A 72,089-nucleotide genomic window follows, 5' to 3' on the forward strand; every position below is an offset into this window, starting at 1 on the left:
GAGCCGGAGCTAATAAAACTGCATCTATTGTTCGGTAGCTTTGAAAATACTGCACTCTTTGTCAAACTGTGTAATCGCATGTGCATTGATAGACGAATAACAAAACGCTCCATTGTTGCTCAGCAGTCATTATTTTTCAGCAACTTTAAAAGAACGTTTATACGTTTGTCTTTGTATTTCTAAAACTGTATTATTTGCAAGTATAAGGCTGAGTTGCACCACCTAACTTTGATCGTAACTTTAACGATAACCGGTGTTTTTTGTATGGAGTTTGACAGATTTTTTACTTTTGTCAAAGTTAAAGTAAGATGGTGCAACCCAGCCTAAGATTTTAAACTTTCGCGTTATTCAACCAAAATAAATCTGCTTTTGACCACGGCTGCAACATAGCAGCCGAAACGTCAAGCTGATATAAAAAAAGTCGTGTTGAGGCCCCTGTTTCAATTTTTTCAGTTTCTATATGCGTGTATGCATGTATTTTTGAGGAAAAATACCTTACGGCGTTGGATGCTTAGGTAAGTACTATAATTTAGTTTTTAGGTAGGCTATAATTAGATACTTGCTAATGTTTTATTGCGTTTACATCATCAGATTAAGTATTATGCTTTTATTTTCTTTTCCAAATCAAAGAAACTTTGACCCCTGACATATTCATTTGTGATTTCGCTCCCGACTACTTAGGGTTGTCAAGACATGTTTGACTTTTTGCGGACGTCTCCGCTGATATTAATTCGTCTGGCTTGTTTGTCTTTATTTTACGCTTTTTGATGTTGCTGCCTCATTAATTGAAAGTTCTTGATTTTACACAAATAAAACCACAACGTGACCACCCCATTCATTATAACAGTTTTGAAAATCTATGATTAGCTATTAAAAAAGGTATGTCGCACTTTTAAGGTAAAATGTCCGGCCAAATGAAGCACCAAGCCTGGCTTTTGTGTTTTTGAACCTGTCAACCCTATTTCCGATCCATAGTCCCTCATATCCTGTTCAAACAAATTCATAATTAGCCATCTTTCGAACCAACTCCAATATTCGCAAACTTTTACAAAGTTTCTCTAAGAACAAACTCGATTTTAATATTTTTTTAAATTGGTGTCTCTTCTACTTATTTGTAGAATCATCTAATTTTAGAAAATGTATGCTGTATGTAGGTATAGCTAGAATCTAATAGAATCGGATTTAATTTATGAATCGATCTTAATTCTAAGAATAACCATCGAATCTATTATTATGAAGTTCCAATTAATTCCGAATTTCGTCAATTTCAAGCTAAATTTAGCTTAAACTCAAAAGCTTATGAGCTTAACTTTAAAATATTCATGTTAAAATTTAAATCCATCAGCGTAAGCCGCATTTCGTAAATATTTTTATTTATTAAAACTTCACCCGAAAACTATGAAGCCACTTTCTTTGCGCTTTATAAATTTGCTTGCATAAGTTTAGCAGCAAATGGAACGCACAGCGTTGAATAGAGTTCTGTGATTCATTCGTGTGTCACCCTGTGCGTCCACGCGCACTGTTAGACCTCATAGTAATGTTTGTGAATGCGAGCATTAGTTACGGTAGATGAAGCTAATATACAATGGTAGGTACCTTACGTAAATCACAATAAGTCTTATTTTGTAACAAAAATCCCATTAATAAAATTATACGTAAAACGGATACAACGAGCGCCAGACGAATTTAATTGGAATAAACTAAATTGTGTTTAACTTAGTTTAATAAACCGGTTCTTTGACAAAGTTAACTTTGGAAATGTGAAACGAGCTTGGTCTTAATTAATTTCGAAAGGCTTTATCAGTTTAGTCTAAGCGAAATGGGTTACGTGAGCTATTTTTATACAATTTAGCGTAATGTTTTGCTACAAATTGCTTTTGTTAGTCAAGATTATCGACTCTTACTTACTTTAAATATAAGATGGAGGTAACAATAATTTAAAATTTAATGTGCAAGGTTTAACATCGCTAGTTAAAAGTAGTTCGATTTTGCTACAAAATTGTATGTTAATAAGAAGTATAGAAATAGTATCACGTACTATTGGACAAAATCGTACTATTCGTTCAAACAGTTACAACAAAAGTTGTTACCCATCTCCATTAATGAAATCTAGTTAAAAATATACATTTCTGTCTATTTTCAGACAAAAGACTTATATTGAGACTCATAGGTAACGGAATATTATACACTTATGGGTGTAATATGACTCCTGAAAACTTTAAAGAGGGTAGCATGCATTGTGAAGTGGAAAAAGCATCGTTCAATTAACAGCCCGACTCAATCAAGGCTGCTAGGTGGGTAGGTCAATAACGCTGACCAACACGAAGACGTTAATTTTGTGGTCCAAGTGACAAGAAATACTATGTTTATTATCCTTTTCGCAATAAGGAGATTCTACAAGACACCAATCAGATTTTTCAAAATCAGATTGTAGATGAATAAGTTACAAGGATTCAACTTAGCACACTCCAATCAACACTATCCCCCGTACGCCTCTAGAAGACAGAAGAAAATGAGGTAGAGGTACAACTTCTTCTGTCTTTCCGCCACATTGGACCAACCAGCAACAATGTTTTACTGGGTACCTGAGTCCGCCAGTAGACAGAATTTGAGGCTGATGATAATGATTTGAGCACTTAGTTCTATGGCAATCTAGGGCTAGAGCAATCTAGGGTTAGACTATGGTTGTTTCCAACGTAATCTGATCTGAAATTATCTCGCCAACGCTTTTCAGGTTTCTAGTCATATTCTAACATCATAACACGTGGAGACGTCGCTTCTGTTGAACGACTTGTCGTGCAGGGGAAGGTTGAGGGCACAAGAGCGCGCGGCAGGTCGCCCATGCGCTGGACTGACCAGATCAAAACCGCACTCAATGGTCCACTCCACGAGTGCACAAGAAAGGCTGCAGTGCGGGAGGAATGGCGACGGATTGTGAGACTTGCCACTGGACCTGGTGTGACGACCACGACCACTCTGGCAAGAATGTAGCGACGAAGAAGAAGTCATATTCTTATAGATTTTATTTTGTCATTTGCTTCTCACCGTTTTGCCACTCCTTCTAAATTCAAATATATTCCTTTTTTCAACCAGTTCATCTCTTATGCCTTGTACCACACGCTACCACTGTATCGCCCCCAGCGCTACAGTGAGTACGTGACCTCCTCTGCGTTCCCGTCGGGCACGTATCAGGTCTTCGCGGGTTTTTGTACCACACCGGTAATAAACGAGTCTTCAAGATATCGACCTATACGAGCTGAATCGCATATCTGCAAGATTTTCAAAGAAAATACGATTTGCTTTGAGTGTCCGTTCGCTTAAGTGGACTTTTTTTTCAAAGGAGTTATTATGAGTATCCGTTCCCTGGTGGTATGAGCTGATAGTACTTGTTACTGCTCTACATTTAGAAACATTTAGTCTTGTGGCGGAGTTTTGGGCTGCCACTGTGTAGGTTTGTTTTGGACACGACAAAAAGAAGAATTTAGAGACATCAGTGAAATTTTCTACTTGATAATTCAGGCGATAATAAACATAAAAATTATCATTCTGCATAGTTTTATAGACGATAGTAGGTAAAATACAGGAGAGCTAGCAGGAATTTAGTGAAACAATATTTAACTCTTCGGTACTCATTCTAAGTGCTGGACAATAAACCACAGGCAAATACAAAATAATCGATTCAAAGTCACTGCAACTCAAAGCTACTGTTTCTACATTTCAAGCTCGATCTGCATTAGGGAATCGAATCACCAAAAACACAAAGGTCTGGCAGCCAGAGCCACTCAATCAGTCCAAGTTCACATCCACGTCGAATCGCGCAATTAATTTAGAAGGCCGCCCGTCTATGTTTGCTTTGACAACCTCGGTAATCGAGTTTGGAGCGGGAACAGTGGTGTAAATCATTAAATTTAATTCCGGAACGTTTGCTCGGCCGGCCTTAGTTTGTAGTAGACCGCAGTGAGAATTGGCGATGGCGAATGTGATTTTAGAAGCCGTTACAAAGTTAGGGTTTAGAAACGTAGGTTTAGACCTTTTTTGATTTGACGCAAAGGTACCTACTGAGAGCTTTGTGACAAGTTTTAAGGTTATTTCAAGTTTTGTGTAAAGTTTTTAAGTTTGCAAATTGGTTTGGAATAGTCTCTGGAACTCTTAAACCGAATTTGCTGAACTAGTAGTTTCTTGAGTGACATGGGCTAATTATCTTTCTGTGTCAGACTTAAATTCACGCGGATGAAACTGAGGTCATATGTCAGTATACTTATTAACCTACTTGTGTGATAATGGTGGATTTATGACATCTAAACCAGTAGAATTCTGCGATTCACACCAGTTCACGCATCACATCCACGTCGAATCGCGCAATTAATTTAGAAGGCCGCCCGTCTATGTTTGCTTTGACAACCTCGGTAATCGAGTTTGGAGCGGGAACAGTGCTGTAAATCATTAAATTTAATTCCGGAACGTTTGCTCGGCCGGCCTTAGTTTGTAGTAGACCGCAGTGAGAATTGGCGATGGCGAATGTGATTTTAGAAGCCGTTAGGGTTTAGAAACGTAGGTTTAGACCTTCTTTGATTTAATGTAAAGGTATAGAAGAGCATTGTTTTTTATCTATACAAGACTTATAGTCAAACGATTTTGAAACGTATAGAGGCAAAAATCAAAAACTAACAACCCAGTATTGACAGTAGCGCCCTTAAATGTAAAGGTCATAATTTTATGGTTGTCCAACGTGGCAAAAATCGAAACTAATAATAATCCAGTATTAATGGTAGCGCCCTCGATTCCTGTTGGACATCTAAAAAGGTGTTGTAAGTTTGTTTGGAGTAATCCCTGGAACCATTAAACCGATTTTGTAAATTCTTTCACCTGATAAAAGATACAATATTCCTGAGTGTTATAGGAAGCGAGAGCTTTATTGATACGCTCTCAGAATATCAAAAAATATCTTGCGTAATAACACGAGTCATCACTAATGTGTCAGCACCATAAGTTTCCGAAAATCTTCAAAGCAGGATAACGGCAATATTACAAAATATCTTATTATTTCTAAAATGATTCAATAATATGTTGCTAAGAGCAAAACTCGTAAACATTTTTTTTATTCGCTGAAGTCTGAGAAAGTTCTCATAAAGAAAAATTGGAACGGCTTCCCGGAAACGTTTCAAAACCCGGGAAAACTGAACGTCCCTTTTTCTTTGGGACATGGGTTTCTATGGAGATATCCTCAATGTTGGAAAAGAAATATCACCAAATGTAGGTATTTGGGTCATATAGTATTAATTAATTAAAACCAGTCAGTCTTTGAAAATCCAATCCAATCAAGAGAAATTGTCATTGAAAGAGTAGGTATTGATTGCGCTTACTTGCTATTCCTTTAGGGTTCTTTACCACGGAGTTCATCATCATCATCATCATCATAGGACGTCCACTGCTGAACATAGGCCTCCCCCAATGCTTTCCATGCTGGCCGGTTGGTAGCGGCCTGCGTCCAGCGGCTTTCTGCTACCTTTATGATGTCGTCGGTCCACCTTAGGGGGGGTGGACGTCCCACGCTGCGTTTTCCGGTACGCGGCCTCTACTCCAGAACCTTGCTGCCCCATTGCCCTGCCCATTGCCACTTCAGCTTGCTAATCTGTCGGGCAATGTCAGCGACTTTAGTTCGTTTACGAATCTCCTCATTTCTGTTTCAATCTCGTACAGAAACACCGAGCATAGCCCTCTTCATAGCACGCTGTGCAACTTTGAGCTTACCACGGAGTTATTACCGTGTTTTGTAGGATTTTGTTTTTTGCAGGATCCTGTTTAGTAGTAGGTAGTAAGTATACCTACATGTTTTAACATTCACATGAACATCCCGTCAACAGTGTCCCGCAAAAAAAAAACTATCCGTTTGAATTTGGAATTCGAATTTCAAACACACTTGTGTGTTCACACGAAAGTCCAGTTTTGTGGAGTCCTGCAGTACGGGATCCCGCAAAAATGGACTGCCATGGGAAAGGACCCATAAACAAACATGCCGGCAGTAATTGCAATGTGAATTGCATAGACATATATCTGTCTGGTAAATTGCTATGATAGTTTATGTGGTCGTGCGCAAGTATGTCCTACCTAGTACAGACAACGGCACGTCAAGCTTAACCCTGTGGCTTCTGATGTCATTGTAATAGGGGTGAATTTACCTCAAAAATGTATAGTCTGATACGCTGTCGTCTGTCCGCAAACATAAGTGCCAGAACATACACCGTTCATCATGATGAAATATTGCTTTGCGATAACAATACCTGCTAACCCAAACCCGATCAGTCACGATGGTCTATACTAGACTAATATTATTATCTTCTACAGTACATTAAACTAGGCACTGTCATATCTTTATGTAATTTGTTACAGGTGTGCCGTCGACTGTGAACCTTTGGCTAAAATAAAGGATTGATTTAGGATTTGAAGGTCCGAAAATGAAGCTTTCAGTTTTTTTACTGTTACCTGGGCAAAGGTAAGGATGAGAAAGGAGATATAAGAAGAATACTTCCTCAAGGATTTCAACAACGATCGGTCAAAAGTAATAAGTGAAGTTTCAAAATTTAAACTGTTTTAAAATTTTTAATATGTCACTTTAGGTACTATTTTTTTTTAAATGGATGGGGATCCAGGGGTGATTGGTTGAACTGACTGGATTTTCACGTGTGCCCAACTACTAATGTTCTTACTTCTTATTAAACAACCATTTTCTTTGCAATGATTTGCGAAGCCCTAAAGTTGTAAATAAAGTAGATACGTTCCATCGTTAAAGTTGTACCTATCATTGTTTAGTAACATCAACTAACTTAAATATTACAAACAACATTGAATTACTACAAACTTTGTTGTACAATAACAATCTACAAGTCTTTGACCTCAAATTGTAGTGTGGAACTGTACAGTACAATAGTTTTATACAGAGTTGGACAACAGCTAGTTTTAAAATACAATAAAACATTTCAGTTGAAACAAACAAATTACCATATAAACTGTGTAGTATCTAGGTACCTACTTATATACCTTTAAATAAGTTAGAAAAACTACTAAAATAAGAAAGATAATAATTATCTCAATTCATGCAAATATTTTAAAATACAAGATACAAATGTCATAAGTAGAGACACTAATCTACACTTTTTAATACGAGTATTTTGAGGCTATCAGCGCAAAAGTGGTGTAACCCTCAGTTTTTTAGTACGGTTTTGGTGTAAAGTACCTACATTCGTTACAATATAAAAAATAATGAAAAAGAATAACCAAAATAATGACATTGAGTTTTTTCGTTCCGGTGACAAAACTAACACTATTTCACCAAAATATAGCCAGCATCCTTAGCAAACAAGACCTATTTATGGTAACATTGGATGAACTAAACAATGAACTGAATGGTGTTGATTTTATTTGCCTTTCAGAGACATTTATCAAAAAAGGCTCTGAGAAAAATCTCAACATTAGTAACTTTAAAATGGTCGCTTCTTTTTGCAGAGGGGAACGACGTGGTGGCACTTGTATTTTAGTAAAAAATAATTTAGAGTACAAGACCTTAGACATAACTCAGGCATTACCATACACATTTGAATGTTGTGCAGTAGAGATTATACAATATAATCTTATAATTGTCTGCATATACAGAACTCCAAATTCTAAATTAGATATCTTTTTCCAACAGCTTCAGGCTCTTCTTAGCATGTTATCAAAAAAACGCAATAAGAAAATAATACTTTGCGGAGATTGGAATGTAGATATGTTGCAAAATAATAAACACAGCAAAGATTTAAAAAGTCTGTTGAGTAATTATAATATAAATAATCATATTAATTCTCCTACCCGTAAAAACGCTTGCTTAGACCTGATCACAAGTAATTTAAATGTTAACGTGACCTCAAAAATACATTGTTTATGTTTGTCGGATCATGAAACGGGGCAAAGTATAACCTTTGAACTTGACACAGACCCTAAATATAAAAAAAAGATAAAGTTTTGGTTTGAATATAGGCGTGATATGTGCAAGGAGAACGTAAAAAAATTTATCGACTGTATATCTGCACTATCATTTATGGAAGTTATTCAGGAAAGTGATATTAACAAAGCATTTAAGTACTTCCATGATATCATCATCCTATTTTTTAATCTATGCTTTCCAATCATAAAAGTAAAGATAAAAAATAAACCTTTGAAAAATAATTGGCTTACTAAAGGTTTGAAGCGTTGCTGTATTCATAAAAGACAGCTATACCTCAAATATCGATTATCCAAAGGAAATAAAAATATAACAAAAAAAAGATACTTAAACTACACTAGAATACTAAAAAAATGTATACATCAAGCACAAAAAAATACAAATACACATTATATTGCTAATTCAAAAAACGTTTGCAAAACATCATGGGATGTCCTAAAAAAATACACACAAAATACAGACTTTAGAAAAGACATTCAAAATATAAAACTTGACAATAATAAATTAATTGACAATCCTAAAGATATATGTGACGAATTTAATAAATATTATATAGAATTGACGAAAAATAATAAAAATGACAGGGAAACGCAACTCAAACAAGCATTAAACAATATACCATTTCACCCTAATACCATATTTTTAACTCCTGTTAATGAAAATGATATATTTAAGATAATAAAAGGTCTAAGAAACACTAATTCTGCAGGTTACGACAACATCAACACAGAAATCATAAAAAAATGTGCTGAATTTGTATCGATCCCCTTAGCCTATTTAGTAAATCTTTCTCTCGAACAGGGTCGGTTTCCGGTAGAACTAAAACGATCCATTGTGAAACCCCTTTACAAGAATGGTGCTGATGATGAGCTAGGTAATTACCGACCCATTACCTTGATACCTATATTGTCTAAAATATTTGAAAAGGTTATGCATAATAAGATAACAACATTCATTTCATCTGAAAAGCTATTAAAGGATGAACAGTTTGGGTTCCGTAAGAATAGCTCAACGACGCTTGCTTGTTTTCATTTGATAAGGGAAGTAACACAAAATCTAAATGACGCAATGCACACATTAGCCATATTTTTAGACATGAGCAAAGCTTTTGATTTTGTCTCTCATAAGCTGCTACTTAACAAACTGGATAGATATGGTATAAGGGGAAACGCTCTATCCTGGATAGAAAGCTATCTAACGGACCGTCAACAGTGCGTAGAAATCACAAGAATATCTGAGAATGTTAAGAAAACATACTCATCTTCATACTGCTATAATAGATGCGGTGTTCCCCAGGGTAGCGTATTAGGACCGTTGTTATTTCTTTTGTACATTAATGACTTGCCAAATGTCACTAACCAACGATGTTTACTTTTTGCCGACGATACCACTCTTACCGTTAAATGTAAAAATAAAGAAGAGTTAGATCGTATTGCAAGTACTGAATTATGTAAAATAATAAAATGGCTTGAATGTAATAATTTGAATCTTAATGTTAATAAAACCAAATATATTAAATTTGAAGCAAAATTCAACAATGACATAAAACTACTTGACATATATTGTGACAATCGTAAAATAGAACATATAAATTCGACAAAGTTTTTAGGATTAAAAATAGATCAATTTTGTAATTGGAAAGACCATATTGACTATATAGTTAGCAAAATTGACAGATTTGTTTACGCCCTCCGCAGAGTTAGACAAGTAGCATCTAAAGATGCAGCAGTCATGGCTTATCATGGATATGTGGGATCTGTGCTACGATATGGTCTCATATTATGGGGAAACTCTGTGGATATGCCAAGAGCTTTTAAAGTGCAAAAGAAATGTATTCGATCAATCTGTGGGGTACATTATTTGGATAGTTGTAAACCTCTATTCAAGGCTCTAAACATTTNCATTACCATACACATTTGAATGTTGTGCAGTAGAGATTATACAATATAATCTTATAATTGTCTGCATATACAGAACTCCAAATTCTAAATTAGATATCTTTTTCCAACAGCTTCAGGCTCTTCTTAGCATGTTATCAAAAAAACGCAATAAGAAAATAATACTTTGCGGAGATTGGAATGTAGATATGTTGCAAAATAATAAACACAGCAAAGATTTAAAAAGTCTGTTGAGTAATTATAATATAAATAATCATATTAATTCTCCTACCCGTAAAAACGCTTGCTTAGACCTGATCACAAGTAATTTAAATGTTAACGTGACCTCAAAAATACATTGTTTATGTTTGTCGGATCATGAAACGGGGCAAAGTATAACCTTTGAACTTGACACAGACCCTAAATATAAAAAAAAGATAAAGTTTTGGTTTGAATATAGGCGTGATATGTGCAAGGAGAACGTAAAAAAATTTATCGACTGTATATCTGCACTATCATTTATGGAAGTTATTCAGGAAAGTGATATTAACAAAGCATTTAAGTACTTCCATGATATCATCATCCTATTTTTTAATCTATGCTTTCCAATCATAAAAGTAAAGGTAAAAAATAAACCTTTGAAAAATAATTGGCTTACTAAAGGTTTGAAGCGTTGCTGTATTCATAAAAGACAGCTATACCTCAAATATCGATTATCCAAAGGAAATAAAAATATAACAAAAAAAATGTGTATTGTATGGCAATAAAAATATTTAATAAATTACCCGAAGATATTAAAACATTGACATTTACTAAATTTAGAAATAATTTATTAGAATTCTTAAAACAAAAGATGTATTACACAGTCAATGAATTCCTGACAGAAAAATCTTTTTGACATTTTGTACTTGACATCTAAAAATTTCTTAAAATATGACATTGTGTATCATTGACATTGTATGAATCTAATGTAATAATATGTTTGTGCTATTTCAATAATTCATAATCATTTTCTGACATTTGCATGACATTCAATTAATAATGATACTACTTTTTAATATTAAAAACATAACCGTATTTTTTGTAATATTTGCACATCGTATGTACGATAGAATATGTTGGAAACTTCTCTTTTTAAAACCATTTGTAACCGTATTCTGGCAAATAAATGATTTATTATTATTTATTATTATTATTATGGATACTTTCTGGCACGAAACTTCCACCCATTTTTTTGGGCCAGTTTTATCTTGAACTATCGAGGAGCTGGTGCAAAATGCACATTGTCTTAAGATCTGAACGAATCTCTGAATACCAATACCATGTTTGTGTGACGGCATCTGGGGGATTGGCAAGACACGTGAGCAGCGGGCGCGCGACGCGCGTTGCCAAGTTCACGACCATAGCCAGCGCACGCGATTATACTCGTAACTCGTGCCAACCGGCGTTGCAGTATTTTAGAATTAATTAATTGTGTATCCAATGCACTAAAGCACAATACATACCTTTGGTATTCGTCACTGCAACTCTACGTTGCCGCGTTGGCACTTGCAACAAGTAGGTACCTACAAGGTACTAAAATGGGTAAATGCCGACAATGCAGAAAATTAAATGTTCACATAACCCAAAAAATCTCGTTTGTATTGATAGCCTGGAAAAGTAAGATTTTAAGGACAGTAATAATGTATTTAACCCTTAATCCGCAGATCTCATTTGGCAAATAGAGCTTATCAGTAGATAGCTGAATCAAAATCTCATTGGCCATGCCAAATATTTTGTAGGTCCTTAGTCTGTGCTATGGTGTAGAGTTTGTGAAGTTAGGAAGTGAAGCATGAAATTTGATAACTTTTTCACAATGCGAGTCAAATGGTATCGTCTTGGCAACATTTTACATGAAAAGTTTTTGGTGGGATTGTTTTAACACCTAAGTAAATAAATGAGCGTTACGTAGGTGCGGCCCTAGGTTTCTTAACTAAATTGTGGTAGGATAAATGAGTAGGTACCGCTGTTATAGATGAATAAGGCCAATTAAGCCAACATTCTTGAACATTTTCGCGTCGATTACCTAAGTGGTTTCCAGTCTAAATTGTTATAATTTCAAGTATTACGTGTTATAAATTATTTTTGTTGCAGCATCGTCCCTGGGAGCCGCTATTACTATGCCGATCTGCGGTTTTCTCATCGCACACTTTGGCTGGGAATCTGCCTTCTACTTCACTGGTAAGGATGTTATTGTTTTTACTTAAACTTCAACTCTGCTTTGAGACAATAATGTGAGATGAAGCTGCCCATGAAATGATGAAACTCAGTTTGATTGAGCGTTTTATCGCACATCGAAGCTATTATTTAATATCAGCAGGACCAAAATAGTTATGATTATACAGACATGAATTTCATGTTGTTGCCAAGTTGCAACCATAGCAAAATTAATTTCTTTTTGGCAAAACAAAGTTGATGACGTAGGGATTCAACTAATACGTAGCGTCGCGATACTGGCGACCTTCAAGATTTTGTGAGAGAATTTGCGATGTTAATGGCATTTTTGATGCGATCTTTGGCTAGATCGATAAGGATCAAGCTTGAGGCACGCCAAAAGATCATTTCAGAAACATTGGCGCGAGTATACTGTGCACCTATTTATACATAAATATTGACCTTCACGTCATTAGCTGATGGACTTAAAAGTTAAGACCTCTTGAAACATAACCGTGCCGCGAAACTGATTCTCCACAATTCTTCTCTATATTCTGATAGACACATCCTTGTGCTGTCGTTCTTCACTGCGCGTTTACTTCCACGATTGGCAATCTTGGCATGACATTGTGTTGCATATCTTAATTTGTAGGCCATGCCTGCAGGGTTCCTAACAATCATGCTACTACCACAATATTATCCTGAATCCTCGATTATGCTGTCAATCTCATGTCGACCTTTGGATCTTGGACAAGACATGATAATGCCTTTCCGGTATTCCGCTGTCAAATTTCCATGTTTCCTGTCAACGTTTGCAAATTATTATGTGCCTAATTATTACCTACTTAGTGTGGATATATGTAGATCTAAGTAAAATAATGATTTGTTCGAGAATGTTCACATGTAATGTATTTGTTTATTTGTTTTCATTTAATGGACAACGGTGATAATATTAAAAGAAGTTGTATTTAACCCATCATGTGCCATAGTACCCACCCACCCTACAGGGAATCCATACTGTTAGAAATTTTAAAGTAATTAGATTAGCAAAAATCGAGGTGTGGAAGACGCTGATCAAGAGAGAGACTGCCTTTGAAGTATTCTTAAGTGGTTTTCTCTGATGATAATATTGAATAATCTCCCACAGGAATAATCGGCTTGATGTGGTCTGTGGCCTGGTTCGCGGTGGTCTACGACACTCCCGCGCAACACCCTCGCATCTCGGAGGCTGAGAGGAACTTCCTTATGAAGGCGCTGCCACAGGACAACAACACTAAAGGGGTAAGTCATAAGAGTCAGTACGTCCATGTAGGTCATGGACCTTTGGCACCTTTCTATAAAACCGGGGGAATGGGTTTTTATTCAAAAATGATGACCGTCTTTACAGTCGGTAACAGCACATAAGACTGCGCCGTGAACGGTGCTACGCTTTCATGGAAGCTTATATTTGGCACGACACTTTTAACGTTCTGTAATTTGCTGTTTTTAGTGTGCCAAGTAAATGTATTTTCTTTCTTACTTTCTAAAATTTTGTAGAAAAATAGCATATATTACAAAGAACATACGCAAGTTTTTACTTATGTGCTGTCGTCTGTACATAGCAATTAGCAACACGGTATTCTTCTTGGTTTCACAGAGAACACGTCAGATAGGGGAAACATTAACAATTAGCATTTTCTTTGTTATATCAAATAATCGAAATTGTACAGCTGTTCAATCAAATGGCAATGCCAGATTTTGTATGGAAAGTGGCGTCTTTTATTTTTCGCGCGGCCATCGACCAAACTTTGTTTTTTGATTACAAAATAGTGTAATAAACCAAACTTACTATGGCATGTATACCTCTAAACTCAGTCTGAACTGAGTTACGAGCATTAGAAGTTTGATGATTTTCATACTAGATTTGCTTTTTGTGCGCAAGTTTTGTAAGAAATTGCAACAAAATATTGCGCTATTTTTTTATTGCGCTGATTCTGTTTCATACTGATGTCTGGAGCCGTTAATGGATGATATTGTTTGTTTACACATACAATCTCACTATTTTGTTGCAATTTCTTACAAAACTTTGCGCGCAAAAAGCAAATCTAGTATGAAAATCATCAAACTTCTAATGCTCGTAACTCAGTTAAAAAAAATATTGCATAAAATATAACTTACCGGCATCATTTTTTATTTTCTGTAGCTTTTCGTTATTTGCTTTTTCAAACAAAGCAAACTCCTTAGCGTGCATTGATTTCAAATGATTTATTAATGACGATGTTGTTCGGCCCTTTCGCGAATATGTTTTGTTACATATTTTACATTGCGATTTCTCCCGGTCGTTGTCCACAGGTTTGAAATACGTCCAAATTTCACTTTGCGTAGGTGTTGGCATAGTTCACTTATCCAAATAGTAAATAAAACTTTACTTAAGGTTCGTAATACGAATGAAGGTATTACGTATTACGTTAAACAATACAGTTAGTTCAGTTCTTAACAAAAACCACAATAAAATCAAACGTACGCTTCAGTTCTTGTCACTTGTCACAACTACTCACTAGTAATTACAACAAAACAATAGCAAGACGCGCCACCGTCACCGATTCACTGAGGTCCAAAAACAAAAATCATTGCTTTCCTATTGGTCAATCAACACATTCGGTTGACGCGCGCCACTCGCCGGGACTGCCCCTTTCTTTCTTGTCGCGACCTGCTACAAATCCGCATCCGCATCAGATCCTCGTCGATTTATGCGGATGCGGATGCGGATGCGGATGCGAATGTCAAAATCAATGCGAATGTTCCGCATATGCGGATGCGGATGCGAATATTCGCAACATCCCTAGTGGGGAGGTCGTTTCTTCTTTTCCGTTTATAATCAATTTGTTATTTCTTATTATTGCATGCTGCCCGTTTCTTCTAGCGGCTTGTAAAGCTTGATGTAATTTCCTCCTTTCTTGCAATGCTAACGGGTTTAAATATTCAGTGACGTTATAACCTACTTCTTTCAAATATACAGTGTGTCCGGGCATGTAGTGATCAAACTTTAAGGGCGTAATCTATGGACAATTTTATCGATGAAAATACTTCAAATTTGGGGNAAAAAAAAGACGCCAATTTCCGGCATTGTCTTTTGAGTGAGAAAGTCGTGAAAATCACCATATTTTATGAAATAATACACTAATCACTATAATGACCATATTTATGAGTAAGTATCTAATTAACATTGGAGTTGCAAAAAAGAGATTCTCCCACCGGTTTTGTATCGCAAAGATATGACGCCACTTTTTCGCCAAAATCTGTCCACATCCTAGGCTATTTTTTCCCAGGTGTTTTCTTCAAATTAATCATGTTAATGTTTAAAAATCGTAACCCAATGTATTTAGAAGTAATTATCTAAGTACTTTAGTAACGAGCATGTAGGTTAAGTAGGTACCTACCTACATCCTGTTGCTTGAATACCTAGTTGAATTTGATTTTGTAAAAGGGCATCGACTCATTCTGAGTAACTTGTGTTTTATTCAATACTAATTGGTAATTTATGTCCAAAGTTGTCTGTGCTAGCACATAAAATAAAAATAAACAACTCATAAAAGCTATACTCAAAATATGTATTTTTATTCGGAAAATGATTTGCATGTTTCGCTAGCGACTGCACCACACGCATAAACAACTTATCACCTTGAAGACGCTGCCAAAAGCTTCGAATTCAAAAAGAAATCGCGTTCTTGATGGGTTGCGAAATGAGGTCGCAGGCGCATCTTGCGTTTTGCAAAATAAATAAATTGAAGGTTGTTTATAGAAATTTTGAGTAATTGAGAAGGTAGTCTTGAAGTTTATACCACTGCAACTCCTGTAAAGGTACCGATGACCTGATGAAGGTATGGAAGGCGCTGGATGCGGGCCGCTACCAACTGTGCGATGTGGAAGTCATTGAGCTAATGTTTAGCAGTGGACGTCCTGTGGCTGAAATGATGACGATGATGATGAACTTTTGTAAATCTATGGAATACAGCCAGTAACAAAACATGGGTGAAGATTGGAGTATGGTTAAGCTGTACCTATTAGGATTTAAATTCACGATAATTCATTGTACGACAGCACTTTAGGCCATTTTTTATTGCAAACTAAGGGTTAAGTATTAAGTAAAGGTATTACATTTTAGGAGGATGACGATATTTTTCCTAGTCCAATACGCTACGGGACAGTCCACAATCGCGTTTAGTACCTTATCAATGATATATTAATTTCATTTGCATAAATAAAGACATTATTGCCATTGGTTCTGACCAATGGCAATAATGTCTTTATTTATGCAATTCTTATTTATTCCTAAATACTTTATGGTTATTACTGGATTCACCTTGCAAGGAGGAAATGAATTTTATCACTTCTGTTGCTGTTGTAACTACTAGATAAATAAATAAATATATACGTTTAAAAACAACATGTAAAACTGGTACAATTTGCGTTAATACATAATTAAGTAGTCTATTGCAATAGTTACATTGATTTCATAATTTGTCCTTTTTAACTTTTAGTTAGAAAAAAATATTCATGTCATGTTCATTTGTGCTCATTGAGATTAAAAGCAATTAAGTTTTTTTTAATTCTGTTAACACTTTGTATGAAATATCGTTTTCATTCTAATAATTTAGTAATCCGTTGGCTCGAATTATTGGAACAGAATTCGTCACGTGTCTATCCAATGCGAGTGATTGCTAGATCCACATGATTCTTGCAATTACTATTGTGGATTCGTGCATTCATATAAGAAGAAAATTATAGCAATTATTTAGTAAATTATGTTCTAAGTAATATTATTGTTATAGACCTGTCGAGACTGTATGAAATTCTAATTTTCAGTTGCAGTTTTAAATATTTTAGTATGCCGACTGTACCTAATAAAAATACATTTTGATTCATGAAGCTGTCATAAGCGCTTGACATGGCATTTACTCAGATTACACAATATCCCCTTCTCCATCTGTTGCATGGCATAAGCCTGTGTCGTTAAGAATGGTTTAATCACTGTTGTGGTGATTACTTGACTTATGGTATCCCCTAGATGGGGCAGAGGGCATCTACAACAGTCCTCCATTGCGTTCGGTCTTGAGCTTCGCGTTTGATCTCGCTCCAAGTCTTGTGTATGTGTCTTGTGGTGATGAGTTCTCAATGATATAATTATTGTTCACCAGCACATGCCAGTCCCCTGGAAGAGTCTGATACTGTCAGCGCCGGTATGGGCCATCATAATCACCCATGGCGCCTCGGTGTTCGGATACTTCACCGTGGTCAACCAGCTGCCCACCTACATCGAGAGCATCCTGCATTTCAACATCAAGCACGTAAGTATTTTTTTTTAGTTTTTGAATCGAGCATGTTTAAGGGTTAACTTAGCACGTGACACGAGGAGCTTGTATTAGTATTATGTATCTTATTTTTACAAGAGATTTTGGGTTATTTTCCGTCACCATTTCCTATGGTATCGTTGAGCATAGATTTTCATTTTCTATTTTAAGCAAAAGAAGACAACTTGTATACCAAATGATTTTCAAGTGAGTATTTTAAATTAAACTTAATAATCCATAAAAAAAGTTGATGTAGGCTTTTAGTCTGAAGAGATAATCACAATTTCCAAAAATAGACATCGTAAACATTTTTTGTTGCATGGTTACTAAAAGTGACACATTTCCTGTACAAGATTATTTAAATTGGACACAGTGAATTCACAAAACAGGTTGTGAAGTGTGTATGCGATATAAAAATAGGTTTAAAAATTAGCATTTGCTTAGAAAAAAATGATTAACTTGTCATGCCATGTAACGGCCGTTCCACTCTTGCTTTATAAATATCCACATTCATTCAGGTCTATTTTCGGCCCAATTTGTTGATCTCATTCAATCACATGGACAGTTTGTCAGATTTTTTGCCAGCATGTTGTTAAGTGCTCTAAAAATGGAGGGAAAGTGTCGTACCGCTACTCTCGATTCAAATTGTCAATATCGGTAGTAAACTGTGATACATTATCGTAGTAACTTTATCGAATTCATTCATAGACCGGCTCCGGAAGAGATAAAAAATTATAACACTTGCGCTCTGACACAATTCGCGTCAGCGTTTATTGCAACCCTAATTGCAACGCAATAAGGCTCATGTCGTCGCGCGAATTTAGACGCTTGCACGAGAGTAGGGTGACCAAATGACTATTTAAAAAGTTAGGCTCAGATGCACTGTTATTTAGCTAAGCCTAATTATTATTGTTTCTTAATGCTTGTTAGTATTTTTATTACATTTCAATTAGGTTTCTGTCGATAAAAAAGCAAGTTGTTCTTTTGACTAATGTGGTCAATCCGGTTATTATATCATTCAAGGCATATTGGTAGGTTATTCACCGGTGACAAGACTCTTATAATAATAATCAATTAATCACGGGTCGTGGTCGTGGTAGAACCAACAACACTTGTTACCGTGGTAACAAGTGACTTCAAAACGTATACCACGGTGCGTCGCCGTCTCGTACCTTTCACGCTTCGGTATCGTTGCGTGGTGTCGCCACTGGTTTGACTTTCGTTGCGAATGATGCGATTATGTTGAAAGATTTCAAAGTTTCTTATTGGTCAATTTATATTCTTCGACGTATAATACTCGTATTAGGTTTTGGCACGTATCTAGTAGTGTTAGTAGTTTTTACAGATATTGATAATGGATAGCAACGGATATGCGAACTAGATATGAGTGCGTAGTAGAGAAACATGAGAATAAGATAACTATTTTATTTTTTTAAATTATACATTATATCGATTTACTAGGATATTATATGATAGGTAAAAAAATCCCTACCGTAAATTATAGTACATAGTATTACTAAGGATACAAATTCTTCGATACGTATGTAAGTTAATTATCAGATTAATAATTGAAATTCAATGATATAATGAACCAAGGTCTGATAAAACTAACAGTTTTTGCAGTGTGAAGAAAAAACAATCCAGTTAATAAAAAGTTTTAAGTGAATGTCAATTTTAATTTGACATTGTTCTTACTTCATTACGTGTGAATAGTTTTCCTTATTTATTTTTCAAACTCGACAACAATAGCAATACGTCTGCTCACTTTACAACGTTACCAATTAGTTAGGTTCCTTCGACAGCGTAGATGCTAATACGTGATCTTTATTGCTACACGTGTATCCGCGCATGCGCGTCCTGTCCGTAAAATAATACTTGGAAGGGTATTGTTTACCGATAGCATTGATTAATGTTAAACACATGCCGGATCTTGGTGCTTTGAACTTCTCTATTTATTCAAGACCTTCCAGAAAGTTTTATAACTAGATTTATCATTTTATTTTGTTCATAACAAAGTCACAGTCATATAGTACCTACCTACATACAATTTTGAACTCATCTAACCTGTGATGCTCATAAAAATAGAATAATCTAAAATTAAAACATACCTAGCACCTAAATAATTCCAAGAGAATAATTTAAAGTGCCCGGTGTCTAATACCAGTATTCGCCTTCGACACACTGGATATATCCAGATATGTCTGGTTTGCTTTGTCCTTGTCTGTAATACATTAGAATATATTTGAATTTCTATTAGAGTGACCAACTTGATCTAATAGATATAGATCTCACTGATACAATAAATTCATTATTTTGAAGTTAATATTCGTTATAATTGAAATGTGCTCCATAAAGTGATATTGTGATAGCTGAATCCTATAATAACCCTTACTTACCTACCTGTTTTTTTATTTGCAATCTGTGGGTACTTTAGACGTGATATCTATATATATAAAAATGAAACCCGTTTCGCGTTGTCACGGCATCACGTGTGAACGGCTGAACCGATTTCGATAATTCTTTTTTTTAAATGTTTGTGGAAGTCCAAGGATGGTTCTTACGGAAAAAAATATTAAGAAAATCTCTACGCTAAGGCGGTACGAAGTTCGCCGGGTCAGCTAGTAGTCAATACATATTTAAATTTTTTATTCAAAATAAAAAAAAAATATTTTGACTTAACCAATTAATTACTTCTTACAAATCGTCAAAAACTTTTAAAGAGGCTTTTTGTTAAATGTCTCATTATTTCACTCAACAGGCTTTCCTGAATATTGTATTATGACATTTAATTGGATGTGGATTTTCTCAATATTACAATATTACATATCTAATAAACAAAGTTGCTTTAAAAACCCTGTTTTGTACAAAAACCATTTTTATCTTTTGATCTGTAACATGATATTAACAAATTCAAACAATTTATGTTGATTTTTGTGGCGATAAAATTCGAAAGTTAACTTTGTGAAACGTTATTACTTAATCTTGGATATGTAAAAGAGATTTGCATCTCTATCTTGGTGCGTTAGGTCTCATTTCGCTTTGTCCCTGAAAGGATAAACAAGCATAACGCAAGTCTCTTACCCTATTGCATCAGCCACTACTGGACTGCCTCAGGTTTTATAGCAGGTGAGCAGGTTGCCACACCTCGGTTGATATTCTGCATGCCAGTATTTTTTTGCATAATAAGTACAAAATATTGTTTTAATTATTGTGATATAAATTTTATTTAAAAAAGGTTGCACTATTTTATACCAAAGAAGTTGTTATTAGGACTGTTAACCTTTGTGTAGTTGATCACCTACCATTTCATTTGTACAAATAAAAGACAAAAATAAATAAAATTAATGTGAGTTAACACTTCTAGATGCCTACTTTTCTAAAAATAAAAATAATCTTTGTTAATCCTATATTTTCTTATACAATATCATTTTCAATCGTCCATAGAATAATGGTAGAATATCAAATTATACTAATGTAAATTATAATTTTGCTAAGAACATGAATCTACGAGGCGTACAATGTTGCGTGCGCGCTGGCTTAGCTAAACTTTCGCTTGGCAACCCATTTTTGTTGCATTGCGATGTTCGTGATTATAGGCAGCTTGTCAAAATAGGTATCTCAAATAAAATCAGTGCTATTAAGATAATAATCTCAGTGTTCGTTAATGCATAAAATTTATTAATTAAAAATAAAATGTTACATTATGTTTTTTGCAGAGATGATAAATCTGTGAAACTCTCTAATTCTGAACTTTTTCGGTTAGAAACTACTAGTACCACAAAAACTGAACCAGAAAAAGTATGAAGCGCAAAATCACCAATCTCAATAAATAAATTGTGTACCTACCTACTTAACACAAGAATACCTAACGTAAATTCATTTGCTTTTGTATCGCTTAGGTCCCTTTATCGAAAATAAGAAAAAATATTGCAAGGTTGCGGTATTCCAATCCTTAACTGTGTGAGCGTTTTATGATTTATAGCGATATACTCGTACTTGTAAGCTTCAATGGATTCCCCGTGGTAACCTAAATACTGTTATGGTGACATGTAGTTAAATTGATAAATGTCAAACCGTAGATAAATTAAACAAATTTACGCAGACACAAAAATGTGCTTAAAAAATATGTATTTTTCTTTCGGCACCATTGTGAGTATTGTGACTTGTGTTAAATAAGAGTTATTTTCATGTAAAATAGTATAATAAATAATAAAAATAATATAAATAACATTGATAACAACTGTTATGAGAAATGACTAAGGCCACGCTCACTCAGCGGCGCAGAGCAGCTGGTTGAAACAGGTTTTGGCGAGCACTTTTTAGTTCACTTTAGGCAAGGAAATCCTCAATGTGCCTACATAAACAGAGGAAATGGCTATAACAATAGTTGTGGTAATCCAAATAATGTAGTCCATATCTATCCATCCCTCTCACACTAACACAAAGGATGATATCACTATGAACGAAAGCGACTGTCAAATTCGTAAATACAGAAAACGAACGGGAATTATTTATAAATAATGCAATAAGCATTTGCGCTGTTATTAGAAAAAAATATCAGATAAATAATAAAAAAAAAAACGACCGGTCTTCTTAAAATAAAAATGTTTGGTCGCTCTAGCGTCTTCATAAACATGGTATAGCGGCCAAGTTTTTTTGCAACACAAGCTGAATCACAAGTTTAATGCTTATCGGCGCGGCGCCTGTGCCCGATACAAGGCTAAACAACTTTTTGAGTACAGTCACCGACAGCCGACAGTTGTGATATAAGAATGTTTAGGCAGAAATAAAATCCCTGAAAATTGAAATATTTAGTTACCCTAACTGGCTTCTAGAACCATAGCTTAGCAACGGGTTTTTTGCAACACTCAATCGCGAGTTTACGATCGCTCGCGCATGCGTCCGACAAACGAGGCTGAACAAATATTAGTACAGTCGACGATTTTTTTTAAATTTACAGATTAATGTTATTTATTTACAATTTAAAGATTTTTACTATGAATTACTACGAGTGTCGACGATTTAATTAACATTTAAAAATAACATTAATATTAAATCATTTATGTATTTTATTTCTAACTGAGTTCAGAATTGATTTAGTTGCAAAATTTAAACTGTATTTAATTATATTAATCCGATTTTGGTGGCTGTCATCGACTGGCATAAGTGTGCAAGCTCCAAAAATATTAAAAAAAAAAAACAAAAAAAATATTTTCTACAATGCCGTTTAGTTTTTTCAAACCTTGATAAAATATTCTTTATTTCTCGGACAAAAATTTGGGAACCCTACATTACAACCGACCGCGCCCATACATGAGGTCGAACAATCACAATCGGCACTTTGGCAGCATATCAACGACAAATGTCAGTGACCACTTCAGAAGCGATTCTTATCGAGCTAGTCACTTAAGCTGAGTTGCACCACCTAACTGTAGCAGTAACTATAACGATAACCAGCGTTTTTTGTCTGGAGTTTGACAGATTTTTAACGTTTGTCAAAGTTAAAGTAAAATGGTGCAACCCAGCCTTAGTTTAGTATTCTGACCAAGCGTCTTGGTTTCTATTGTAATCGTTTTGTAAAGGAAGGTCATCGCTAGTACAGTATTTGAAATGCGCGATCTTGCATTTTTTTATCAATTTTAAAAACTAGGCACTTTTTATGGGTTAACCAAACAGCAAAAGTCTACTGATAAAAAATATAATTCAAAAGCATATGAAAATCAAAAAGGAGAATGAGCTATATTAGATTTGAAGTTCCTAATACCTTTGAGAATTAGTTAATGGAATGTGGAAAATTATTTGTGGAATGTCCAGCCTATTAGGTAGGTAGATCAATCTAATAAAATGTGTGCTGCTATAAATATAATTTTCCTTATAAGTTTAATGATAACAATCGATGTACCCTCCTAAGCTCATCCCCTATAAAAGTGTAATAAAACTTGACGCTCGTCCGTCCTAGTCGACCTTAATTATAATGCATTTTTCTGCCCATCCAGACGCAATAAAACGTGCGCGCCCGCCGCTTTATAGGCACAGACAACACACATCAGACTATATACATTTTTATTGCAAAATAACTTTTATATCAACTGCATAAGATCCTACTGTGATTAGCTTAACGTGCTATCGCCTGAACGTATCTTTACGGTCCGTCGCTAGGCGACTTTTCCATAGCCTTAGTAGGTACAATCAACAACACGTTAGTTTAATATGGCGAAATGTGGCGACTGTGTACTATACTACAAAGGAATCTCTGAGAAGGAAAAAACATTGTTAATGTCCTATTTTAACCGCAAATGGTTAACCACAATGTGTTACTACTACATATTAGTGACAATACCTAGAGAAAACAGCTCAGTTATTTATGATTATACAACGTAAATTGCAGTAGGTATTGTCAGCGCCAATGGGCAAGCAATAATGCGGACACACCCCCAGGTACATTGAGCTCCTTGATGGCAAAGTATAATCTTGAGATCACTGCAACGGTTCAGTAACGATACCCCCTTGCCCCTTATAAAATATTTCAACTTCTATTGGCCCAGGTAAGTCGCCAAGTCTTCTCAACCACCAATAATCCTAGACTGCATCTTACTTGACATCAGGTGCGTTTGCGGTCAAATACCTGCTTTTTTCTGCAGAAAAAATGACGGAACTACTGCATCCTTCCCCTACTAAGATGCTCCTCATCCGGTTCACAATGCAACACTTGCACCATCCCAAACTGGTCCAAACCAACTTGCACAAGTGGAGGAAGCTGCTCATAAACGATTCAGGTCGCAGGGCGCAATTTACGAATTGACTGCCCATTCAGACATTAATACCATGGAGGAATTATGTTTCATCATAAGCAATATCAAGAGATTATGCCAATGCTCACAAATGATTTCGTAGAAATGATAAATATTCTTTGAGAATAGAGGCGTTTTTTTGGAAATTCTGCGGTTCAGATGTAAAAGGGTTTCTAATATCATGGTATGCAGCAGCTCAGGTAATCTTAGTAAAAAAATAAGATAAAGTTACTGTCTGCCAGTCGCAGGAAGTGACGCATTGACTAAACATCTCCCGCCCCCAAAACTTATGTAATGAATAACGAGTACTAAGACCATGTGCCAATTGTATAATGCTGACCTTGAAGCACAATGAATCCTATTAAGCATGCAGAAGCCCTTTACTGCTGTCAGTGCGCACTTAGCAATTATTTCGTGCTGAACCGGCCTTGGTAACATTTGATTTATTACCATTCGAAGGTCGTAGAAGGCGTGTAGCGAATTTGGAAGAAGAAAAGTCCTTTGAAAGGTCCTTTCTTGCATATTTCATTGAAACAGACATCGATGAATTACGACAAGGAAAACAAAAGTGCCGCCAGAATAATTCATTGCAAGGCTTTCATGTGGTAAATCAGTGGAATGAGTGAGTGGGTTGTTGTCGAGTGAGTGACAGTGTTCTTTTTCAACTAAGACAATAGTTTGTGGAGAGGCCTCGACTTTGAACTTGTACAAGGCTTGTCAAAAACTTAGTATAAATAATATTACATACGAATTTGCACAAATTGTGTAGGTATTTGTAGCTATGAATTACTAGAAATATAGAAACTAGGTATTTATTTGTAAATTTAAAGAAATTAGGTAAATTATCCTGTTCGAGGTAACCGTCAACGGTATTAAATAGTTTGCAGTAGAGGTACCTATGTTAGATAGTTAACTTTAATCTTATTTCCTTGCACTCGTACGACAAATTGTCGTGTAAATATGATTAATTTTCATTAATTATCACGGAACAGAGAACCGGAATCTCAGCGCACATTTCTTCCGCTTGTCCACGGAAACTGTCAAGTCTCTTATTCTCAGTAAACACAAAAGACATTACTACAATAACACGGGGTTTCTCTTCCCTTGACGTATTTTACAAAGTAAAGTTTATAATATATAATATATAAATAAACCTGAGGCTTTGACAACCTTTAAAGTACTTTTTTTGATTTGGAAAAAAGTCCTCTCAAATCGTTTTGTGGGGCGCTTTTTTACCTTTTGCAATTTAATTTTCATTTCGGTTATTTATGAGGTAGTTAGTCTTGTGATCTTGTCTCAGTGCGTAACCAAAATATTCAAATTGACAGCAATAAAAATAACGATCTAGCTGAATTCTGCGCGCATCCGTTTCCAAGGAATCGTATCAGTAATGGCGAAGCACGTTGCTGACCTCGTATCGGTCGTAACGTCTGATGGCATGTGTCATGTTATGGTACAGACAGCATATTTAATCCTAAACTTGTTACATCTTGTACGAAGTGATATTTTGGAACAAAAATGTAGGATCGTCTAATGTGCTGTTGACTGTACCTATAAATAAATGTTACTTAGCATTTATAGCAAACGCTTTCAATTTGACATATAGGTAGATAGGTACTTTCCTTCCATTTGAATGCAATTAAAAACCCAGTTAACGAATTGTCCCGTTATCGATTTTCCCAAGTTAAAAAATAACTTGGAATTCTTGAATTACCAATTCAACTGTAGGTATGGCAGAAGGTAAAAGCACTGCAGTGTAGCAATGAAAAGGTCAAGAAAAAAAAGTCAGCAAATTATTGTGTGCCTTCATCATTTCAGCCACAGAACGTCCACTGTTGAACATAGGCCTCCCCCAATGATTTCCACATCGCATGGTTGGTAGCGGCCTGCATCCAGCATGTCTTATGTACCCCAAACCCCGACAATGGGTTCACAGATTGGTATTCAATGAACGAATGCCATCATGCCTTAGCTTTCGGCGAATGACCAAGTAACGTCACATGCTCGTGGCAATGACGAGATTTGCATTGACCGCCAAATAAACCTCTAGCCTTTTAAGCTTCGCGCAAACCAATCATCCTAAGGCCGTATTTATATAAAGTTAAACCGCTTTACACCTTTATCTCCGACTTTATGACTGCTAATGATACTCGCACTTAGTTTGTTAGAAATTTAATTGTTTTTAATACAATAATCTCACGGTCATAAAAATTTCACGTCGGTGGTTTTCAATCATGCTACATTATTGGAAAATTTCCATGATGACAAAGATGGCTTCAAGTTAAATAGGGATCTTAGGTTTGATTTCGATTAACAAAAGGATACTGACTAAACTAGGAAACATGCAGTGAAAACTGCATAGTGTTTTTTAATTTATTCATTTAACAAATTAAATGTCGATTTAAAACATAACATTATTTATTAGTGTCGCCGCGCCGTCTTAATTTAATACCCATAATTAATTTTAATTCATACTTATTATTATTATTACTGACATTTACAGAATTTCACGAATATAATAATTTAATTATGGACATGTATTTTTAATTTGTTATCCAATTAATTTGCATGTATTACATTTTTAACACTCAAGTCTTCGACCATGTTGAACTTTATTGAGATGAATAAATCAACAACCCCTTAAGTATGTGCTGTTGTCGCCTATTCTTATATTGATGTTGGCATCTAAACACAGGATAGTTACCTGTATAGTTGTACATAGATTCCATGGTGCGGGCTCGCGTAAACTAAGTAATGGATTAAACCTTGAAACAAAAATAAGAGGATGACAATGCAAATGACTTAAGTTATATACTTTGTGAGTTTTTGTTATTTTTAATTATTATTATTTTTTAACATCTTTTATTCATATTTTTTCCCAACAACAATGTTCTTTTATAAAAAGGGAAACCTTTCATTGGCTATACTATCAGTCTAAATCTTATAACTAATATTTTCAATGTATCGCTGTTGGTTTCTATAAAATAAATAAATAAATAAATAAATTAGTTATTACTGCTTAATAACCCTATGTATTAATCCTGGGGATACTAGGTAATAAAACTCAAAGCATGCGACAAGATAAAACTTCCATCATGATTCAGTTTTTATTACTATTGCCTTTTGTGAGATAGCGGTATGTCTTTCATAGGAAAATCACTTAGTAGATAGAGCTCGATGGTCGGTAATTATTAAATACTTCACAGGTAATAAAATGTGAACAGCATTACTGAGTTTTATTAATGTGCCTAAAGAAATAAAGAAAAATATTCTATTTCTTACTTTAAAACCTTTATCCTGATTCAATATTTTATCATAAAAATATGACCAGAAGACCAGCTACAGGCTGCAAGTGTTTTGGCGAGACATTCCTCGATGCGCACCCAAGGCGCACCTAATGAAACGCACCTAAACTATTCCCTGTAAAGATTTTGAACTTTATGTTTACTAAAATGTATAAAAAGTACTTACCAGGGCAATATAACATAGATGCGATTCGAATAATAGTTTATGTGAGCATCATTTAGTGTGCCTCAAAATGGGTGCGCTTCGAAGAATTACCTACTTTGGCAAAGTTTTTTTTTTTCTAGCCAAGGCAGGTATTTGACCGCAAGTATGTAACTTCCCACGTCAGTCTTACCAGTCTTACGTCAAGTTGTTACACAATGCTTATCATAGTCATCGTGGTTACTTTAAAGCGATAATCTTGCTAATCGTTGAATAACTATTTTTCCTTACAACATCCTAATATAGGAAAGACGCATTTGAAGAATTAACGTCACACTACATCGTAATAGTTTACTGAATAAACAGAATACTTTGTAATACTGTGTATTTTTCTATTTTTCTTCGCTATTTGTCAGGCAAGTCAGGTTCCATTTTAGTGATGTGACACGAGGCTAACATAAAATATTAAATATCGATAAAATTAAATCCCCGAATTTCTCATTTCGAATTCATTTTTGGATCCTGTGCTTTTGAGGATAAAGGTTGATTTTTTCCTCAAGTTCAGTAATTGATTTGTATAATTTCTTCGAAATCGTCGCCTCAGCCTAACCTTACTTTATAGGCCGATGAGGCGAGGACATCTAGTGCTTAGGAATTGAAGCTTCACGTACTAGACGAGGTTGACTCATACTAAAAGTGATCGGCGCACAGTGTTTTATTTTGGCTTAGAAGCGGACATCCCTGTTTTATTAATTCAATCGTTAGATATTACTATTATGTATACAATTGATGAAGGAACTAGTAGTTGTATTTGTTTAGTTTCGAAGAAATATTCGATTTTGTGATTTTATAAAAAAAACAGTTTTAGAAGCATATTTTCTAAAAAAAATACATTAAGTCAGAATTTTGTAAATAAATTTACCTATCACTATAACGTCTATCTTTATGCAAAAATAAATGGTTATTGCTGCAGTAATTTAGGAATTATTTAATAATTTATGATTTTCAGAAAACATTTTTTTCTCCGTTGTTCTAGAAAATTGGCAGCTATATTTACTTTATATTGATGCATGGTATAATTATCTATAATACCTGAAAATATTACTTGCCTATCCCGTGGAAGTTGGAAGATATTTTAATTTCTATGAGTTTAGAAAATTTATATGTAAATAGGGTTGTCATCTGAATATTTTTTAGTTTTTTAAATGCCGTCCGTAACAATACGGTTTTAATGCCTTTGTTAGATAACTATTGAAATTCATTGCTTTTACCATTATTAATTTGTCTGGTCGAGTTTGATAATTATAGAGTTGGCCCTGTGGCGGCTTATTGGAAATCCTATCGTTTTCGAAACATCGATATATATGTTGCAGTCAAAACTCATAATCGATCAAAACCACTTTTGACTGCAAATTTCAGTTAATAGTGGTTTTGACCGATGGCCTTAGTCAATATTACTTTTGACAAATTTTTCTAGTCGTATCATCGAACTTCCACGGGATAGGTAAGTAATATTTTCAGGTATTATAGATAATTATATCATGCATCAATATAAAATAAATATAGCTGCCAATTTTCTAGTGTAACGGAGAAAAAAATGTTTTCTGAAAATCATAAATTATTAAATAATTCCTAAATTACTGCAGCAATAACCATTTATTTCTGCATAAAGGTAGACGTTGTAGTGATAGGTAAATTTATTTAACAAAATTCTGCCTTAATGTAATTTTTTTAGAAAATATGCTTCTAAAACTGTTTTTTTTATAAAATCACAATATCGAATATTTCTTCGAAACTAAGCAAATACAACTACTAGTTCCTTCATCAATTTTATACATAATAGTAATATCTAACGATTGAATTAATAAAACAGGGATGTCCGCTTCTAAGGGAAAATAAAAGACTGTGCGGCGCCAATAATAGTCAGGTCATAAAATTATCCTTACTATGTGATGCTCAATGTGTTACTTTGACTGTTTGTGTATTAGTACTTACCTACTTTTCTACGTAATAAGTGAGGCTCTATGGTGTGTACTTACTTACATTTACATGAAAAAAATATTGAAACAATGGTCTCCCTAATATGTATTTATAAATAATGAATGAGAGTTCTTATTCATTCTACTTATCAAATTAACATTTTGGTCAATAAAAGAGAAAGTAATTACACTTTCGACTAATCGTTTTAGGTAAGCTGGTAAAAATTAAGCTGAAATCATTCTAGCTGAACTCTAATTAAGAATCTAAGTAGGTACCTATAGCAAATACAAAATGTTTAGTGTCAGAAATAATCCTTGCGCTAGACTCGCCACGCTGACTCACGCCGAAGGCGAACGATCGGCGCCAAGCGGTTACGCGGAGATAATTGTTTGCCATTTTTATTATTATCTGCTTATAATTTGTCATATAAACCTGGGAATTAATGTGATTTATTAATAGACGCTTAATTATAATGAGTTCTTTGCTCGCTTCGCACTAGCATTAACATGAGTTAAGCGACAGGTGACAGATGTCGTAATTTGAATATCTTTGATATTTCATGATAAAAAAAAATTCTTGTGAAAATAAAATTATATTAGATTGTGTTCATATTATGTACAAACTTTTATTACTGGCCGTGCGTGGAGACTACATAACCTCACGATGATTATGTTGTACCTACTAAACTACAAAGTAGCACTATTCCAAACTAGACAGTCATTAAGTAAGTTGTGTAAATAAACCTTAAGAAATTCCTTAAATAAATAAACACATTTATTCCGTGTCAAGAAGCCTAGACACATACGTAAAATTCTTACTATCTTAACCATCCATTCCTGTTCTATTTGCCTTAGCGGCAGCACCCGCCGGCGAGGAATCCGCGGCGGCAGACGCTAATTACTATTTAATCTAGCCTGGCGCGACTCCCTAATACGCCGAGACCTGCTCAGGTTAACGCGGTTTTTAAAAATAGCAACACCTTCGCAGCTTCGCGAACTGAGGGAGGAGGGAAAGTTGTAGAGATGCTCATTTGTTTATCGATATCGAGGTCTCATTCCTGTTCTATTTTGCCTTACGGCGACAGCACCCGCCGGCGAGGAATCCGCGGCGGCAGACGCTAATTACTATTTAATCTAGCCTGGCGCGACTCCCTAATGGGCCGAGACCTGTGCTCAGGTTAACGCGGTTTTTAAAAATAGCAACGTCTTCGCGAACTGAGGAGGGAAAGCTTAGCTGTAGAGATGCTCATTTGTTTATCGATATCAAGGTCCCGTTCCTGTTCTATTTCCCTTACCGGCGACAGCACTTTCCGGTGAGGAATTCGCAGCGTCAGACGCTAATTACTATTTAATCTAGCCTGGCGCGACTTCCTAATGGGCGGAGACCTGCGCTCAGGTTAACGCGGGTTATAAAAATAGCAACACCTTCGCAAACTGAGGGACACTGAGGAGGGAGGAGGGAAAGTTGTAGAGATGCTCATTTGTTTTATCGATATCGATGTGTGTTGTAGATGCATCCTTCCTTTTATTTATTGATGGATTTTTACAAAATCTTATTGCCATAATGATGCTGATTTAATTCTATCATTATCTAAAGCAGTGCTAGTTAGATTAATATTAGCCGATGCTTGCCTAACGCCGCATGACTGACGATATAATGTTGGTAATTTATCGACTTCTCTTGCACATACTCGTTGAGCAGATAACTTGCTATGTAATCCTCAGAAGGCGCCGCTACGCCAACGCCCCTAATGCGATTCATTTGCAGGGCGACAGCCTCTTAAAATGAAAGCTTAACCATTTTCCCGTTACTAAGATAAATTCTATCTTATATGAAAGTACCTACATTATTATACTATGTCCCTACTAAAAGCTAAACTATACTAATGTTATAAATGCGAAAGTAACTCTGTCTGTCTGTCTGTCTTGATTTCACGCCTAAATCAATGAATCGATTTTGATGAAATTTGGCATAGAGAAATGAGTCGTTTGGTAGTTATTTATTAAATTTTTATTTAGGTTTTTGAAATAGGGACGCGCGCGATAAAGTTTTCAAACTTTCCGCGGGAAAAAGCTAGTAATTTCATAAATAGCATTTTCCTCAACAATTATCATTCAAGTTGATCTCAGTTCTATCCAGTTCAAAATAAACCAGCCAATATCTCGTAAATTAAAGGATGTGTGTTCAAGAGTCTACGCAACGCAACTAGCGTAGAGCCAAGATAATTTACTATGTAATCCTCAGACGGCGCCAGTACCCCTTAATGCGGGTAATTTGCAGGACGACAGCCTCTTTATAAATGTTGCAAACGAAAGCTCGGAATTTCCCGCTCTTCAGACGAATTGGTTGCGAAGTGAAAGCACACATGAGCTTTAATTAAGTTTTATAAATGACTTGCACCTATTTACGGGTATAACTCATTTACTGAGTGAGCGGATTGAAGATATTGAATCAGTTTTATAAATAAGCTAGTTGGTGAGAAGTAGTGTACTAGAAATACTTTTAGTTTAATCCGGTGTATTATCTAGAAAAAGTATACAAAATAGCAATCACTCAAAATGAGTCAAAATTACTCAAACACAAAAAAAGTGACATGACGTGTTGCAAAAGTCGGTAGGTATTTTAATTTTGTTCAAACAATAATTTTAATTGTGCTCTCAAAGAATTTACTGTCGTTAAATTAATTACCTTTAGCCGCATAAGTAGTCGTAAATGTGATAATCTTAAGTTGTGTAATCCGCATTTACAGAAAAAATGTCGTATGTCGTAGGTACCTACATAGTTTACGTTTTAGGAATCTTAACTGATTAACAAAGGATTTTCCTCAATCTTTTTATAACCATTGCTCTGTTTTCACGATTTTATTCGACTCAACTCTAGTGCTAGACATTGTTGTGTCTAGACATCATTTATTTTTATCTTCTGGGATTAGAGGCAAACGAGTTCGATATAATCTGCGCAGTGCATCTCTAGTTATTTGACTTCGTTCTTTTATCTTTCACACTGTATGGACTAGAGACAGTAGACCCTAGAAAAGGACCCTAAGTTACCATGTCGCATAAAATAATGGGATGAAATAGGGGAAGAAAGTTTGTATAATAAATAACAACTGATATTAGATTTTGGTTGGAGGCTCTTTAGAATAACGATAATATTAGGTACGAGGACAGTGACTCCATCGCGAAATTTTCTTGACTGATAGACCACAGAATACCACAAAAGCGTAGTTGCGGGATAAAATTTAAAATCGCTTTATAAAAAGCTTATAGCAGATGAGTTTCGTAAAATAACTTACAAAACAGAGTACCCTAACCTAGGTATTTCTTAAGAATGCTATCATTAATCCGCGTAATTCGCACACACATTGAAGGCGTTATTGGCCTTAATGATCTCACGCGCACTATCGGCGTTATTCATAATATGCGCCTGCGCGTGGGCGCTTGCTTAGTGCAAACATACCGCCGGAAATGCCTACTTATTGTCGTCGAGTGGTTAAACTTTGGAATCATTGGGTCATTTGAAAAGAAATAAGCCTATAAAAATATTTTAGTGACTATTTTTGCTATACAGGCGCCGATCACATGCCGTAATAAATATTCTCATTTTATAGTAAAGATAAACAGTAACTAATGAAGATAATGACATTATTTCGGATGTGAGGGGTAATGTATTACAAGTTTTCTTATCTAGAATCTAGATTTAGAATAGATCTCAGGTCAGTGGCCTTGCATCAACGTGCTGTGTCTGATGTACTGTTGCGATACAGACAGATGCTTCTACCATGTACCAATTGCCTAAGTAGGATTTACGAAGAACAAGCGAAACTAAAATAACAACCGTACAAGCAGTAAAGCCTCCCATAATTGTTTTACACTGTTAAGTGTTTAACTGCCGGTTAACTGATGGGCCATGTTAACGGGCAGGCCGTTCACCCATCCGACAGGTAATCAAATACTAACCATTAGTACCCAACTACCCAAGACACATCAAAGTAAACTTTGTGCACCTTAAGTGACTGGAATAAGTGAGATTTTGCATCAAAAGTGCAAGTTTAGTGACGTGTGGGTGCTTGTACATTCGCTAAATGATATCGACTCAATTTGACCCTTAGCACCTATGCCGTAGGGTAAATATTGTACCACCTATCTATGAGGTCCCGTTGCGTTGCGTATGTACTGTTTAAATCGTGCGTGCATTCAGAGATCCGCACTATTCAAATAAAAACAAATTGAAAAGTTTTCGAATGCCTTCTATCTATTCTTCTATCTTTCTCTTTATTGTATTGTCTTATAAGGTCAAGTTACTTCGTCTATATTCACTTCATGGCTTAGCCAACTTATCCCATACACCAGCTGTAGCCTGTGTAAGGTTGTTGCTTTTAAGGGTCCTCTTTACTTTCCCATACATACCCTTATAATATCTACAACTGATTCGCTACATTGAATGGGAGAAATCTGCAATCGTAGGTATCTAGGTACTTGTAAATCTCATTTAATTCTGTCCACGTTAATCTACAATTTGCCTACTGCAACAGTGCCAACAGTTCTCCACGTCATAGTTCTGTAAACCAAAATGTCAGAGCCTTTTTAAGGCGTCTTGCGCAAGCGTCAGCCGTTTTTATCGTCAAAGTGGCTCGACAATCGGTGCAATCTCGCGGAATCGTAGAGCAAGGCCGGTTCACTTTTTGCTGGCGATAATTGACGACAGCTGAAGATTGAAGAAGGACAGGTGTCTTGTAACGTTTTTTTATAATACCAACTCATGTATTCCATACTTTCTTCTTGATGAGGCGTAAAGGCAATAACTAGCTGTTCTATGAATGCTGTTGTTAACTGCATCAGGAGTTAGTAAGGGTTCGGACAAACCAACGCGATCACACCGCGATCAGCCGGCGTGCAGCGATGGCGACCAGACCTTAATGCATTGATCGCCATCGCTGCACGCCGGTTGATCGCGCTGGTTTGGCCGAACCTTAAATTCTCATCTTTTGTCTTCCACTGTAACTTCTGTAACCAGTGTGTAGATGCAACCAAATGTTGCCTAAAAATACTTATAGAATGTTCTCCTTGTCAACAGAACGGTCTGCTATCCTCGCTGCCTTACCTGGGCAAGTACCTGTGCGCGCTGGCTTCCTCCGTGCTCGCCGACCACCTACGCCGCAGCGGGCGGCTGTCCACCACTGCTGCGAGAAAACTCTTCACTGGCTTCGCTGTCGGACTGCCGGGTAAGTCTTGCTGCTAAGCTGGGTCCATACTAGTGAGCTTTGATCGCTCCGAAAGGTGTATGTACAATTCAATGTGGACGTGCCATGCTGCGATCAGAGCGCAGAGTGACTCCGGCGACTAATGTCCGTTTTCACCATCAATCCCTAATTTATATTTGTATGGCAACACATAACAGAAATTTTGTTTTCATAGGGGTCACTTAAAAATTAGGGATGGATGGTGAAAATAGGCATAAGTCAAGTTTTATCGCGAATAAGCGGAGCTTCTCTATAAAGTTTTCGGATCTCTTTCGCTTGACGGTCCACATTGTCGATAATGGACAATGGTCAACAACAATAGGTTGATCTACATTAAGGAAGCAATAAACATATTGGGCACCTATTAAAGATTTGTAAACTCATTCTGTTCGTTCTTCCCAACAGGCGTGATGATGCTAGCTCTGGTAGCTTACGGGCAGGAGCGCGTGTGGTCCATCGCCATCTTCACGGCGGCGCTTACCATTAACGGCGCTGTTACGGCTGGCTACCTCGGCAACGGGCTTGATATTGCTCCTAACTTCAGCGGTAAGTTTGACTTTCAGTCTGGACATGCCTTTTTTTTCGGGAAAAATATGCAAAAAATTGCATACAGGACCTACTGCGGGGACAGAATAAGTTATGTGGTGTTCACCAAGTGAGAAGGACAAGGACACTTTGATAAAAGACCCTGGTGTTCCGTCATTAGCCTTAAGTGGGAAGGAACTGTGGGATCCCGATTCAAAGCCACAATCCCTCTCGGCGGTTGCCCGCCTACACGGCGGGTGCAACTGGGCGCAAGCTAAGGGTTGCTTCAAAGCGCCATCTACCGATTTTATCCATCGAACAGGCGATCTTCCTGTAGGTACTACATTTGTTGAGAGACATGTCCGTTTTGTTTAGCAGGGGAACAGTGTCCATTCAAAATATTGTTTACCCCATATTTAATCTGTTCTGCAACGGTCTCTGGAACAGTGTCTGGAGATTTAGTATTTGCCGAATAATTTACATTCCGAAGCAAATATAACATATGCATTGCTTGTTGTCTGGGCACTCGCCAAGGTTAATAAACTCTACTATTTAAGCACGTGTGTTATAATTTTGAACAGCTGCATGAATCCTAAATTCCAACATTGATGAGTGTTGTATGGTTGCAGGCACAATCTTCGGTATGGCCAACACGCTGTCGTCGTTTGGCGGCTGGCTGTCCACCTACATGGTCGGTGAACTTACCAAAGAAAATGTGAGTATCTGTTTGAATATATTTCGACTTCGGAATTACAAATAAGTCATGTCTGTGCCTGCCGTTTTTTTTTCAAACGGACGGAATAGGACTCTGCTTTGGTGTAATAGCAGTGTTTTAGAACTGTTTACTACACCAAAAGACGCGTATTACTAGAATTGTTGGATTGTTCTTATCCCAACTCTATAAATTGGTTTGTAACTACATAACTAATCATTAATTACTAGATTGTATAAGACGTGGACGTGAAGGAAGGCGCTGGACGCAGACCGCTACCAACCGGCTAGCGTGGAAAGAATTGGGGGAGGCCTATGTTCAGCAGTGGACGTCCTATAGCTGAGATGATGATGATGATGATAAGACGTCCAGCCAGTCTAGGACGCGCATGGCGGCATTACACTTTTGTCCCCTTCTCTCGTGAGGTGTGATCTAAAACTCCTGTTTTTCTCCTCGAATTTACATTACGAAATGTATTAGCCTATCTTCTAAATTCGATGGAATGCCTTAATAACATTATATTAAGGCGTTATTCTAGCTCCCAATATTATCAATATTTTTCTCAGAGGCGGGCGTTGATCCGTGCGACACAGTTTTATACTTCTGCAGGGGTCATCGTTTTTTCCATTGTATCTGTACCCTTGTACTATACGAAATAAATTATTATTATTAAATTGATATTTCTCCCACAGAACACCCTCGAGCAATGGAAGATAGTTTTCTACATCCTCTCGGGTACCTACGTGCTTGGAGCGCTATGCTTCACGTGCCTGGGCTCCGGCGAGCTGCAGCCGTGGAACTCGCCGCAGAAGCCGATCTCCAGGGAAGACGAGCCTCTGAACGAGGAAAAGGCGTGAAGAGGAAACGGTAGGGGATGTAACACCATACAGATACGGAGGACCCATCGTTCGTTCGTTCGTTTCAGCCGAAAGACGTCCACTGCTGGACAAAGGCCTCCCCCAAGGATTTCCACAAAGACCGGTCCTGCGCCCTCGCATCCAGGCACCTCCCGCGACCTTCACCAGATCGTCTGTCCACCTAGTGGGAGGCCTGCCCACGCTACGTCTTCCGGCTCGTAGTCGCCACTCAAGAACTTTCCTGCCCCAGCGGCCATCAGCTCTTCGAGCTATGTGCTCCGCCCATTGCCACTTGATTTTAGCGATTATGCGGGCGCATACCATACGGAGGACCCATACTACGGATTACAAGTCACTCATAATACTTTTTACATAATGGATTTATTTATTTACATCTCGATATCTTTACAGGATGTTTTAACCAACGTTCAGTCTTTCACTATGGGATCTCTGAAATCACAAGAAAAAATCGACTGTATAATACAAAATTTATTTTTTGACCCCTATGTAAATAATATTCCTGTTATGTGTTACCATATGGGTCACTTTAAAATTAGGGATTGATGGAGAAAACGGGCATTAGTTACTTAGAGTCGGTCCCATATTGAAGTTGTTTATGTTCATGAGTAAAACATCCTGTAAAAATATTGAAACGGTAAAAAAACATTCAGCTTTTAATATTTATTAATTCATATCCTTTCAGTTCAGTTTCATGAATATCTATTGGACATAATGTTTTTTTTATACAAATTACGTATTACCGAGTTTAATGACATTATTGTGGTTTGAACCAATTTTTAATAAATATGAGTAATATAGAATGTTTCCTTACCTATCTGTAAATGGTGTTACAAACCCATCTGTTTAGATATCTCAAAGCCCGAAGAAACTACAGCTAATGTCTAAATGGATAAATAATAGTGTTTAAGTTTCCCCTGGATCGGTGAAAAAGACTGGGTGAAAGAGATTTGCCAGCCGTGTCATAATAAATAAGTAAATGAATATTTTTATTACTTTAATTAGGTTTACTTTGTAAACTAATACTTTTATAACGGTTGCTGTTCTACTACCTAAGAATACTTGATTAAAACTTATATTTTTTATTTATGAATTCTGCTACCACTGTTTATTTCAAAAATTTTAAAAATACCTATGGCAAGGCTGAGAAATCTCGAAACTACATATTGGTTTTGTAACAGTACTTATACGAGTATTGCTACAAAACTAAGGCAGTGTTGACTGGGGTTTTGTTAGTTAGCAACAATACCCCAGTTATATCTGTACCTAATGTTATTATTGCGACAAAAATACCAATTTTAATTTGTATTTCCTCTTCGGTGTATTTGTCACAGCAATAGCATAGAAAAAGTAAAAAAAAAAAAACAAAAAAAGGCTGTTAACGTATAAATTGTGATGTATTTATATAACGTGCCGGCTTGCGCAATGGACACTCGATAACGCGCCGATTTGTATAGCTCTACCCACGCGCGTAACGTCGAAATCTATGGCATAATTGTACCAAACCATTTGTGTCAAATTGCATACTTGTACGCGTTTTGTATACAATTTCCTTAACTAGTAAAACATGTAAAAGTATTTGTACAAAAAACATTTTGCTGAGTTACTAAGTTAAAAATTTACATTTGTAACTCCAAAACCATCGATTTCAGATGAATTATTACATAACTTCATTAAGAAAATCCATCAAGCGTGTGTAGCTACGCTATAGAAATCGGCACTTCGATTTGTAACGGTGATTCTGTGAAACCCGACTCATCGTTTTGAATATTAGAGTTAAGTTTCAAGAAATCGTATTGTGTAATGTTGTTGACCCTATACGCTTTGGGTTTTTGGCGCGTGGATATGTCGACAAGTTCAATAAAGTGCGTAAACACAATCTCAAACAGTATTGAAATAGGTATTTATAATTCGAATAGATACAATTGCATTCTCTCATAACATTCGATCACCGATCACACACTTTATTGAACCAGTATTTCGTATCCATGTGCTATGTTTTGTTGCAATGCGAGCTCGTTGTAATACGCTTTCAACCGACGATGTTAAATGATGCCTAAAGTCGGTGTAAGTATTTTTAATTAACTTTTGAGAAACTAGTTCGTGACAAAAGTCGATTAAAAATACTTGCCTATCATGCGCTTTACGCATAAATAAATGATTTATGTTAATGTAGTCGGTTTGTAGGACGCCGCGACTTGCTCGGAGCATGAACTGATAGGTAGTAGGTAGCGCGAATTAAAGGGACCAAACTAAGGGCAACAAACAACGCTTATTTATAGTAGGGAATATACTTCCCACTGCAACAGCAGAACCGTAGCAAACATATTTTTCTACTATAAAACTAGCGAACAACTACATAAGATTTCTTGTTTTATCTACAATTAAGTATTTTAACTAAGTATCAATTTATTTATTTTTCTACTATATCGAAAGTTTAGGAAAATTCTGAGCCATTCTAGTTTACCAGTGGACGGTCGGAACGTGTCCATAGACAAGTCTCGATTCTTTTACCGTAAGACATAGATATTAAGATTAAGCCATGTTCGCACCTAGCTTTATTACAAGGGACAATGCATTGTTATATTGTGCATTTCGACAGCTGTGATAAAGAGATTTGTCTATGGCCTGCACATATAGTGTTGTTAATGTTTAGAGCTCGCATATTTTAGATCCCTCGCGTTTTTGGAAAATGAATCTATACGGCTATTAGTAGTTCCTAAATTACGATCAGTATTTAGAAAGGTTTCGTTTCGCTCCGTTCCCCGGGCGGGCCTCTTCCAACGGTTGCAGGGTATACGTCCAATGAGTACATTATGCAAGCATAACTAAGCTCGCGCGTCTGTGGGAACGATTAATTCTTATAAATATTAGGTATTATTCATTATTTATATTAATATTTAATTAAGGAAACGTGTCAAGTATTTGTACTACTTTTCATGTAACTACTTTCGAAATTGTATTTTTATCGTATTAAAAACACTTTTGAGGTAGTTTCTTTAGTTAGGAAATGACACATCACTCAAATTACGGTCGTTAATGAACAAATAATTTGATTAATTTAATTTATATCTGACATATCCGAGTTATTTAATTTATTATAATGCCATGTTAATTTAAAAATATTTTAAGTATTTCATGTTTTACTTCGTCTCAGTACTAGTGCATAAAGTCGATAATCTTATTATATGTAATAATATTCTTGTGGAAAACTATGATAGTGTTTATCGCCAATGAGATCTTTTGTAATAGTTTACCGTGTTAATTGCATTATCATTAACTAATTTTATGTATTTGCATTATTTATAGGCAATAGTCAACGTCAGGTTTACTTCACGCAAGTAAATGCTGACAATTTTAATTACTACATTGTGTTACTTAATAAATGCGTAACATACTTTTTAATCAAAATACCCGTCGTACTGAAATACCCGTCGTACTGAGTTAATTACTTTTCATCACAAAGTAACGTAAGACACTCGACCTTTAGAATCTAACACCTCACTTCTCAAAATTATCATTAAAGGTTTTCGTATAGATAGAGGTAGGTACTTACCTACTGGAAAGTAAAGTAGAGAATGAAATAAGTATAATGTAATGAAATCGTTCTTGCTGACTGCCATCGCTGTTTTCGTTGCGCTATCGATACAGTTTAGATAATCAAATCATGGCCCATTAAATGATACCCATGTGTTTATCGATATAGTAGAACACCTCTAAAATATTGTCGACGAAATACCAACCTTATTATATCTGTTCTAGAGGTCGAGTTATTTTCATAGATATTTTATTTTCAAATTGCCGATGTTCATTCTCACTGCATGACGAATCCAGTCGATCGACTGACGCGTGTTCAGCCGATTGTGTTAATGTATTAGCAATATGTTATTGTATAATTATATTAATGCATGTGGACATTAGTTAACATTGTTAGTCGCCAATGACAATTCTGTACTTTTGTGAACCATTTATTTTTTTAAAATAAAGTTTTTATGAAAAATATTGATTCGTTTTCATTTGACATTTCCCATGTTTCCTTGTCTCTGGTTTTCACACTTCTTTGTTTAAATGAACTACACTGAACTGTCCCACAGGGTGGCGCCAACGTCGCCCCCATAGTTTTCAACGTGGCAAAAATCAGAACTAGTGATCCGGTATTGTCGGTGGCGCCCCCCTGTCAATGTTACGACGGGTGGGACAGTTCGTTGTAGTTCATCTATAGGGTACATCCCTTGAGGGTAAGAAAATAAAAAGTTCGTGTCTGTAACTTAAATAGTTTATTGAAGAAACATTACACGTTAGCACAGCCTAGCTGTCCCTACGAAGCGCCGCCCTACCGGTAACTTACAAGGCATGGTGATACAACACTCGGTGGCGCTGCTCGCTACTTGCGAAGTGCAACATACAACAACAGTCGTCACTTTAATATGGTAAATATAGTTAGTATGGTAAATGACTTATATGGCTTCAGTTACAGCTCGCACCATAGAAGCATTTGATTTTAGTTTCATGAAATATTTTGAAGAACACATCGCCCGTATTTACAAACATTATACTATGAGGTCTCACAGTGCGCGTGGACGCACAGGGTCACGCACGAACCAATCACAGAGCTCCATTCAACGCTGTGCGTTCGATTTGCTGCTTCACTTAAGCAAGCATCGTTTCTGAAATACGGGCGAATGCCAAATTTCTACTGAGGGCACCCTTTTCAGAAAATGTACATCTAAGCTAGTTTTTGGTTGCACTTCACAAGCAAGCAATCAATAACAAGGTTACTCGACTACAGTCGTCCTATCACAGGTTTACTATCAATACATAACACCAGTGGAACGTAAGCATAAATATTTTTCTAACGCCCAATTTGACATTAATTTCTCACTGATTTTCCGTCCATTGATTATTCTGTGCCACTATTTAAATTAATGTCAACTTGCGCATAATTACAAAACATGGAATAATAGTGAAACGTTGTCGCTTTGTTAAATATCACATGAATGAGTGCATTTAATACTAGTAAATTGTTTACAGGCAGTGTCACCTGAGAAACGTTTTATTGTTACTATGTCAGCTAAATAAATCTATGTGTCTACGCTACTACCTAAATGGTAGTATGGGTCATTTACAAATGTGTGTAGCAAAATAATGTGTTTGTCAAGTAACACCGCGCTAACTATTTGTGGCTACGCGTTGGGTCGGCGTCCCCGAAGACCATTTTAGAAAGACAGGTAAGGTTCAAGACTGCCAAGGAGTTAGGTACTTGGTGAAGTAAACCACGCAGCATTATTTATTTACATAGGAGCCAGATCACAGTACAGATAAACACTATATTATTATACACCACAATTAACAGATAGTTACCAAAACAATAAGTTGATCATTACTTGTTTTTCAAGCAACATAGTTTTTAAAACGGTATGTGGGTTCTTTAAACTGTACCACTTAGCATTTAGCGTACTTCCTATCACCTTGAGCTCTTGGCTTTATGATTTCAAACTGTCTAGTCAAAAATTGTGGCAATAATCCGGTGCCGCCGACACACCGCACGGCCAAGTTTCAGTCGCCGCCGCGCGACCACCCTAACTATAGCGTTTGTACTAAGCGTGGCTTCACTTCTCGGAACTCCCCAAACCATACAAGCTTACGTATGTAGTCAGATTATGAATTCGATAAATTATTATTAAAATAAAAATGGTAGGTCTTGGAAAATTTGAATTTTTGGACTATAGTGCGTGCTATGTGCAATCAAATTATTAGAAGCACGCATTACTCGCTAGATATTTCGATGGAGCTGTGTACCAGCAGCGGTCCTTTTCGCTGAGCGAATGTATTGCTATACAATTGTTAAAAAATTCATTGACCAGCAATGGGCATAGCAACGAGTCACGCTAATTCATATTTACCAAGACCGCAGAATAGTAGAATGTAGTTACAGACAAGTCACATTAAACGTAGAAATAAGACACATCCTTACTTTGCCGAGAATTAACTATTAAATATTCATAAAATTTTGAAAAGAGCCGCTCCCTATTTAAATACAATCATTAAAAGCACACTCTTATTTCTAAGTTTAATTTAGGGACATAAGATCATCGCTTGTAGCAATCCAAAACAACAGTAAGTCACAATCCTTTATAGTATTAGATACTCGCGCCCGATCGCACGTACTCTTGATCCCAACATTAAATTAAAACAAATTTACAACATCAATTAATTAATATTACACCAAAACAGGTAATTACATTTAAAATACACATATGCCGCACTAATAAACTCTGTATATTGATCAGTTACACAATTGATGTATAATAATTTCCACCATATTCTGAAATTTTTCAGATTGCTCAATTCATAATGAGAGGAAGCATTGTGTAACTTTATACAGCATTTATTCGTATGGAAAATAGACTAGAAATTGTTTGAACAATCATTTTAACACTAAAACAACGATTTGGTCAATTGACAACTAGAATTACACAACAATTTAAAACGAAAAATGAAATTTTCATATTTTTTTTAAATAGGAAAATTTGTAAGTTTTTAATTGACACAATTAACAAGATATTTCGATAAGTTTTAAAGTTAAGCTCAGACGTGACAAGCGATCATTGAGATAAAGATTTTTGATAACAATAAAAGGGATTGGAGTAATTTTTTATTTAAAAATATTTACAAATATTTGAATTTCTATTTACTGGAAAACAACAAGGGAACACTTGATCTAACGTCTTTTCAAAACTTTGTGATTCGTTGAAAATTGCATGTGCCAGCTTTGTGGGAAACGATACAAATATTTCATCAACAAATTAAGTGCACTGGAAATAATTCAAACATATCTTTTACTAAAATTATAATATTCAATTTGTTGGACATAAATATACAAAAACAATGAAAATCAAACTAATGATACATATTTAAATAAAACATCTTTTTACATTATCATATTGCTAACAACATGGAAGTACCTAATACTTGAATAAATAATCAACAATATAAGGTAGACTGGATTGGTCTGTGTTTTTTTATTTAGCGTTTAAAGTTTATAGACGAAGATGCTTAATTAGTCTCACAGGTGAGTGGTACCTATCGTATTCCCTCTCACCAGTTGGCGCCACTGGCGAGTGAGAGAACCTTATAGATCGTTTCATCCACGAAGACGCGCCCCACCAATTTTTGGTCGATGGAAGCGGGGTGCGGGGAGTTTGATCCGAGCAATCCGAGCGTCATTATTGTAATGTGCGTGTGCACTCATGGATGATTTAGCGTGTACCGATAACACTCAAACATTAGCGGAAGAATGGTGGGGCGCTTTCGTGGTTGAAATGATCTGCATACTAATAAGAAAAATTTTAAAAAGCTCTTTCCATACCAGTATAACCTTAACTACAGCTAAAAACTTTACTAAACGAAGCGCTCGCCGAGCCAGTTTTCTCGTACTACCCAAAGTAAGAACAAATTATGGCAAAAAAATGATCACTTTTGAAGGAGCGCAACTTTAAAATAAAATACCCTCAGAAATAAAAAATGTAAGCTTATTTAGTGGATTTAAAATTAAACTTGCTCAACATATTTCAGAAAGTACCTAAGCAGCTGGTTATAAAAAAATAAAATAATACGAATGCACTAAATGAGTACCTACCTTTGAATAAAATAAGCGTTTTGAACGATCTATTTGAATACTTATGTAAATGATGTTCTCATGTAAGTGACTATTGGTCTTTTTTGAGAATAAATTTCTTTAACCATAATGATCTATACTCTACAGTAGCGTAAACCGGGGAGGGAACACGATAGTCCTCATTGAGAGCGTTTTAAGTGTATATCTATCAGCCGTCTTCCAAAGTCCGATGTAATTTATTTATTGACGGGTTACTCCATGTACAATTCGTGATTTACTATTGAAAGACTTTTAACTGTAGAGCACCACTGACCGAACTGACCGCCCATGTCACTATTGTCACAAGGCTCTCTCTGCTTGCGGTTGAAAATGGACGAAAGAAAAAATATTTATTTGACAACTAATACAAAACAAAAAATGTAGAGAAAAGAGAGAAAAAAAGAGGTCACCCTACTCAGTATCATCTTGACAGTTGACATTTTACTGCCAAGTGCTAAGACACTGGTTTTCAGTGGGTACCTTGTACGCAGGGGCAAAAAGAATCTTTACAATTATTACATAAAAATAAAATGTAAAAATAATAAATTCAAATCAATTAAAATTATCAATAAAATAAAAATAAAATAACGAAAAAACAATAATAGTGCAATTAAAATGGACTTTCTTCCATTTTCCGACCGCATGCAAAGGAAGCCTCGCCGCACTGGACGTCGCAATTCCATTAGGAACTATGTGAACGTGCAAATAATGTATTTCGTGAGTAACAAGCATTTATTTATTAATTAACTGTAATATCTAGGTTTAAAACACTATCTATATGGCAACACTGCGATAAGTAGCCATTAAAAAAAATTGATTAGTAAATTGTTTCGTAACACAGTTTATACAAAACAGTAAATAAATATTATGTACAACGACAACAATAAAATAAAACGACTAATTGTTAAAAAAATGTTTAAACTGAAAATTAATTAAGAGAAAACAGTATCAAGATATTTTTCTAACAATAAGACATTTTTTCGTAATGGCTACACTTCACAGTGTTGCCCACTTATTAATTTATTTACCTTAAAATCTTATTGAGTCAAAGGCAATCTCTCGAAGCTATTATAAGTAGTAACTTCGCTAACTTACTAGTTCGCTTTGATAATTCACTATAATAATTATTATGTATTTACTTTATTATATTTATTATTACGGCGGGAATTGGAATTTGTATAAAATTCTTCTGTGATTATTAAGTTTAGTTAATAACAAAATAATATCGTTGTATAGTTAAATTTGAATTATTTATTAAATGTGTATATTAGAAGAAGTAATATGAAACGTTTTTACATTACGGAATAGTAAATAGGTAAATGTGGAATATAAATACTGCATGACTATTACATTTTTTGAGTTGATACTTTTTTCCGGCTTTTGGTTATTTTCACATAAAATAGTTATGCAGTATTTATGTAAGATTTGATATTCTTTTCAAAGCAAGTAAGCACAAGGCTAGCTTTCGATTAAATGTTTTGTTTGTGAATTGACATTCAACTGATAATTGACAAAAATAACATGAGGTAGTAATGTACAGATGAAATACGTCTTCGGGTATTGGATTAACAAACCACGGGACACGAAAACGGTCATTCTATTGATCAATTTTAGATACAGCAACACCAGAATTCTAATTTAGAACATTTTAAGAAACGAAGTTGCCTCAAGAACATCCCTCCGTTGCTGAACGTGAGACAGATAAAGTATAATAATAATTATTTGTTCCCTAATACTCAAAAAATTTGTAAAATCAGATGTCGAAGATGAAGAATTTCGTGTTTCGTGACCAGTGGTTAGGTCTTCCAAACTGCGGATAGATATCAAATTTTAATCAGTAAAATTTGACATGTACATGACACAGATTTTAAAATATCATTGCAATTTTAAATAATTACTTAAAATCAAAATACAACATTGAATAATAACAATTTCAGGACATAATTTAACTTGGTATTTCATAAATAAATAGTAAATATCTAATTTTTCATTTTGGTAAATTACCCACATTTTTATTTTGGATGATAAAGTTAAAACAACGTAACGGTACGCACAAAATATCATGTGTATGTGGTGCAAGCGATTCTCGCCGTACGGACCTGTGTGTGGGCGCTCATAGAGTCCAAATTTGCACATCGCGGCACACGCCTGCCCTATGGTATGCGCACCGATTGAAGCACTTTACTCGCCTGTAAAAAAAGTAAACAACATTTAGTAGCTGCAAAAAAAAAAAACATAAAATTCACAAAAAAAAAAGACTATTTTTTGGGAGTCAGTTCCTCCCCATAAACAACATAGTGTGTAGTAGAAAAATAATGAAGAAATTCAAAATTAAAGAAGGACGCTCTTGTCGTTTGACTCATTTCGATATTTCCACGTAAAACTTCCTTGTTAGAGCCGTGAAATAAGAGACCTCACCCTTATTATTTCTATGAGCAGGTTAAGTTTAGGTTTGTCTATAATTCATAAATCATGAAATTCGTGTGACGTAATATTTTATGGATGACCTCTTACTAGTTTTACAATAATTAGTACTAAATAATTGGCCGTTAAACATTTGCAAAGTAAACATTTGCATTTATTGCACAATATAAATATGTAAAGTAAACTGTACATATTTATATTGTGCAAGAAATGGCTATTTTAATCAGTTCCGTGAAAGTTCATGTGACATTGGCAAAGGTGGAAACACATCACCAATTCACTATACGACTGAAGAAGGAAAATGGCTGAGTTGATAGCTATAGTTTGAGTAGTACGGGAATAGTCCCACCTCTCGTTCCCACCACTGAAACACCTGTGAGGCCAGGATCTACAGCTTGACCGCCACAAAAACTCAACCAATGAAGGTCAAGTTTGTCCCGGGGGAAAGTTAAACTGTCATTGGACCCGCAACGAAATTAATCAGAAGAACATAGAAGGAGTTCGAAATTAAGGTTCAACTTCCCTCTATTGCAAAGCGGATGACAGGTGACAAACAAAGGTTTAAAACCTTTAAGAAAAGATTATGCACCACGGACAATAAATATCAATTAAGGGGCCTTATCTTATGAGCAATTAGCAACTACCTGCCAATAATATTTCTCACAAAATCGCTTAAAAGCACGGAAATTTTTCCTTGTCGCGACAAAATCGGTGTAATAAATTGCGGAAACAGATGTATGTTGTATTGAATTAAGCATTATATCACGTTCATGTTTGTTAGTTTGAGTAGTGGTGGTGACGTGCCTCATACTCATGGTCGGCCATGACTCCAGTGACGGCGAGCAGCTGGTACTGGCGCGCGCGCAGGGCTCCCGCGCCGCGCCGCAGCAGCCGCAGCGCCGCCGCGCCCGCCGCCGCGTTGCCGCACGTCACTTGACGCACCTGGGGCGTCACGAGATGTTACTACACGGCTCAATCCTCCATTTTCCAAAAACTACACTCAACATCAAATAAACCGCACCTTCCGCGACGCGAACTTTAAAGATTTTCTTCTGACACAATTATGGTACCCCAACAATATTGGTGTTCTATCCTTAAAGAAAAATACATTTCATTTCTAAATAAATGATTAACATATACCATAAATGTGACTTGAAAATAGACCTCACTTTGGGCTCACCTCTGGGATCAATTAGACCAATTTTTATGGTTATAAAACCAAATAAAGATCTCACGTGTCCTCTTTAACAGATGGATAGCGATTAATCCCAACTTAACAGTTTTATAGTCACAAAAAATGGCTATAGCGTAACTACCTATTTTTTGAAGAAGTGCCTCTGGATCCTTGTAAAGACACATTTTTGGGGTAAAAACCTTCCCTTTAATGAAATGAAGTTTAGAACTAGGCTTTCAAATGGTACCAATGTTGGTGGGAAGTGGGGATGCATACGTTTGATAAGTGCTTGTCGCGGGAGGTGCGATTTATTTGATGCCGAGTATATAACAAGGTCTTTAAAGCACGAGTGAAGTCTACAACGTGTTCCTTTTGATATCCCATAACTTTAAGCGTATATTCTATACATAAAAATAATTTAAAATTTCCAAGAAACATGTGTCCCAAAATGCATATTTTCGAAGACATCATCAATTTAATAATATTAGTTCTTAAATTGTCACCGCTATGACTATAGTCTGGTCCGTAAGCACTTATTGAAACGTCGCAATTATAAAGACTAAAGCCCGGTCCGTGAGCACGTAGAATTTTGTTCAATGACCCCAAGCTACCCATCCTTATCGCTCGCGCGTAATAATGATGTCGCGACTGTGCGACGGGCGGCCGCAGTAAGTGTGCGAGCGCGACAGCAACATAATTACGCGCGAGCGATAAGGATGGGTCTTTGCATGGGGTCATTGGACGAAATTCTACGTGCTCGGCGATCGGGTTTTACACGGTTCAAGATATTGCGTTCACGAAATCATACAACGCGTTTAGGGGGGAAGGGGGTAAAGCGATTTTCAATCAGTCTAACGTGAGGGAGTATACAGGGTGTTTCGTGTAAGGTGTCAAGCCGAAGGCAGGTGATAGGTGAGGACTAGACCCATCGATTTCACCCCCATGTATGTTCTACGATTTTTCGTAGTTTAGAAATTATCGTTAATTTAAGTAAATATTACCTGTGCAGGCGAATGTGAAGGGTCCAGAACTAAAAGTGTTGCTTTGCCGTCTTTATGTTTTTCATACCCTATTATCGTCCTAGAATGACCTGCAAACAAAACAGTAAGTTTCTGAGCCACATCTGACATTGCTCCATTTGCTCACACACGACATGAAACACACAGACGAGTATAGAAATGCTAATTTTTTTGTACCACTATTTGTTATGTGTGCAATAAAGATTTCAAATAAAATAAATAATTTAACATAGACCAAACTTAGATGTTTAACCGATTATAATGAGGGCTGTCGTTTTTATACTTAACAGTTGGCACCCCTAGCGATTGACAGGACCTTACTCTACAGTCGCGCTAACTGGTGAGCGCTAAAACGATAGCCCTCATTGCTTTTAATGAGGGTTTTCGCGATTGAAAAATCCGCCAGATGGCAATACGTAGACGCGAGGTTCAAATGCTGCATGATTGGTTATTTTTGACATGACATTGACCATGCAGCATTTGGACCTCCCGTCTACGTATTGCCATCTAGCGGATTTTTCAATCGTGAAAACCCTCATTGTTCAGATAAATACACATTCTTATGTTTCCAAAAACACGTATTTACTTGGACTAAACATGTACATATTTATTATTAGTGATGGTGTACCTTGGTGCTGCAAATAAAGCGGCGCCTTGAAGGCGCTAGGCTCTTCTTGGAAGTAACGAAGCACCCAGTCGAACAGTGCCGGGTGTGAGCCGTCCGCGCCCGTCGGCTTGTGGAAGTCGATCAGCTGGCATCTGACAATCACCATCATCATCATCATCAGTCAATATTATTCTTCACTGTAGGACGACGACCATATCTAATTTACTAGAGGCAAATGGAGGATTTGGCCTACACTTCTTACGCTGGCCAGACGGGTTGGGGAGGTCATCATCATTATCATCTCAAATCAATAAGATAAGATTGACTTATGCCCGTTTTCACCATTAATCCCTAATTTTTAGGTGGCCATAATGGTAACACACAACAGGAATTTTGTTTTCATAGGTGTCATGTCACTTAAAATTGTGGTGCTATTTAGTCTCCACTGAAGCGTAATGTTCCTTCGTTATATGTAGAGTTTGGGGAGAAACTATCATTATTCGGTCATTTTGTCGCACTATAGAAGCACGATACTCTCTGGTAAGATGGGTTGGAGGCATGTCCTCTAACCAAAGTGACTTTTGTGACAGATTGATGACATGACAGATTTCGGAATTAAAATTGTTTAATTCATCATCTTTGATTATAATTAGGTATAATCAAGGTACAATGACCTTGAAAACTTAAGAGTTTACCATTACCTTATCCTAAGCGATGAGAGCACCGTGACCACTTCGCACGCACCGATCCACTTGCGAGTGTTGTGTAACTTTGAGCCTAACTGTTCTGAACCCTGAAACAAAAATATATTTATGTATTTTATTCAGCAGAAGACGTGAACAACTAGAAGCAAGCAATTTAGTTATGCTTTGTGGACGTCACATGGCTAATGAAGCTCCGGCTAGTTTGTATCTGATCCATGTGTCATCCGGCTAGAGATATGAGTGTGGCAGACATAGGTGTCACCCGGCTAGTGTACTGTATCTGACATATGCGTCATCCGGTTCACGTTCCTATGGCCGACCTATGTGTCATCTGGCTAGCGTTATTTTTTATGTAACAGGAGGCAAACGAGCAAACGATATATTAGCGTGGCTGAATTTGAGCAGATGTCATCCAGACGGTTTGCTCTACCCAACCCGGGGTGTCAGTCGGCTAGTACCTGACCTGTGTATCACCCGGCTAGAGTGGCTATGACTGATCCAGATGTCATTCAGCTAGGTGTATTATGATCGACGATATCTATCGTTACTAGGGTGTCACCCGGCTAGTGTGCGGTATCCCAATAGATGTCACCCGGCTGGCGTTGCGAGTGTGTCACCCGGCTAGCGTGCGGTATCCATCCAGATGTCACCCGGCTGGCGTTGCGAGTGTGTCACCCGGCTAGCGTGCGGTGTCCCAATCAGATGTCACCTGGCTAGCGTTGCTCGTGTGTCACCCGACTAGCGTAGTGTATCCCATCCAGGTGTCACCCGGCTAGCGTTGCTAGGGTGTCACCCGACTAGCGTTGCTAGGGTGTCACCCGGCTAGTGTTGCTAGGGTGTCACCCGGCTAGCGTGCGGTATCCATCCAGGTGTCCCCCGGCTAGCGTGCGGTATCCACCCAGGTGTCACCCGGCCAGCGTGGCACCGACCTGCGTGTCGAAGCCGAGCTGCCAGGCCCTCTCGACGAGCAGCTGCAGGCGCGGGATGGAGGGCACGCAGTCACAGTCGCGCTCGCCCGCGCCGCCCAGCAGCGCCGCGTAGGGCGGGTGCTTGAGCAGCGAGGATAGCACCATCTGCATGTTCCTGGAACAATATAGGATCATAATAAAGTCAACTTATAAGCCTCATTTCACTTGCGAACTAAATATCAGTCGCAGATGTTCGCCGCAACTTACTGGACAAACAACTGGATTGACCATGGCCACACTCTCCGTAGGAAAGGAAAACCCCCCAAGGAAAACGCAAACGTGGTCGCCCCAAGCAAACTTGGCGGCGCACTGTAGCAGACGAGGCGAAGAAAATCGGCAAGACCTGGAGCAAGATCAAGCGCGAAGCTCAAGACCGAACGAGATGGAGGACTGTTGTGTCAAAGTCAAAGTCAAAATTTCTTTATTTGTTTAGACTAATAAATAGTTCTTACAAGTGTGGACGCCCTCTACTCCATCTAGGGGACATAGGACCTGAAGTCAAGTAAGTCATGTTCGCTACGTTCGTTCGTCTCGTGCTCTTTCGTCAGCCTATTTCATCTCGTGCTCTCTATCACTATCACGAATTCTCGATAGAGTTAATAACAACTTTAGAACTGAATTATGAGGTGTAGCCGACACCTCATTCCACTTGCGAAATGTACAATGCTCATGTTCGTTGACAGACGTTCGCCGCGTATCGCTCGCCCTAGGTCCGTGGTTCGATGTTGATGAATTTAATGCCAAGTGAAGTGAAGTGTAGTGAAGTGAAGTAAAGTAAAGTAAAGTGTAGTGAAGTGTAGTGAAGTATAGTGAAGTGAAGTGAATCGTAATTCTTACCGGTAGCCGCAGCCCCAGCCACGGTCGCCGTAGGTGCTGGCGTAGTGGTCGACAGCACTACACAGGTACGTCTTCACGATGCTCGGGTTCTGAGTATTGAGCTGTGCTATCCTCTCCAGGATGCCTGCAACAAGCACATTTAGGATTACAATCTGAATTAAGAGTAAGGTATCAAACGAGATGTCTTTAAGATATCAAAATGTTGTCCCTTCGTTAGTTCGGTGCCGCTGTACACGGCCCGCTTAAGGCTGTTGGTGGCTCGTGAGCCGTCCCCATCCCCATCCCTTATGATATGTCGCTTACCGTTCATCTTGGAGGAGCCCGCGACCCGTCCCAGTTTTGAGGATGTTAGTGGCTCAGCTTGTGAGCTGTCCCCATCCCCATTCTATACGACACTGCGTCGGTCTCCGTTCTTCTTGGAGGAGCGCGCGTCCCGTCTCAGCGTTGAGGAAGTTGGTGACTTGGGAGCCATCCCCATCCCCATCCGTTATGATATGTCGTTCACCGTTCGTCTTGGAGGAGCCGGTGTCCCGTCCCAGGGCGGAGGCCTTGCAAAGTCCGGTACACGGCCCGCTTGAGACTGTTGGTGGCTCGCCAGACATTCCCATCCCCTATCTATGATACTGTGTCGTTTACCGTTAGTCTTCGAAGAGCGAGCTAATGTCTCGGACGCTTGAGGCTGATGGTGGTTTGTGAGCCGTCTCCGTCCCCATCAAGGGATGACCCTTACCATGCTGTGTGGCTCACCGTTCGTCTTGGAGGAGCCGGTGTCTGGTCCCAGGGCGGTGGCCTTGCGGGGCCCGAATCTGCGCTCCTAGTAGCCGGCCACGGATAGCGCTCCGCTGTACACGGCCCGCTTGAGGCTGCTGGGGGCTCGTGAGCCGTCCCCATCCCCATCCCTTATGATATGTTGCTCACCGTTCGTCTTGGAGGAGCCGGTGTCCCGTCCCAGGGCGGAGGCCTTACGGAGCCCGACGCTGCGTTCATAGTAGCCAGCCACGGATAGGGCGCCGCTGTACACGGCCCGCTTAAGGCTGTTGGTGGCTCTGTTCGTGTAGCCTTCTTCGTCCTCTTCCATGCCGTATTGCGCCTGTAAGCATTTAAAGCTATATGAATCTGGCATATTAGAAAAATACCACCTATTCTCTACGCTACGATGTTCTACGAAGTGGCAACTGACTAAGAGATAAATATGCGAACATCAGGCCTCAGCCAATGTTGAGTAAAGGTCAAATCCTCTATTTGCCCCTGATAAATTAGAGAGGATTCGTTAAATTCAGACCACAGCCGGCGGAATGCCTGCATTGGTTTGAATTTAACGAATTTTAAGGTGACTTAGCATCAAATTTCAAGTTTAGTATTAATGAAATGCAGATGAAGATAGAAGAAGATATCCTATCGTGAAATGTGATCTTTTTAACAAACTTTTTTCAAGCTAAGAAAATAAAATAACAGTTTTTACCCTCAGGAGTTGAAACTCATGTTCCTCTCTGTTCTTCTGCGCTTCCCTCTCGGCGGCTGAGAGTGCTACCGCGCCTCCCTCCTCCCCCCTCTCAAAGTGCTCCTCTATGTGTTGGATCTGTGGACAAATTACTTGTAGCTAGGATTGTCAAATAGGATTATAAAATAGATAGAAGTTAATTGTGCACTAGCACAATAAGCTGGAATGGAACAAGTACTTAAGCTAGAACTATTCCTACATTCAAATCAAATCAAAAACATTCAATTTTAACCAATATTTTGGCACAAGAGGCATTCAAAGTCAAAGTAGTCTAACTTTTGATTAATTGCAGGCTGCCTGTCCACAGTCAATTAAATTTTTTTATGGTGTGAAACCTAGACTGACATTTACTGATTGGACTAATCATAAATACTACATATTTTCCTGAGATTACAATAATATTATGTTCTATGCTAGTTAAATTAGTCATGTGGCATTTTATACAAACAGTATGAAATAAGACTCGATGCAACTTTACACTGTTGTGATATCCAAGAGGTTACACTTTTATGGTATTATGGCAATATCAATAAGTTTAATATTACAGATGAATACCAGTTCATGCTGTGACAACGGCAGGGGCTGGCAGCACACCGGACAGTTGCTGACCGGACTCTCTTCCATCATCACTACGTCTTCACATGACGCATTGTCAACCTGGTCCTAGAATAAAAAGAATTATTGATATTGATTAGTTTACTTATGATAGTTGATTGTTATTATATTTGAAAAGATATAGAAATAAATAAATAATAAATAAATAAATAAATAAATCATTGGACAATTTCACACAGCGCCAGCTAGCCCCAAAGTAAGCAACTTAATGCTTGTGTTATGGGTGCTAGCTTAACGGATATACTACTTATATACTTTTTTTTTTAAATACATACATATTATACATAGTCACACCCAGACCCGTCACAGAAATTAAAATTCATCATTTCAATTTCTGCCCGGCCGAGAATCGAACCCGGGACCTCTCGGCATAGTAGTCCGTTCTGAACCACTACACCAAACGGCCGACAGAATAGATGCTACCTTGTCAATTATTTGGTTGTAAGTACTGACTTTGGCACAAACTTATGTGTCACATCGTAGTTGATATAGGTATGATTTTAAAACTAAAATGTATAATAGTTTTGATACACCTATCACTGACTGTACTAGCTTTTAGAAAGCTATTAAGCTTAGCCAAAGTTTGCCATACAATTATGTATTATGGAAAATTGTATTTTATGGGTATGTGACAAATCACAATGCCAACAACTCACTAGGTAAAGGGATAATTAAAATGCTATTAGTCAATCTAGAAATCAATATTGAGTCGAAATTTGAAAAAGTTTTATTACTGGCTGTAAATTACCTACCTACTTATGGTATATATTAAGGGGGTGGGATATTATTATGGCATGGGATATTATAATGAAAAGATATTATATTTAAGTATTATAAAGCAGTAAACGTTATTGAATTCATGACTAGGAGGTTTCTGAGAAGAGAAAGTTTTAGTTGAGTTTCATACGGTTCATTGATATTAATGTTAAAATCTAATGCTGAAGAAAATTATAAAGCACATATGTTTCATAGATTATCTACTACTAAAGTTAGGTAAGATTTTTAATGGAACAAAATTAATACATACCCCTTTCTGCGGACTCAATATGTCTCGATGCTCAACATTGACATGGACTTCTACCTCAGATCCGTTCACAAATTCTCTCTCACAGATCGGACACTGGAACGAAGACCCGTGGGGCCCCGGAGACATGGCCATAGCGCTCAAAGCCAGTGTGGGGTTATCCAGGGTCAAAGTGGGATTGTTCAGCCCCAGGGTAGGGTTATTTACCCCTAAAGTGGGGTTGTTCACGACCAGGGTAGGATTTTCCGCGTTAGCATTCGCGTTCCCCATCACAGAAGGAGACGTGAGGTCGAAATGAGCCCTGTTTATGTGCTCTTCCAATTTCCGTGGACATGTTGACGTGAAATCACAGAGAAGGCACTGGAATCAATAGCAGAAAGTTAGGAAATCACTTTGTGGTTTTAAAAACAACATAAAGCACCTTTTAATTTGTGTTTTTAGTGTTTATTTATTCACATTTCACAAATTTTGTGGGTTTGTTTTTGTTATGGTGGGTAAATGTCAGTCAAAGAACTTTTGACATTGACAGTCATAGTTTTTATTGTTTTTATTTTTCCAAGCTCTAGTCAAAAAATCATTAACAAACAGCTTTATCGACAATTTGTTTGATGAAGGTGTATGAAAAAAAAAAACTCATTATCTAGCTAGAGGTCGGAAAGGGTGGGATAGTCCTTTAAAGTATTTTCTACTCACCTGCACAGTAGGACTCGGCGTAGGAGCTGATTTCTTTGGAGTGTTGGGTTTCAATTTTAATGCCAATTGAGATCTTAGTGGAGATCCTTGTCCTGCACTGGCCATAGTCAACTGTAAATTAATTAAATCATTATCAATTTTAATAAAAATTACCAACGAATCCGCGGGGCTATTTATGTTTAAAAATGTTATCAGATAGGTATTTCTTACCTTATTTTTATTTGGTGAGCCTTCGTAATTGTTGCTTGAATTGTGGCTTGGACTAGAATGAATACCTGGAAATAATTTTAAGTTTAAGTAAAGTAACTGCTTAAAGTACAAATTCGCAATGCAAATGTTCCAAGAAGCCCTAAAGTCACCTTTTCTGTCATGCCCATTCATCACTTCCCCATCATTAGAATTCTGTCTGCTCTGCACTTTCTTTGGTATAACCCCGTTGCTGATATTTATATTCTTCAGGCCATTCGTCAAGTTGATGTTTTTGGGGGACCTTGAGCATCTGTCTTCATCCTTCTCACTCCTATAATCTTTGTCCTGGTAACCGTTGTGGTAACTGAGGTTTTTGGATATGGCTCCGTTGTGGAAGGAAGTAGAGGTGTCAGGGCTATGCCAACCGTTAATGGAACCAGGCGTGTTGTAGCTGCAACTGTCTGTCGTTGTCATTTTGGAGTCTTCGTCAAAGCTGAAAAGGCAAAAGTAGAAGTCAAATGTAGGGCACCTTTTTATTATTTTACAGCAGGCTCTTTTTTGCTATGAAAATGTGGTGGCAAGTATTTGATTTACATGCTCATTAAGGAAGTAGGTCCCTTCCACTCCCTATATTACAGCCATTATAAAGAATGGGCGACATCACGAATGCATAAATAATTTGTAGCGCATACAAGCACTATAGGTGCCAAAGGGGTTAAGTAATAATAACTGGAGATTGAGTGACGCCAGAATATGGTAACTCAGAGGTGATACCTAATGCCCCTTTTCAGATTTTTCAGATTCCTACGGCGTAAATTATTGGTTATCTTCTCCAGCAGTTGCATTGGGGTATTAAACAGTTGCAATATACTTAGGTATTTTCGCTCTCTGAATGTGTCCCAACAGTTGTGGTTGTGGGACAGCACAGTCGCAGAAGAGACACTACTTACGTACTTGAGGGTTACCTACTTCTTAAACTTTGCTTCTTACCTCGGACTTTGGTCGTCTATAAACGCCATGAGTTCCCTCTCCGGCGTCAGGTAATACAGATACGCTCTTTGCACGTGTCCCAACAGTTGTGGTTGTGGGACAGCGTAGTCGCAGAAGACAAACTACTTAGGTAACTAATAAGTGATAGATTTGGCATTAGATTGCACGTATCCATGCTTTGAAGTGTTTTTTTCAGGGTTCACTACATACCTCGGACTTTGAACGTCTATAAACGCCATGAGCACCCTCGTTAGATAATGCAGAATGTGCTCTCTGCACATAATCCCAACAGCTGCGGCTATGGGACAGCGCAGTCTCAGAAGGGACACTAAGTACTTATCTAGCTTAAGGTTTGCTTCTTACCTCGGACTTTGGTCGTCTATAAACGCCATGAGCTCTCTCTCTGGCGTCAGGTAATGCAGATGCGCCCTCTGCACGTGTCCCAACAGTTGTGGTTGTGGGACAGCGTAGTCGCAGAAGACAAACTACTTAGGTAACTAATAAGTGATGGATTTGGCATTAGATTGCACGTATCCATGCTTTGAAATATTTTTTTCAGGGTTCACTACATACCTCGGACTTTGAACGTCTATAAACGCCATGAGCACCCTCGTTAGATAATGCAGAGCCCCGATTACGGTAATTTTTAACGTCTACAGTTCAGACACGCTTCTCGATTCTGCGATACGATTGGTCGTTCAACAGCGTACGTCAGCTGTTTTGACCAATCGTATCGCAGAATCGATGAAGCGTGTCTGAATTGTAGACGTTAAAAGTTACCGTAATCGGGGCTCAGAATGTGCTCTCTGCACATAATCCCAACAGCTGCGGCTATGGGACAGCGCAGTCTCAGAAGGGACACTAAGTACTTATCTAGCTTAAGGTTTGCTTCTTACCTCGGACTTTGGTCGTCTATAAACGCCATAAGCTCTCTTTCCGGCGTCAGGTAATGCAGATGCGCCCTCTGCACGTGTCCCAGTAGCTGTGGTTGTGGGACAGCACAGTCGCAGAAGGGACACTCTGGTCTTCCTGCCACGTGGGCCTCCAAGGTGTGGGACCGCATGCCCTCGTCTGTGAGGCCCTCCGCGCCGCATAGCTCGCACGTGTAGGGGAAAGGACTGGTCGACATTTTTGCTAAAAAGATAAACTATTGAGAAAAGGGTCGAAAGAAAATGTAGGTGTTAAGTGGAAGTAAGCAATTTATCATGCATCAAACAGATTAAGTACAAGTGTTGTTACCAATACCTTAGCCTATTCAATGCAATCTAAGGGAGACCCTGCAAATATAGACCCTGTTGGGCATAACAACGTGGTAGGTATGGTTAGAGAGGTTATTGGCCTGTACTAATTTATCTAATAACTCCTCAGTTTTTCCATAATCTTTTCATGTTTCCCAGAATATGTACAATGAGTAGCTACCTCATGAAAATTTAGATTTTCTGTGAGTTGTGAGTGAGAAGTGCGTTTTCAAACTTTACTTATTTGGAATCAACATTAAATTAAGATCAAAGAAGAGTGATTTCAAGAAACTTTTCTTTAATTAGTGATAAGAATCAATAATTAATCTATTTGGGCCAAATAAATTATTTTGTTCGTTCTGTTTTTACTACCAAGTGGAGTAACGTCGCCTTCTGACAACATCAAGCAGGATAAGCACTTCAATAAATTGTCCATTTGGCGGCTCGCCAACGGGAATTGAAAGACAACATAATTATTTAAGAATTATCCATAAAAAAAGCTGTAGGAGACTCCTCTGTGGTACAATCACAGTAAAATGGACAACAGAGAAGAAAAGTATAAACCTTATTATAATAACAGTAATTCCTATAGCAACTTATTCTAGGTCAAAAATAATCGCAGCAGTTAATCTAATCTACAAGGACGAAGTGTTAATAACTTATGAAACATTTCCACAACACAAAAATATAAACATAGGCAATTACAATTATTGTAGGTTGTGTTTTCACATCAGCTGTAATTTTTTCATGGCTCTTTACAGAATTTTACACTAAACTGCGATCAAATGAAACGAACCTTGATCTATTTTCATCGTAGGGCAAGCACTGCTACATTGAAACCATTCACAAATGAGTATCCGGGTGAAAGTGTCAAATCGATAAAATTACCGCAGTTATGTTTTCAAAGAATTTACGCTATGATTCTCTACCGAAGCAAATCCTTTTTGGACCAAAATTAAAACTATATTAACCTTAGCGTTAAAACTAACTGGCATAAAACAATAAATCCTCTTGCGTAACGAAGTAAATCGAAGAAAAAAATAAGATGTACTTACGATTGTTTTTATTGTCAAATTAGCGGGAAATCCTATCGTTTTGTAAGACACAACACTACCTAATTGGTTCCACACGATTATTAAAGGTTGTTAAAGCTAACATTTTATAACATTAATTAACGAAGTAAATTTAATACTACTGGCAAAGGTTATGAAGGGGAGCCATTCATGAATCGTGGACATTGAAAAACAAGGAAAACTTGTACGCATGCGGAAGTGGGCAGCGACGGCAGCGCCTCTGGCGGTGGAAAACGAAAGGTACATGCTTTTGTTTAGAATTTTCTTTCTTTCAGCCTAACATATTTTGCCTAAAATGGTTAAATAGCTTCTATAGTTAATTGCACTTGGTAAATTTACAAAGCTAAAAGCTTTTGCTGGAATTTAATTAGCTAATTTCAATATATCAAATGCGCACGCCACCTAGTGACTGTACATAGTTGTACTAACTATCTTCAAGGACGACGGGGTAGCTACCGAACCCTTTTTGGAACTTCCAAGTGAATTCCACTACCAGTAAAAAGATGGAGTTAGATCAGAACAATAGTTTAATGTTCTTAGAAAAATTTAAAAGTCACGAAACTTAAAACTTGTCGTACGGAGTATGTGAAAATTTTGAAAATAAGGTGTACATTTGAAATGCTCATAAATAATAGACATAGTGATGTAAGATTTACTTTCAGAGGGTGAATTTGGCATCAATATCATTAACATCAACCTAAGTCTTGTGATGAAGACATAAGTGCCAAAATAGTTTTAATTTTCATTCAAAATTGTTTGTTTCGAATATAATACATATATGCTATTTTTCTTCACTTCAAGATTATCTCCACCAGAATAACCCACTAAGCTCCTAATTTCGTCAAAAAAACCAGGCATCCAATACATTCTCATGTCTAAATTGTAACTTATAGAAACGGCGGTGCCCCAGGGAACTATTGCATATTTGTCCTGGAATAGCAACGACTGGCCGGGCCCGCGCGAATACAGAGTGGCTGCTTATGTAAATTGACACATGTCACTCAAATATAGGTAGGTTTACTTTTGCCGAAAGTGTAGTCACGCTATGTCACATTATTTTGTGTTGTCTAGTAAAATTCAAGTCTTTTTTTGAACTTTCAAGGCACTTAAACATATCCCAAATAATTGCTGCTTGGCACGGGACCGCGGCGTTGTAGCAATGTATGGGGCTTTTCTCCAGCAGTGCACGTCCATTGTTATACTAAAACTCTAACTGATTTCTGTTTTAGGGCTGATTTTTCAATCGTCGGATAACTTTTATCTGAAGAATAAACTTGTCATTTTGACATATTTTCCATACTGAAGCTGTCAATGTACCAAACTTATTCTTCAGTTAAAAGTTATCCAACGATTGAAAAATCGGCCCTTAGTTAATATTTTTTTAAACTGAGATTAAAATTTGCCACGCAAACTGGCTAATCAGTTTCCGTGGCAAATCTTAGTTTTTTCTTCATCAAACATTTTCGTGGAAATACATAATAAACTAAGTACGTAGGTATATTAAGAGGCATGGGGTAAATAATATATCTAATAACCAAATTATCTAAATATTTGCGAACTGCATAATTATTTCACTTATTTCTGGCCTTTTTTGAACGGTTTTATTTAGCTTGTTTATTTACCAGTTTTTAGTATTGAGCTTTGTGATAATAATGTAAAAAGTCTTTCTTCGCGTAAACTTAAGGAAAGATTTTTCAAAAGTTGCTTCAGACTTTTATTTCCTTGTCGGTTAAAACTGATAAATCTTTGTAGCAATTTTTACCTATAAATTGACTCGCCTCATCTAGATGGTAATTCGCGCGGTCGCACGCTATCGCTCGAAATTGCGGGAATGTGCCTACCATTATTAATTTTCACAAATTCCTTGATAACCCTAGTGGTATAGTCGGCCCGGCAAGTTATGGTATGTAGTAACGTCACGTAATGCTGTTGGAATATATTAGACGACACGAAGGTATTATAGGTTGGAGTGGAGACGCAAGATTGTGCTCTGGCTCGCAGAAACCTTATTGCACAAAGGGTGCATCTGCAAATACCGAATGCATTTCTTATTTGTCTGCTAGCCTACTTAATTAAGATATTAAAAAAGATTATTTGCTTTCTTAATTTTTGCCTCCTGTCTCATAAAAAATATTTTTTTCAAGCGCTAGTATTTGACTTGAAGAACAAACAGACGCAGAACATTATGGTTAAAGAAATTTATTCTCAAAAAAGACAATAACAGTCACTTACATGGGAACATCATTTACATAAGTATTAAAATGATCGTTCAAAACGTTTATTTTATTCATAGGTACTTACTAGAAACATTAGAAATTGTACATCAAGAAAAACGCTGAGAAAAATGGCTAAGTATTTTGTGACTGAGGCGTCTTGCACACATCTGTGGTCTTGCATAGTGAAAATACTTACCTAGGTGCTGTGTTAGTTATTCTGTAACTAAAATGCATACTATGATGTGCTGTCGACTGTACCTAAGCAAGGAATATTGTAATTCTTACGATAACTCACCGCTCCGACTATACCCGCTTTGTATGGGTTCAGGTAGTGTTATTAATTTTCGCAAATTCTCGTGTAACAGCAGTACCTGCTAAGGCAATAAATTATTAATATACTCGCTAGCTCGGAATATTACGAGTATAGTCCATGGAGGTTTAAACAGGCTTTAATTGACATCGTATTTTACTAACATTTTAACCTGAAGATTAAGGCTGGGTTGCACCATCTTACTTTAACTGTGACAAACTTCAAAAATCTGTTAAACTCCATAAAAAACACCGGTTATCGTTAAAGTTACGGTCAAAGTTAGGTGGTGCAACTCAGCCTTATTCAGAGGCATAAAGTTATAAAAACAAAATACTTAAATAAATACTAATTAAGCAACGCATTACATCAACTATCATCAGGTAGAACTATAAGACTGTAATTACAGAAATGTGTATCGTTAAATATTGCTACGAAAGTCATTGAAGTGCGCTACGAATTTCAAATTAAAAAAAAAAGATTTTCATAAATGCTGAAATATTTTTTCTTACTACAATTTCATAAACCAATCATTAGTTCAATGACCATGGTATGGTAATCCAATACAGCTAAGACAAAATTTTAAAGAAGCAAAAAATACACACAAAGTTAGTATAGGTAAGTAGATATCTACCTAGTTAAATACCTTGACTGTTTCACAATGTGGGTACTGGAAGTCGGAATCTTGCTTTTACCGACGTCACATTTGTAGCAAAACTGTTTTGCACGATCGATACAGACAGGGGTTTAGTCACAGAAACCAACTATAAGTTTCTTGGATGCTCACACTTGATGCTTTCGACTTTCGCTAACGTTTGTGGAAACGCCAGACTTTTTTAATAAAACGGGAGTATTCCCACCTCTCGTTCCCACCACTGCAACTCCTGTGTAGCCAGGATCTACAGCTTGACCGCCACAAAAACCCAACCAATGAAGGTCAAGTTTGTTCCGGGGGAAGGTTAAACTGTCATTGGACCCGCAACGAAATTAATCAGAAGAACATAGGATGATTTCGAAATCAATACCAAAAATCAGACTTTTTTAATAACAAAAATCCCAATTATTTTCGCATTCTGGGCCTTCCAGTTGTTTCCTTCTCCTCTCTTTGATCTAAGCTGAGTTACCAAATATTTGCCGTCCAAATTCGATTTAAGTAATACCATGATAATTTCTCTAAAGGTAAAAAAATTAAAAGTCGCTAGCTTTTTTCTCTATATTGAAATTATTGTTCTTATAGCCTAGTAGGTATCTGTTTTTCCTCTGAACTTTTCTATATCAAAGGAAAAATGACAAGAATTATCGCTAAACAAAATTGCCTAGCATAAAAATTACCAAGGATAAAATAAAAATCACATAGCTTAGCGTAACTATCTACCTTTAAAATGATAGAATAGAAATGTTTGCACGAAGTCGCTAGAACCGCTCTAGGGTTCTTTTAAACAATGTCGCGTAAGTAGGTGGGAAGTGGCAACTTGACGACTCAGAGTTCTTCGGCTGGAACTTATTGCATGTCTAAAAGTGTACATATTTACCTATGTAAGTGATATAAGCCGAGACTAGTACAGACGTCATACCAAGTTTAACACTACCTACAATCTTATGTAGTGGAAATAGAGGTTGTTTTGCCACAGAAATATGCTGAATATGCTGAAGAGCTGGTATGTGTACGTTGGAGTAAAGTTAGAGAAACTAAAGTCAAGGAAAGGGTTGGGAATTTATACCGCTTTAAACTTACTGCAAGTCTTGATTTGTGCGGGTAGGCACTTATTTATTTTTAAAATCTTATGTTTTACCGACGCGGTCTACAAAATATTGTCAGTCTGACAGAGGAATTTTAGCTTGGTGTGTCTTTACATCCATAATTTCGTTTGTTTTCGATTTTATGAAACGTAAATTACAACTTCAAGGAACAAAGGTCCTTTGTTGGATTCATCATCATCATCATCATCATTTCAGCCATAGGACGTCCACTGCTGAACATAGGCCTCCCCCAATGCTTTCCATGTTGATCGATTGGCAGCAGATTTGTTGGATTAAGTAAGAAAAAATATTGGCTTAAACAACGTTAGAGATAGTATCTCCTATATAAATAAGCCCAATTTTATTAATATTGTTGAATTAAGTCCAGAAATTCCTGTAAAAATGAAGAACATTACCTTCTACGGGTTTATAGAACGCTACGAAACGGATGACCAATTTCGCTCATGTTATGCAAGCACTGCTGGTGTAGTGGTATCATGCAAGATTCCCATTCTTGCGACCCGGGTTCGATTCCCGGGCAGTGCACTTTCTTTTGCATCTATTGTTTTACTTTTTATACTTGGTTTATTGTTAATTCATTGTATTTTGTATTTATTGTGGGTAGTCAATCAAATCAAGTTTATTTTCATACCAACTTACCAAGTCTCGTAGCAGCGTTGAAAATAAGAATTCTGTATTTTATATACCATACTATGTACCACATGGTTTCCAGGATTTATAAATCATAATGATTGTCAAAATAAAACAATCAAGTTTCTTTTTTTTTTTAAGAAAAAATAGCTTTTTTCATGTTTAAAATCTTTTATCGTTCAATACCTATTTACCGTCTTTTATAACAGCGCTTAAAAATACCTAAGGGCGAAGGTACCTTCTCGTTTCAACAGCGAAACTTACTTTTCTCAACTCAGAACTCATTTTTATCCTGCTGTGTAGGTATTTACTAAATATGGCGGATATACATATACGGAAACCGACCCTACGTGTCCCACGCTCTCATATTATTAGCACTACAATCCTGTGCCGCCTGTAATATGCAGCTTATGCGCACATTTAATCTGGGCTCTGCCGAAAATTACGGTGTCCACACGTTATATTATGCATCTCGGACTGGTCGTCAAGTATTTAATCTTCTTCTTCTTGTCGTGTCGACAACCAACCTATACAGTGTCAGCCCAAAACTCCGCCACAAGAGTGGCGTTGCCAAGGCTTTTAATTATAAAAAAACTCTCAAAAAATGTAAATCTCTTCAGTTCTGTTTCTGGACGGCTGCTACTGGTTAACTCAATATTAACTCTGATATTACAAGGTTTTATTGAGCTGATGATGAAAAGTGATGTATTAAAAACAATTGAAAAATAATAATACAAACGCGATACAAATCTTGAGCGCTAGTATAAAAAGTTGGGATAAATATTTTACTCGTATAATATTACTAATGCTAATTCTAACTTTACCTATACCTAAGTACCTTTTTTGCTCATGGGAACCTCATCAATTATTCTGTGCATGTTTCCCTCAAGGTCCGTGTCGAAGAATACAAGTAGGTACAAAGCAAGTCAATTTTACATTATTGGCATGCTTAAAAATATTAGACGGCGATTAAAGAGGAAGACAATGTGAAAGATTAGATGGTAACTAAAGACACCTAAAGAGGAATATTTTTTTTAAACTTATTTTTACATTCTCTAAAACCGGGACTATCCCATCGCCTGGTGAGCTCATGGTCACCTCGAGCTGGTTATTTGTCGAAACCCGAGAAGTCCAAGCGGGCTCGTTTGCGGGGTCCGCGGTAGTCGACGTGTTTTTATATTTGCTGACAAGTAACGTAAGCTGTCCGGATTACAGGGGGTTTGACTCTTGAAAAAACTTGAATACCTACATGGAAATTCCTAACACAGTTGACTGGTACAGTTTCTATCAGTATTAACAACACATTTTTAGAAAATGAATTTAAATTCATTTTTGGTATAAAGTACCTACAGTAATTCAAATTTAATTAAGATACACCATGTAACGTATTCACAAAAGGCAACCGAGAAGTTGTATCTTATCAACCCCTATGAAACTATTTTAAATCGAACTGTACGTATTTAATTGAAATCGCTTCGTTGTGGTTTTTTGTAAACATAATTACTTCGCTCCATGAAACGATTGCAAATTAAATCTGTACGAATGTACAAACGACATTGCAGTAGTAGTTACATCAAGCTGCTGCTGTGTCTTATTTCTTTGTGATTGATACGGTTATGATCGGTTTCCGGGTTGTTAAGTGTGTTTCGTACTTTATTCGGAGGGCAGGTCCGCCCGTTTCTGTCGTCACAATGCGTTACCTTCTCACCTTAAGACAGTTTATTTCATGGCACATCACTCGGGATTACCGTGTGTGAAATTAACGGCATTATTCTGATGTATACAGCTCCTGGCTTGATGGATTACGGGATTCGGTGCTTGGGGGGGCGTGATAGGGTATTTATTATCAAATGTGTACCATTATTCGGAGATACAGAGGTGCAAATACGTTACATTTCTAGTAGGTGCTTTCAGGCTGTTATGTGGAAAATGGATCGAAAAGATTGTGCCCTGCTCACAAAGTTTTTGTGCATCTGGCGAAAGTGGCGATCGATTGATATGCTCGCTTGGCTTTTAATTCATACCTACCTACCTATCAATAGTGAATGGGCACTTACAGGGCATATACAGGGTGGAAACGTTAAGTGATCTCACTCGATTATTTCTAAACTATACAAGATATCGAAACACTGATTACTGATTCTGAAAGTGCTTCACAAGCTCTTTCAAACGGTACCAATCATAAGTTACATAATAAACTGGATCTATCCGAAAATTCAATGTTTCCAGCTTCCATACATTTAATAAAACCACATATATTAAAAACTATACAAGATATTCAAAAACTGGTTACTGATCCTGAAAGTGCTTCACGAGCTCTATCCAACAATACCATTAGTAGGTTACAAAATAAAACTGAATCCACCCGAAAATTGAATGTTTCCAGCTTCCATACATTTAGTATAGCCACTGTCATGGCACTCATGTCTTGATAATATTATAGCAAGTAAAGCCTAAAACCAATGTTTTCCATGAATAATTTTAAATAAGAATGCAATTAACGAGTTCATTTTAAGTGTTTATTATTTAATTTAAAAAAAAATATTTCTAATGGCATACATTTAGTATGGAGGCTGAAAACATTTAATTTTCGGATAGATCCAGTTAATTCTGTAACCTATTATTGGTACCGTTGGATAGAGCTCGTGAAGCACTTTCAGGATCAGTAACCAGTTTTTCGATATCTTGTATAGTTTAGAAATAATCGAATGAGATCACTTATCGTTTCCACCCTGTATGTACCATCCTAGACTGCATCTCACTTAACACCAGGAGCGATTGCGGTCAATTACCTGCCTTGTCTAGCATAAAAAAAATATTTCTGATGTCACAAATATCACACTCGAAAGCTTCATCGATCGCGCAAGATAATAAGTATGCAGGTACTTAACAGTTGATTTACCCTAAAACTTAGAATAGTTCGTAGTGCGTTACACGTCAGATAGTTCCATAGTTGTAATAGTTGTAACCTTAGACTGCTGTCTACGGCGTAGTTCATTAGGTTTTCAGAAGTCGCGCTGAATATTCATGCATCAGTAGCGAGAACGTTCTCTCCGTTTGACAGGTGCTACGCCGTAGCATACATTTGCGTCGTAGCTACGCGCGACTACGGTTCTATTATTATTGACTGTAATTTTTGTATTGAGGCTGAGTTGCACCACCTAACTTTAACCGCATTATAACGATAACCGGTGTTTTTTGTATGGAGTTTGACAGATTTTTGTATCATGAAAACTTGACTCGTAGACATCTTTCATGCACCCGTAGCGCCAACTTATTATATTTTCGCAAGTATGACCTCGTTGGACAGCTGCTACGGCGTAGCATTGTAGCTACGCGCGACTACGACTGTAATTTTGGAGGTATTCCTCGAAACGCACCCATTTTGAGGCGCACCTTATAAAGCGCATCTAAACTGTTCCTCGAAGCGCTCCTATGTTATGTTGCCCTGGTACTTTTTATTCATCTTAGTAAATATAAAGTTCAAAATCTATGTAATAGTAAACATAGGTGCGCTTTAGTAGGTGCGCCTCAAAATAGGTGCGCTTTGAGGAATACCTCTAATTTTTGATGGATGTGTTTAAAGACTTGTAATCGCAGTAGGTACATCTTCCATGCACTCGGAGCGCCAGCTCATTATATTTTCGCAAGTCTGAATATTCATGCGGAGCCGTCTCGTCTCGACCTCGTTGGACAGTGCTACGGTGCTACGGCGTAGCACTTGTGGCGTCGTAGCGGACCGGCTCGTTAGGTCGTTTGGGTTTTCACTTTTAAAACGAGGATCGCATGAGTGGAAATCAGTGGAAATAAGCCACTTGAAACATAATATTACAGTATGACTTATCGTTAATATCACCTTCAGTATACAGTATAACGTATCGTTATTTTCATCTTCGCTACGCTTTTAGAGCTACATAGTGCCAGATTTGCTGCCGGTCTTAAATCTAGAATTTCCTATTAAATCATGTAGAATTTAAGCACATCGTCCAAAAGGTTATGAATTTGAGTTGCATGTTTCAAATAAAACAACGAATGTTTTTGAAAATGTATTATTTACCGACCTATGAAGTACTTTCATAAATAACTAGATAAATCATGCAAAAAAAGAAGCATGACATTGCAGTGTGGCATCAGTATTGACCGTTGGAAAGGTTGACTTGTGCAAGTAACTTAACCTAATAAAACTAAAAAATTGCACTTCAAATTGAGCAAATGTATAAAAATACAATATTTACAACAAAAATTTTAATTACCAGAAGAAAGATGTTAATTAAAAACAAATCATCGTTTGTAGACTCGTGCCTGTTAATTGCAAAAGTTATAAAGTATTCGTGATCACATTACGAAATTGAATTAGTAATTAAGAGTATATTAAAGATATTACATACGAAGTTAAATAGTTATCCTTATCGAAAAGATACTTTTCAAGCTTGATATAAACTAATCTATTAAACAGTTCATCCAGGGCATCTTGTCTAGTTGTAAGTAGATATCATTTTGCAACAAAATTGAGCTGTTGCTGTATTGCATTCGAACTATGTTAATGAAAGAAAAAAAAATATTTCCGTTCTTATTAAATTATATTTCTCCGAATAAAATATAATTGTGTGTGTCCCATAATTATTCAACGCAGTAATTAAGGAATTAATTAACAAACTTGCGTATTTTCCGATGGGTCGACGCTTCAAAATTTGTTTGAAATTGAGCAAAATTTCGCAGAAACATTGGTTCTACGTAACTCCAATTTACATTATCGTGTGACATTTTCTGTAATATTGTCCTGTAACCATAGCTGGGCACCGTTAATCAAATGGCTAACTTCGTTAATCGTTAAACCGTTAATAAAAAAATTAGCTTCGTTAAACGTTAAAACGTTACATTTAGCAAGATTTAACGCAAGTTAACGTTAATCGTTAACACATGTTTAAAACGAAAAAAGTAATTGTATGCAAGGTTCAAATAATTTCGGAAGCAAATCAGCTTTTATGGTACCTATAACGTAAGCCTAACTTTTACGGTGGCTTTTTCTGTATATTCAATAGACTAATTCTACTTACGTTTACCATAAAATCTGATTTTTATGTATAATATTTGGGCAATGATTAGAAGTTGTTTCGACATCAGCCACACAGTTTTGACAGTTCCAACTCCTTGCCAGACAGTTTTTTTAGGATAGCTGCCAAAGCAACGATGACCCAAACTTCATAATCCACCAACATTCTAACCTATATTGGGAGCATACGCTGACAAACTTTCAGCTTTTATAAAATGACGTAGGTCTGGCGTTCACCAGCTCTTAGTCTATAGTATCTCAATCTCAGAGCCTTGGTTCAATTACAATACAATTTAGCACCAAAGTGCTCGAAAAGACAAATCCAACAAACCCAAACTTGATAAGTTTCCACCGTTTCGTTTAGGAATTCCTATGGCCACTTCGTACCATAACATTTTTCGTTAAAGGGATCTGTTTGCAAAATATTTAAGTTTGAAGTGACAATTTTTGTTCGAGTAGGGCGTCCCCATCCTCTAAAAACTAAACTGTTTTCTTTAAATATCTAGAAAAAATCGTAACGATACTGCTTTTCATGAACTCTCAAGGAAAACTGTAGCGGTTAAGATACATCAGTGAGTAATAGTCATTTAACTCATGTATTATAAAATTCCTTATAAGAAAATATTAAAAGTGACTTTAGATGAAGTAATTGCTTGCTTCTGAAATATATTGTGTTAATGACGGACAACTACGGAACCCTACACTGCGCGTGGCACGACACGCACTTGGCTAATTTTTATTCTAGTGTTTTTCAGCGTGCCTGCTGTATCTTTTTGGTAAATAGTAGGTACTGGATTAACGATTAACGGACTTAGGGTAATTTAACGGAAGTTAATGAGTCCGTTAACATTTTTTAAAGTTAACTTAAAAGTTAATCCGTTAATAGAAATGTTAACTTCGTTAATTAACGATTAACGGATTAACGAGTTAATGCCCAGCTATGCCTGTAACATTACATACACAAAATGGTCCAGCTTATAGAAATACAAATTTTACCTGGCAACATTGAATTCTCAATATAAATGTTCACTCGTTCATATCCTAGCATAAAGGAGTTTTCATGAAAAAGTAGTCCTACCCTATGCTTACAACTAGCAGAAGTTTGGCGACCCACTCCAAGGTAGCGTCCAACAAACGACCTTACTATTTGCTTCGAAGGTGATAATGGTAGGTGGTATACCACGTAGGTGCTGACTGCTGATCAAGTAGACTTATAAGTTGTAGTTTCGTTCTAGAACGTTCTAGAGCCGGCACTGGTCGAACCGCTGGAGCCACCGGCGGCCGTTGGCGGAGCGGTTGAGAGGCGCGTGGCAGCCGTATCCGCCGTTGCCGTTCACCATCATGTAGTCGAAGCAGTTGGTCACCCCATCGCCGTTGCAGTCCTGGAATAATACGGTTGGTATAAAGTTTGTTTAGAATCTAAAGGGGTTCCCTGATTGGGGGGGCACGCTATGCAACTTTGAGCTTATTTATAAGGACTATACTGGGAGGCCACGACGGATTAGCAAGCTAAAGTGGCAATAGGCAGGGCACATATAGTACGCAGAACTGACGGCCGATGGGGCAGCAAGGTTCTGGAGTGGAGGCCTACCAGAAAACGCAGCGTGAGACGGACGTCTCACAGGGTGGACCGACGACCCCATAAAGGTAGCAGGAAGGCGCTGGATGCAGGCCGCTACCCACCGGGCGATGTGGAAATCATTGGGGGAGGCATATGTTCATATGGACGTCCTGTGGCTAAAATAATGATGAGGTCCTTTCCAGTTTGCAGGGAGCTTATACACGACCCAAATACGAGTATAGCTTGCCCTACCACCACTTCGGGACAACATATTATGTGCTGGTGCTGAGAAAAAGTGACGGAAGAAACTGACACTTGTCATTGGGTAAGAAAGATTCTGAGTAGGACGTGTAAAAGCGCTTTATAAAAGCCTCTAGCTGTTATTTTCATCATGATAAAGCTTCGTTTCGAAATACTCTTAAATTTGTTGTATGTTGAATAGGTAGATCTAAAAACAAGGTACATACTTTCCCAAATTTTACGAGGTAACCTGCTATGATCCTCTTAGCACACGAAAAACTCCGAGCGCAGTCTGACCAAGCTGAAAATAAAGTTTTAATTAGTTACTAAAAATTCACGATTTTTAATGGAATTTTTTAACATTGACATTACAATGAGGTCAATATCTTTATTAAGCTGAGTTTAGTATCTTAGTTGTCTTTCTAAAAGATACAAAGCTGGGTTGCACCACCTCACTTTAACTTTAACCAACGCAAAAATCTGTCAAAATCACTGGTTATCCTTACAGTTACTGTTAAAGTTAGTTGGTGCAACTCAGCCTAAGTAGGTTATTTGTTAAGCAATAAAAAATTAAGTCTCAAAGTGCGACACCGTAATACACAGGGCACGCCATAGCGACGTGCTATTTTAGTAAGCAAAATAAATACATTCACGGTTG

The 72,089-nt window shown here is 37.0% G+C and overlaps 3 protein-coding genes and 1 non-coding gene across 5 annotated transcripts in view; 2 read left to right on the forward strand and 2 right to left on the reverse strand.

The window, feature by feature from the left end:
- Positions 1–11,968: 11,968 nt before the first annotated feature.
- Positions 11,969–40,672, forward strand: LOC114353484 (sialin). The gene is made up of 7 exons (XM_028305511.1): positions 11,969–12,075; positions 13,196–13,329; positions 17,226–17,375; positions 34,673–34,820; positions 35,244–35,384; positions 35,993–36,078; positions 36,768–40,672. Exons 1-7 carry the CDS (start codon positions 12,015–12,017, stop codon positions 36,930–36,932), a joined length of 885 nt encoding a protein of 294 aa, XP_028161312.1. The 5' UTR covers positions 11,969–12,014; the 3' UTR covers positions 36,933–40,672.
- Positions 40,673–44,817: 4,145 nt separating this feature from the next.
- LOC114353491 (zinc finger-containing ubiquitin peptidase 1) lies at positions 44,818–59,870 on the reverse strand. 2 transcript variants are annotated; one of them, XM_028305520.1, is made up of 16 exons: positions 59,646–59,870; positions 58,249–58,486; positions 56,533–56,855; positions 56,384–56,448; positions 56,174–56,284; positions 55,484–55,840; positions 54,397–54,504; positions 53,803–53,919; positions 53,259–53,430; positions 52,341–52,464; positions 51,465–51,618; positions 50,533–50,624; positions 49,853–49,983; positions 49,207–49,295; positions 47,836–47,973; positions 44,818–46,796 (listed from the first exon to the last, which is right to left on the reverse strand). In XM_028305520.1, exons 2-16 carry the CDS (start codon positions 58,479–58,481, stop codon positions 46,761–46,763), a joined length of 2,250 nt encoding a protein of 749 aa, XP_028161321.1. In that variant the 5' UTR covers positions 58,482–58,486; positions 59,646–59,870; the 3' UTR covers positions 44,818–46,760. The 2 variants fall into 2 exon arrangements, with proteins under 2 accessions (XP_028161321.1, XP_028161320.1); XM_028305519.1 differs by lacking the exons at positions 58,249–58,486; positions 59,646–59,870 and adding an exon at positions 57,353–57,393 and having other exon boundaries at positions 46,761–46,796.
- A 4,531-nt stretch (positions 59,871–64,401) lies between these two features.
- On the forward strand, positions 64,402–64,472 carry TRNAG-CCC (transfer RNA glycine (anticodon CCC)). The gene has a single exon. It is a non-coding gene; the product is annotated as a tRNA-Gly (tRNA).
- Positions 64,473–70,573: 6,101 nt separating this feature from the next.
- LOC114353494 (uncharacterized) overlaps positions 70,574–72,089 on the reverse strand; it is a 9,369-nt gene continuing 7,853 nt past the window's right edge. The window contains exons 4-5 of the mRNA XM_028305524.1: positions 71,659–71,732; positions 70,574–71,012 (exon numbers count right to left, since the gene is read on the reverse strand). Coding sequence (XP_028161325.1) covers positions 70,872–71,012; positions 71,659–71,732 — 215 coding nt within the window. The 3' untranslated portion in view covers positions 70,574–70,871. The remainder of the gene's footprint in view (positions 71,013–71,658; positions 71,733–72,089) is intronic.

Source organism: Ostrinia furnacalis, unplaced genomic scaffold, assembly GCF_004193835.3.
Source record: "Ostrinia furnacalis isolate ACB-3 unplaced genomic scaffold, ASM419383v2 OfSCF1700, whole genome shotgun sequence".
Taxonomy (NCBI): Eukaryota; Metazoa; Arthropoda; class Insecta; order Lepidoptera; family Crambidae; genus Ostrinia; species Ostrinia furnacalis.

What these genes read in the sequence shown, in the direction of transcription:
- LOC114353484 (XM_028305511.1), top strand. Translation starts at nt 12,015, where the DNA reads ATGCCGATCTGCGGTTTTCTCATCGCACACTTTGGCTGGGAATCTGCC. An exon ending in AGGACAACAACACTAAAGGG is followed by an intron (nt 13,330 to 17,225) that starts GTAAGTCATAAG and finishes ATTGTTCACCAG; the next exon opens with CACATGCCAGTCCCCTGGAA. An exon ending in TGCATTTCAACATCAAGCAC is followed by an intron (nt 17,376 to 34,672) that starts GTAAGTATTTTT and finishes CCTTGTCAACAG; the next exon opens with AACGGTCTGCTATCCTCGCT.
- LOC114353491 (XM_028305520.1), bottom strand. Translation starts at nt 58,481, where the DNA reads ATGTCGACCAGTCCTTTCCCCTACACGTGCGAGCTATGCGGCGCGGAG. An exon ending in GGCTGGGGCTGCGGCTACCG is followed by an intron (nt 51,619 to 52,340) that starts GTAAGAATTACG and finishes ATATTGTTCCAG; the next exon opens with GAACATGCAGATGGTGCTAT. An exon ending in CTCTCATCGCTTAGGATAAG is followed by an intron (nt 49,984 to 50,532) that starts GTAATGGTAAAC and finishes GGTGATTGTCAG; the next exon opens with ATGCCAGCTGATCGACTTCC.